Genomic DNA, 72,089 nt, shown 5'->3' with positions numbered 1-72,089 from the left:
CCAGGTAGAAAGACTGTATAAATTTAACGGTATGTGTCTATAGTAATGATTCTTCTACTCCATCCCCAAAAGGTCCCTGGCTATTTAATCAAGTTAGCATAGACCAGGGGAGGAGGGGAGGACATCTAGTGTGTGGACCTAAGGGAGTGTGTACAAAGAATGAAAATCTTTGCTTCCTCTATTTAATGCCCCAGACAGCAGCCCCCACAGAAGAGGCACAAAGCAACCACACAGACAGAACGACAGAATGACTAAGTGTGAGTCCATGGATCTAGTGAGTACACTGTGAGCCAGACCTAAGAAAGTTGGCACCAGCCTCTTTTTCTCATTGGTTACCCCAGTGCCACCTAATGGAATATTCATGGTGGCAGGAAACAGGCATGGATTCCCACTCACTCAGCCCAACCTCGCTACTGCAATTGCCAATGTCCATGGGGCAGCATAGACCAACCCGAGCCCCTCCCACCAAGACGGCATCATTCCAAGAAGATAAACCAGCTGCTCGGTAGCAACTCGACACATGAGATCCCTTCTACTCTGTGAGAGACAAGAATTCATCTTGATTAGTAACAACAGCTATTTCACATTTGAGTTTGCCTTTCCTACCTCCAAGGTCTCAGCTAGTACCACTCTTTGAGGGCTTCTAAAACATATGACCCACAGGCACAGGGTCCTACATAACACCACAGCATCCCAAGGAACCCACTTTATAGCAAAGGAAGGGTGGCAGTGAACACATGACCATGAGTTTCACTTTCTCTGTGATATGCAGCACCACACAGATGCAACTAGCATGTCGGAGTGAGTAAATGGATATTTGAAGACATCACCAGCTTGGAGATGATACCTTGAAACGATAAGGCTCCATCCGTCAGAGCATACTATGCACCTGAAATCAATGACCGTGAGGTGGTACTGTGTCCCTGTTACACAGAGCACGTGGGTCTGAGACCAAAGGGGGAAAGTCCTGAGGAACCTACTTCCATCCCTTCCAGTGACTGACTTAGGGGATCCGTGCACCCCGTTCCCGTCTCTCTCGCCTCTGTGGGTTGGAAGTCTGATCGCAATGAGACGATGCTTTCTTCAGGAGAACGGCAAGTCCTCCTGGACCACAGGCGGCGGCTGCTGTCTGGGCACTTAAAGACCAGACAGCAAGAAAAGAAAACGGGGGAATTGACTCTGATTAGGTACCAGTGCTGCTGCTCCCAGTTCAAACAGGGAAGACTACGGTTGGCATCCAGGTGATTTGGGTCATCATGCTTTTCTCAAACATGGTATACACACGCATACCCATATCCGTACATGCGTACGTGTGCACACTCAGCACATAGCTACGTGCCATGGATCGCCTGTTGGTCCTGTTACCCTGGAGAACACGAACACAGTGCTACAGACCAGGCCTGACAGACCAGCCCCCAAATCAAGGATGTGCTATAGACATTTTTTTCTGGCTTATTGCAAACCTGCCCAAAACTACTTCCCTCACATCCACCCCCAGGGTCCAGCGGATTTTCTGCTGCAATCTGGCCCTGGCAGGTCCCGGCCAAGCCCTCCCTGCTCCAGAGGGGAATTTCTCAAGGAAGTGCTGCCCGTCCCAGGATGTTCATGCCGTTGGCCTTTCCCTGCTTTTTATTTTTTTATGTCACCTGTCATTCTTTCCCCTACGAGGTGTCCCCACTGGCAGAGAATTGATCCAGCATAGAGCAGACCCTATTAAACTTCACTCTTGCCTCTTCAGCAGAATTCTTGTTGAGACCTGCAGTGTTTCCTTTCCAGGGGAAAGAGATGGGAGCTTGAGGTGGGAGAGGGGACCATGGTTTGTGCCTCACTTGCGCTATTTCATCTTTTTTATTATTTCATTCAACCGCTGTGCAGACGCCTCATCAGATGCCGTTTTAATTGTGATGGCTTTTACAGAAACTCTGTCTCTGCTGTTCAGAAAAAGGCAGTAAAACTTGCTAAGTTTGGTTTGCAAGCTTCTGGTTCACATGTGCAAATAATAAAAAAAGGAGAGACTCTGACTCAGAAACCTGCCTCCTGCCCTCCTTCGATGTTCCTCAAGCTTCACTTTAAAAGAACAGAGGGGAAACCCAATGTTGGCAGCTATGAAACATTTTCCAGTTCTGTTATCTGCTCCCAACCTCCACCGCTGCCTTCTCCCAGCTCCATCCCCTCATGCAGCCCTGAGCCAAGGTCTGGAATCTGTAGCCTGCCTGCAGAGGCTGGCTGAGGGGGTTGGAGTTAGTGAGTTGTGAGGCTGTGATCTGTGCTTTGCTCAATCTTCCCTTCCTCGTGAGAGCTTCTGAAGACACTTCCCTTGGACATCCTGACCTTCAGCTGCACTTTGGTTTTAGAAGATGACCTTCAGAACATCATCTGATAATGTGCTGATGCCTGGGGGCCTTTAGCAAGCTGTATCCACGTGGCCCACACTCTTCCCTGATGGGTAACATGAACACACACACACACTCACTCACACACTCATGGACTTTCTCCTATGATGATCCTCTCAAGGCTGAGGACTAAATCTAAATATGTTCATCACGGGAGGCACTGGACTTGGACCAGGTTTTGTGACGATGGAGCATTAGGGTTTGGAGACAGGATGAAGTCCAACAGTCAGGCAGAGACAGGTGCCACCCACACACCTGCATCCAGTCTGGTGCTCGATGCACTGAGCCCGCAGTGCTTGTAAATCATTCTTTGAGCTTTGGAAAACATGTCTCCTGGCTACGCTGTCTCTGGCCTCGTACGCCTAATGTGTAAATCTCTGCATGTGAGGGACAGCAAGTGAGCATGAGTCAATGGCTACTGCCCCTGGACAGCCGGGGAAGGGTGGGGCCCCGCGCTCCTGGTGAGTGTCAGGCAGACGAGGCCCTGAGGCAGCAGAGGTGGGAGGATGCGAGAGAGGAGGAAGTGAGAACATGCCACTGCTTCATCCTCACCCACAGGCACGAGCGTGGTACACGTGTCCGGTGCCCACCTTCTTCCCCCGCATTCTCCTGAGATCTAACATCCTTCGATGAAAGAGAGGCTGAGATTTTCCCGCATTCACCCCAAATCTTGTCTGCCCTGAGCTTCATGAGATACCTTCTCTTGGAGAGCCTCTCTTGGAGAAGGCACCTTCTCTCTGAGGTGTGTGCTGTGTGGACCACTCAGGAGGCCTGGGCGGCTTTCCTGAAATCGTAGGGAGTTAGAAGAGATCTCAGAGTTCAATTCACCTATTTCCCTTATTTTACAGAGGAAATTGACCAGCTTCCTCATCTGTGCTTTGCATTCATTATTTCGCTTAGTCCTCACAATGACCCTCTGGGATGGGTACCATCACTCCTTGTGATTGGGCAGGAAATTAAGTACCAGAGAGGTGACCAAACTTGCCCACATAGATTGCTAGCGGTGAGGTCAGGGACTGCCCCCGGGCCCTCCGACTCTCAGTCTGAGAGTCTTAATTCTCAATTAGGGGTTCCTAACTGTTAGTCTAAGGACTCACGTTGATGCTTGAGAATATTTTCATTCTTCTGTGACAAAATATGAGCCATATACCTATGTCCACGGAAGCTTGCCAACTCCCTTTCATGGAAAAGGCTATTTTATGATGAGATGGAGTCTTTCCTACATTTTTCATAAAGTTTCTGTCTTCGTGTAATTATAGCGATAATAACCGGGGGTGGTTTGTATATTTGCCCGGCAAAATAAAACACTGGCAATAACATGACAGTCCTCAATGTTATTAAAAATTAAAAATCCCCAAGTCTGGGAACACAGTACCACCCTACGATGCCATTTATATTGTCGCCAGCCCTGTTGGCGAAGATGAGCAGGGGGTTCCTGCAGGCGTTTGACGCGTCAGGCTTATCCGGCAGCCGTCACCACTATATGCCCAGCAGCGGCCTCAGCACCACGAGGGTAAGACCCTGCCCTCACGGAGCTGAAAGTCCCTGCCTTGTTCAGCTCTGCGTAAAGTCCCAGAGATGCTACGGGGTGTCCGTGAGGACGGAGAGCTTTTTCGTTGTCACAGAAGCCTGGGGGCTCAGGAAGTAGCCGGGCTGATTTAACCCTGAATTTGACCATCCCTTCCCATCTCTGGGCTCAGACAAGAGAGATAATGCAACGAACCAAAGAGAACATACCTGGTGTGCCCGGCGCTGCGCTCCTGGCCCCAGGTGGAGAAGTGCAATCGAAAGGAAGGATGCTGTGCAGTGCACCAGGCCAGATGCCAGGGCCATTGCTTACTAGGTGTGTGATCTGAGCAGGTTCCTTTTTGACTCTTGCAGCGTCGCTGTGACAGTAAAATTACAGAACATAGATGAAGCAGCTAATTCAGGACCAGTCTGTACTAAACGCTCAGTCAGCGTTACTTTCTGTCTCCTGTTGCTCATGTCCCCCCATTCCTGCTTTGCCTCTAGGAGCTGATCGAGGCAAAACTGAATTTGGGGGGGCTTTGGTGCCCTCATGTCTACACGCCTGCATCCTTGGGTTCTTCCAGCCAGAAAGAATGCTCTTTGATGTCCAGATTCGCACTGAGTGAGTAGCTCAGAGTTTATGATGAAAGGTGAATGCTTAAGCAAAGAAAAAATTCTGGCAGTGGCGTTGCAGATCCCACAGCGCCCAGCTGAAGGGGCTATGCCACCCCAGGGTCCCTGACCCACAGCTGGTGGGTCCCCGTTCCCCCTACCCAGGCAGGAGGCAGGTGCTGGTGCCAGGCTCTGCTGTCATTACCCATCTTTCTCCTGCTCTGTGCACTTGGTGTTACAGCTGACACCTGGGATGTCACATTCTGACATATGAGGCTATGGGGGTCAAGTGGGGAGGGGTCAGGGGGAGGACTTGGCGTTCACAGCCAGGTACATGTCAAACCAAATTCCACTCATGATTGGGTGTCAGGCTTGGACCAGGAACGGATTTGGATCAGAGCGATCTACGGAAGTCAAATGACAACGTCTGTCTGACTGGGGCTTATCCGACAGGACGTGCTCCCCGGCAGGTCCCCGGGCCCAGGACAGAGGCTGCGGCGACAGGGGTGGGCACGTGGCAAGTCGTGGTGCCTTACCCTCCTTTGCCTTGTCTTCAAATTTGTCGCAGCTCGTGTTTGCTGACGTTTGAGCAGATTGTACTTATGCAAATAGGCTATTTTGCTTGATTTTGAGTCTCCTACATGCGTGAAGACCACTAACTGTCACCAAGGTTTCTTTCCGCAGTGCTGACTAACAGCTCGGTCACTCACCCAGCTGCAAGGGAGAGGCCTGGCAGGGGAGGAAGAGTGTTTAATATTGATGTGAGTCCTGAATAAATGAGGATTTGTGAGCCCGGGTTAGAAGGCGTTCAGTAGCACAGGTTTTGAATTCAGTCAGAACTGAGTCTGAATCTCTGAGCTCATCCCTGTTTGCTTCAGGGCCCTGAGAAACTTTATTTCACCTCCCTGGGCCTCAGTTTTTCATCTGTAAAATGGTGACATAATAACATGTACTACATGGGAGGGATAAATTGGGAGTTTGAAATTTGCCCCTTTTGGGGAGTGATGGAAATGTTGACTATCTTGATTGTGATGGTGGTTTCATGGGTGTAGACATCAAATAGACGTCATCAAATTGTAGATCTGAAATATGTGTAGTTTACTGTACAGAAATTATACCACAATGAAGGTTTGTAAAACAGTAAATGAAAATGTGTGCAAAGCTGTTCACAAAAGCCCTAGAAAAAATACAGGTCTTGGTGTTATTATGGGAAGGTTTGAATCTACTGTTATTTTAGTTCTGCCACTTTGTTATGATTCTTTATTTTGCCACCTGTAAGATCAGAATAATAAGAGGGTGCCAGAAGGAAGAACGTGAGAGGAGCCCCAGCAATTGGTGGACTGGAGAGACGCTTGGTAGGAGCAATTTGTGCCCCTTTGGGAAGATTTCTGGTGGAATGTTCAGCCCTAGGAATTTCTGTATTAAATTCTACAAGATTCGCTGTAATTGTTACAGAAGTACAGTTTTGCTTTTGGAAACTTGAAGGAGAAAGATGAGGATGACTGAAGTCTGAGTCCATAAGGGGACCTAAAATCATGATTAACAGAAAAACAGTTTCTTGCTCTCTTGGAACAAGTGTAGAAAAGTAATAAAAAACATACTTGATTGAAAGGATACCTTTATGTCTTTGCCCAACCATGAGGTGGGGGTGGGGTGGGGACAACGGGGGGGAAAGCAGCCAATCAGGGACCTCCAGAAGTTTCCCCTTCTTTCTTTCTGGAGGGCAGCCCAGGGGGCGGCGGCAACCTCACATCAGCTGCTCTAAGACAGTGAATGGCGGGCAGCGTCAGCAGTTTGCCAAGAGGCCGAAGAAAGGCAGGTAAACTAGAGCATCCCTGGGTACCACTGCTGAGAAAAAAAACAAACTCAGATGAGAGGTTACAAAACAGACTGAGCTAAAAAAGGAGGTCTTCAGTTTTTGGAGAGTCCAGCATGGTTGTCATACAGAATCAACCGAATCTTTTTTTAAAAGATTTTGTTATGAACATTTCTGAACTAGCCCACAAGTACAGAGTACAACATTACCCATCATTCAGATCCAACAGCTACTTTTTTTCCCCCCACATATGCTTCATTTTTTTTACCCTCTTTTAATCCTGTTAGTAATTCAGTATCTGCCTTCAGGTTTTTTTTTTTTTTTGCACAATACCATGGTCAACATCTACCAGGTTTAACAATTATTCATTAAGAATACCCAGTCTTGCACCACCACTTTAAAGAGCTAAAAACTAAGTTCAAAAGTTCAAAACTAGATACGATTCTATATAATAAGTTAATATATAGCACAGGTGAGAGTGGAGAGGCTGTTTTATTCACTGTTGCCTTAATTAGTTAATTTATTCAGAAATGTAAATTTCAAGATGAATTTCAGATGAACTACCGTTTCAGCAAAAATATCAGAATGGATAAGATTTTCTACATGTAGCACCAAAGGTAGGAAAGAATACACTTGGCTTCCTGAAAAACTTCTTGCTCACCCCTGACCCCAGCATAAGCAATGTCAAAACAACATAAATTATAGGCAAAATTAAATAAGCACTAAAAATTAGGAAGCAAATGTTCATCCTACATAACAGACAAAACGTTTATAGCTCTTCAGCATAGGCGTGCTTACAAATCCAATGAAAGACTTGGTTTTCCAAAAGGAAAAGTGGGAGAGGATTCTCTGCTTTAATTCACAGACATTTCATGTTGCAATGTCAATTTTCTGCCGCCCTCCTTCACCCAGAATCCACAGGGAGACTTCCTTGGCAAAGAGGTCTGGGGACATCATAATGACTTATGTTCTAAGCAGTCCTTCATTTGACTTCCCTGTAGCTCACCATCTTATTTATCCCAAATTTCACATTATTAGGTGCATGTGTTTTGTAGTTTGTGGAGTTTTCCTGATTCATTAAAGAGGAAGCCTTCTCTCCTTTTCATTCTTTCATTAAAAAAAATTAATGTCAATGGATTAGTAGATTTCAAGGGAGAAGAGTTAAGTGAAAACATCATTACTGTACTATCCTTAAAGATACATCCTTGGATGGGGCTTTGCAGCATTTAAAAAATTTAGTGGAATTGTATGAAATCACAATGTTTTTCCTTGTATTTGAAAAAAGATACTCAATGTGAGAGTGAGAAATCTCTGCAATTATTCCTATTAAAATAAGACGTGGTTGCAACTTGGCCATCAAGTCAAGATCTGCCCAAAAGGAAGAAAAGGCCGCAGCTCGGGCTCACATCCATTTCTTTAGCGAGAGGCATGTTGGCAGGACCAAGAATTGGTATCACCTTCACACACGGTGTCTCTATACAAAACCACTTCATCCTTCACATAGCTTCCTGGAGTGACGTTTAGTAACTGACCAAGTCAAATGACATCCTCCCTTTGAAAAGAGTCTGGATGAGAAAAAAGCAAAAAGCCACAACAGCTGTCACTGAGGGTGAATGGCACCTTCGACATCCCAGATCTAGCTGAATATCATTAGGTTGGATTTGGATAGCAGAATACGGCTGATATTTGTGCCCTTCAGCAAATTCTATATTTGATTCTCTTATCCCAAGGGCTTTTGTGAAACAGGGAGTATCGTATCGGGAACAGAGCTGCAGTCAGCCTCCCAGTCATTATAGTGGAATACATGGTAATATATGTAACACCCATCAATGTAAAAGCCAGTGGGGTGGGGAGGGGGGTAGGGAGGATGCGGCACGATTACTTTTTTGACAGTTTATCTGGCCTCTCCGTGTATGTGCTGGCTGAACTTTTATTACTTACTTCTTACAAAATCTCAGAAGGTGATCTTATTTTTCAGATATTAAACATAAACATAGGAATGAACCCTTGGAGTTATGTGACACTTTTTTTTGTAGGAGCTCAGAGACAAACATATAAATGTATTTAAAAAAATACACTGACACAGAGAGATGATCTGGCTTATTAAGCAGTTTATCAATTATGAGTCTCTATTAGCAACATAGGGCATCTACAAAATAATGTTCATTGTTCTTTGTAATGATGAAAAATAGACATGAAGAATGTTAGAGAGCAGTGGTTGTCAGGTCAACATAAGAAGAACTGTTTGACGACTGGAGCTTGCCTGTGATGGGATAGAATTGGTCCTGCTTCTTCTACCTTAGGTACTGAGATACCCAAGCTAGAAAACTTACTTCTTTACCTCTCCCATTCTCTACCCATACTATGCCCATGTTATCACCAAATTCTTTCCACTGCTAAATGGTGATGGAGTCTATTACTGTGTGTCCTCTCTCATCAACACGGAGTAGACTATTCCAGTGTGGGTATTGCCTTATCTGTCAGTTCCCCTCCACCCACAACGTGTGCTCCAGCTACCGTGGGGCACCTGTAACATGACTCACATGCTTGCTAAAGATTTGGTACTTCTGCCCACATCTATCTAAATTGTCTCCATCCTCTCTCGTCCTCACTCCTCTCTCATACCTCTTGGTTGCCAAACCCACTTCTTTCCTTCAAGAGCCAACACACTGTCACATTCCCCCAGAAGCCTCTTTTTGAGCCCGTTTGTCTGACCAGGGCCCCTTTCTGCACTGCCTAGTAAACTTGTACATAGCTCTTTTATAGCACTCATCAAATCTGTCTGCAATTATCTATTTATTTGTCTGGTTCCTCCTCTGCACCATGTTGGGTCAATATCACCATTGCTAGTGTGTTCCAAATAGATGGTCTATGACATATTTCAAGGATGTAGAATAGGAGAATTAAGAATCAAGTAAAAGAGTAAAAGAAATCAAGTAAAAAAAAAGGTTTAAAAAAAGAGCTTTTAAGTCTCCTCTATCTCTTCAACTTTCGAGTGTTTGAATTACTCTGATCCCTAGACCCCCAAAAGATACTGAACTTTCTTGTAAATAAACAGAGAAATAACACGTTATCATAGAAATTTGATTTTTAATGTCTTTGAAATGTATTATTCAGCAACAGAATCTATATGATAAACATTGAGCGTGTTACTGTCATTCACATGCAGCGCTTTTGCCCAACTGTGCACATAAGGGAAACTTCTCACAAAAGCCCTGGCCAAGGTCCCTGGAAGACCCAGTCCCACCTTATTCTGCCAACAACAATTCTATCCAGGACTTTTATCCTCTAACACGATAACGTGGTGGTTGTATTAGAATATAGTTTTCAGAGGAAGATGGTTGTAGATTCAATTTCAAGTCTGCCATTTACGTATGATACACTGCAGATTCACCCAATGTTCTTGAATATTGTTTTCCTCACCCAAAAATGGTTGTTGTAGGGGTTAAACAAGATCATGTACAGAAAGTGCTTCACAAAAAAACTTGCTACATTAATAATTTTGTAAGTGATAATTCACAAAGTTATCATTGCTGGTGTTGTTCTCATTGTGAAAGAAGAGATCTAAGAAAAATCACTTCCAAGATGTTAGGTCTCCATGCTTATAGGAAGACAGAGAGGACGATGGTTTTGGATGATTCTTTTGAAAATGACACCCTCACTTCCATGGCTGAGCCCTCGTTGTAGTCTGCCTAGAGATGGATAAAGATGTAGATTTTCCCCCCATTGATCTTGGAAGTATTGATGTTACCAGCATTGGAATTCAGGTCTCCAAAGGGTCGGACAATTCCGAGACTCACTGAGCATCACCTTCCTAAAAGACAGTGACCAAAACCAGAGGAATATGAGGACGAAATGAGACAGGGATGTACAGAACCTGTCGAGGCTTCCAACCCCCTAAGAGATAAGAAAGATGTTGGGATCTCAGCCAACACCCTTAAATAATAAGGAGTGATGGGAGAGAAAAGCTGACAGTCTGTGACATGTGACATGTGACTTTCTAGTGACCCAGAGACTAGATTTGTTCTAAGTGGGAAGAGCTCTCGTGGTAACATCAAGAGCAATTTCCAAGGCAGCAAGTAGCTCATGTCCCCCTCACAAAAGCAAATGACCAGAGGGAAACATTATCCAGAGGACAGGAGCCCTGCCTTGGACACTAAATTGACAACACGTTATTAATCTTCTTTTGAGCTTTTCACCAAACCCATTCTGGCATGGAAAGTTCCTTCAATCAAAAGAAAAAGCCATCTCTGAGGCTTTGAATTGATCAAATTAAAGGCGTGGTACTTTAAAGGGCTGCTTTTGCTTCATAGAAGAAATTCACCGAATTTTGTTTGCATTGCTCTAGACTTCGGAAGTGAAAACCCCAGTGGGCTTGATTCCCATATGTGGGAGTTCATGGCACTCGTGATGGCTGCAAAAATTCTGGAAACAACTTGAATGCCCATGAAAAGGAGACATTAAATGAAATAGGACTATCAGGCTATGGAATATTTTGTAGCTACTGTAAAGAATAAACATGAGTTACATGCTTCAACCTGAGATGTGTCCAAATATCCATTGTAAGGGGAAAAAAGCAATTTTCAGAGTAATGTATAAACTGTGTTTGTATGAGCAAAGGAGAGGATATGAAAGAATTCCTCCAAAATTGTTAATACTGAGTATTTAAGGAAGTTGGGATTGGAGGTGGCGAGGTCCTTAAACATTTCATTATATTACTTTTTGACTTGTAACAAAGACTGTAGATCATGTTTACAATTATTAAAAATCCAGTTAAGCAAAACAAAAAAACAAAAAACAAAGAATCACACAGACACTGTTACGATATGTAATAGGTGGAACAGCTTCTTGATTTAAAGATTACACTCCATGACTCAGTTTTCTCAGCTGTAAAAATACACAAACGAAAGATGGTGGTCCCTGAATGCATAATTAATTAGACACATTGACATTATTTTCATGTTGGTTACGTAGAGTTCACTGTCCTTGAAACCTACTCAGTTAGATGCCCTTTCCCACCCCTTTGTGGAATTTCATTCAGGCAGGTCTTGCAGTGTTTGTTCATTTTCAGCTATAAATGGGGTAACTTAATTCATTATTACTCCCTTTAAGGTATTAAAAGGTCCAATCCAGTCTCACACTATAACTTCGATCTGTGATGCTATCTACGACTTCCTTCCTCTCTTTAACTCATGCACAGCTCATGGTTCAAGTACCCGTAGTTGGTCAGAAGGCATGATATTATCTTTCACTCTTTGTCTTACCACCTCCCCGTTTTGTCTTCTGGACATCCTGAGGCCCAAGCAGGGGGAAGGGGGTTAGATGAAAAGGGATAAACTTTCGTGTCACTGATGCCACTGCAATCCTTTCTTGGCTAATCTTGACTGTCTGGGTGGTTCACCTCATACCTCTTACTCCGAAAGCACTCATCCCAACAGGTGACCCTCTTATAAAATGACTTCAGCCCAGGGACTTTCCAGAGGACCCACCTGGCCATGGGAAACTCATTCATCCTTGCCAGACCATGGGGCGGTAGCAGAGCTGGCTGTCTGCTTTTGTTCCTCTCCGCATCCCACCATTGTGCATGGCCACAGCTGCTTCCCAGCCTTCTGAATTGTAGGTGGGGAGCAGCTGCCAGTCCAAGTTTCACAAACAATCTCAAAAACAGGCATCCAAGGGCCCTGTCACCCCATCTCTCTCTGTCAGCCCTGGAGCCCACAATTCTACACTTCCTACACATTCACTGGGGCAGTGAGAGACTTTTTCCCACTTCTCACAGGCACCCTCAATCTCTGTGAGTACTTCTCTTGGGTCCTCATTACTTGATTTGGAGGAAGGCAACCTTGGAAAGGAAAGTAAGTGGAGAAGAGATTATCACATCCTCCCTGCTAGACTATAAACCTTCCTTCAGTGACTCTCTAAGTCTTCCCTTTGAAACTCTGGATGTGTTGTGCATTCCCTGCTGCCACTGATGGGGTTGATGGCCGCAGGAGAGGTTCTGCTTCTTCTGAGCATATGTTGCTTCTGTTTCTTCTCTTTAAAACGAGGAGTTACTTCTCATCCATTGTCCTCAGCTTTGGGCTTTGAGCCAAGATTTCAGGACACTGGGGAAAGTCCCACTCCACATGCTGCTATCTAAGAAAAATGCTTTTCTCTAGCCAAAGAATTCCTCAGGAAAATTAGAGGGTACAGTTTCAAATCCTTCAAAAGAAATAAGCCAAGTCATAAAATCAGAGACATTTCAGAGCTTAAGGACATCTTAGAAATCACTGCCTTTTCATTATCTAGGAAGAAAACATGTTCCAGAAAGGATGATCAACGTACCTCAGGTCATGGCTGCAAGAGGTATTTGAGGGCAGTGATGGGTCTACCGACAGAGTCCTCACTTGATGAAGGCAGAGGTGGTAGAAATTACCTTTTCCTTCACTATAATGCTTCTCCAGCATCATCGTCATCTTAAATTTATCACTGGGGGTGTACTGGGAAGTATTTATGACTGAACAATGTTTTCAGGTGTCAAGATTATAGTAAAATATATTCACCAGGAACATAACTTTAAAAAAAACCTGAAGCAACAGCAATTTTTACATATTCTTCATTTTGCTTTTATAAGGATGGGGTAAGTGACATGTAAGTAAATTTATGTCAGGGCCTTATCCAAAATGAAGTTTTTAAGACAGGTCATTTTTGGATGAATTCAGTCAATACAATTTCTATTTAAAAACTGAAATCATAAACCTTTATATTTCTGTAGGGTTTTTTTTTTTTTGCCACTTCCAAAGAGCTCTTACACACATCGTCTGAAATTCTACACTGAGAAGTGAGGTTAAATTAATGACCTTGAAGCACTGTGAGTGCCTTTTGAATTATTAAAGCAAGACGGAATTCTGTTCTGGGTAAATTAGTGTTAAGTGTGGTATTTTAAATAATCCTTCCACCTGTGATATTAGTGGGTAAAAGTTCTCAACTAACTAGAATGTTCCAATAACCGAAGGACTTTGCTTTCTCAGCCATTTCGAATGTTGAATTGCTATTCTGATGTCCTTACGATGGGCAGACACCGGTGCCTAAGACAAAGTCTTTGGAGCTTTTCCTCCTGGATATGTGTCAAGACCCTTAAATTATATTCAACAAATCTGTACAAAGAAAATAATTGGACAAGTGTATGAAGCTGCTTTGTTATGATACTCTGTGCTGCATTATTTTATAATTTCCAATATTAAGGAAAAACATCAATGTCTAATAAAATAGAAATGGGCTCAAAGGTATCACATAGCAATGAAATGGAATTCTGTACAGTCAATAAAACTGAGATGTAGAAGATGATTTAATGACATCTGAATATGTTAATGCTATTTTGTCTAGTGAAAGTTTCAGGCCTCAGGAGGTGTGGCAAAGATCACAATTGTGTTTTAAAGTTATTTATCTGTCAGTCAGTATGTACCAGCAAGAGTATTGCTGAGAAATGGATACCTTTGGCTTCCTGCCGCTGAGGGTCTGTTTGCACGAGCTGATGAGACAGACATGAGATGCAGGAGATCTTTATGTTTTGGGCTGGAGGAAGGTTGGGATGGAGATACCCAAGCTGATGGAAGGAAAAGAAGACGAGGATGATTTCAGTGACGTGGACTCTGTTGCAAAACCCAGCCAGAGAGCCTGGTTTTGAGACTCAACTGAGAAAGAGGTTAAGAAGGGAAGCTGAAGGTTCTGTTGGTTAAAACTGCCAGCCTCTGGGCACCCATGGTGCCTTGAGGACCTAGGTGACGCAGCTTCAGAGACTCGGGGGAAGGCCATTGGTCCACCCTGTCCCCAACCTCCTACTCCGCTCTGGGTGGCACCAGGAGAGGAGCCAACACGGCGAAGGCAGCAGTCACACGGGTGGAAACGAGGCTGGTGCAGAAGAGAGGTGAGGTCCCAAGTACATGTAAGACACACCGTCACCTGGGACCCCGGGAAATACCACAACATGCCCTGAGGGGGAGCTGAAGTTCAGGGTGAGCAAGTGGGGGCTGCGGCTGATCACTTTGTGCCCGAATCTCACGCAGGGTCGCAACCTCAGCCCTGCGGACATCGGAGGCCAGCTCGTTCTTCGTCGTTGGGGGCCACCCCGTGTTGGCTGTTCGGTAGCATTCCCGACCTCCACCGACTAGGTGCTAGTAGTCACCCCTCCCTCAATTTGTGACCAAAAATATTTCCAGGTATTGTCAAACGTCCCCTGCGGGAAAAGCTCCCCAAGCAGAGAAGCACTGATCTAATGGAACAACAACTGCAATCCCCGGTGGGTGACAACCACCCTGCGGTCACAGCTGAGATTCGCTGAGTCTCTGCAGCGCCCTGGATCCTCTCCTAAGTGCTTCCTGTTTAATCTTGTGGAAGGTTCACGACTCCACAAGGCGGGTTCTGTGCAACGCGTTACAGACGAGGAGGCTGAAGGCGCAGAGAGGATGTGGCTCTCCCACGCTCGCCCTGCTGAGACGCGGCAGGGCCGGGCTAGGAATCCGTGTGTTCTGGCCTCGGAGACCGTCCGACGCGTTAACAACGGTAGGCTTTTCGTGTAACCGCCCTCTTTCTTTCTCTCTGTGGCTTGTTCTTGTTGTGGTTGTTGGATTTTTCAACTATTTTCCAGTACAAGCGATCACCTTAATAAAAATGATTAAGCAAGGAATTCAGTAAGAGCCAGGGCTGCAGGACCTCCGGCCTGAGCCCAGCTGGGTGTTGAGCAAGAGCCCCAGGGGATGTCCTTGTCCAAGCGATGATCAAGGGGGCCACGGTGACTTTAAACGAAGACTGAAAAACAACAGGATAAAAGAGACGTGACAGAACATGGGCTCTCGTGGCTTGCCGAGCTGCCTTCCTCGTCTCTCTCCTAACTGTGCTGGGGGGTGGGTTCGTGCTAGTCCGAGTTCCTGGCTCCCCACGGGCAGGCGCCCCCCTTCAGCAGGCCCCGACCTCTCGGGGTGGGTGCGGTGCTGTTCCCGGGTGGGAAGGCTGGCGGGCTGAGGGTGCACGGGAAGGAGGCCCAGGCTCCGGGGAGCAAAGGCCCACGGGCTGGGGTTGCACCTTGTGCATTTTTGTCAAGCCAAGGCAGGGGCTTGGGTAGCGATTCCCGCCGAGGCTGGGGCTGGCAGCTGAGTGTTTAGCAGAGCCAGCCTGTCACTCACTGCTTACGTTCACCCCTTAATGGCACTTCCCTTGTCATTTGCCTGGTGTCGCTTTTATCTTAAGTGAATTTAACAGCGGTGAAAGGTGCCAGTCTGAGGTCCCCAGAGAGGAGCTTTGCCGGAAGAGCAGTTGGAATGAAAGTTTCTCCCATCAAATCACCTCCGCTGCCCCACCTTGGGGGGTAAGAAACCCCCCCCCCAAGCTGCGGGGGTACCCCCGGGGGCCAAGCTGAGCACGCCCAGCTCTTCCCACAGCTCAGCCAAGCATCCTTAAGGGAAGCCAGCTACACGCAGGTCTGCAAAATCAGGAGACATATTGCAATTGCTTTTTCCTTAATTTCCACACCCAGGAGTGTTTCAGGAGGAATGTAATCTCTATGTTTCTGGTTCATTTACACTTAACTCGTCACAGGATTCTTTCCAAAGAGCCATTTGGTGCCCAAGAGAACTTGTGAGTTTTTTTAAACACGTATTCATCTTTAAAAAAAAATTTTTTTTTGCATTAGCCAGGTTCAAAGTAATGTCTTAGCTCTGCCCACGAATATGAGATGGTTTTAAATTTCAAATCCAGTTAAGTTTCTAAGAGTGGTTCTGGGAAGCAGCCCATTTCACAAATCAATCAGTGACAGGTGAAAGCAGGTATCATTTTGCCCTCTCAGGGTTGGAAGTTGAAGCTGGAGTGTGAAGTGAATATGCAGGAGAGGGAGAAATAGAAGAGACAGGAAGATGAAGAGAGAGGTTGAAGGCACAATAATTCTAGCTGCCCTGTCCGACCTCTTACTAGACTAGGTCCTGTGCCAAGCACTCCGTATATCAGTTCTTACAACTACGCTATGGCAACTTTTAAATTACCAGGAAAGAAGTTTTCCTGTGTAATAGATGAATAAACTTAAGGTTAGAAGTTAAATAAATTACTCGGTTCACACAGGTAGTAACTGAGGTATCCAGAATGGAATCCAGCTCCATGTGAACCCAAATTAGCAACACTGAAAGGAAGAGAATCAATGGAGAAAGTGGAAGAAAGAAAAGGGGCAGTTTCCTTCGCTTTGCGACTGGCAATGTGGTGTGACACAAGGCAGAGCCTCTTTTTCTGTTTCCATCCTTTATCAACTCAGAAGGCATCATGGGATGGAGGGTGAGCCTGGCTGACTTCTGTCCATCTCACTGTGCGGACCGTGGTTCCATGCAAAGGGCTTCCCTTCAGCAGCAATTATAGGGGACTGCCTCTAACTCACCCAGAAAACTAAGCTTGAGGTAGGGCTAGGAAGGGCTAAATGCTCCGACCTTCGGGTGAAACCTAACTTCACTCCTGAACAGAATTGGAGACAAATAATTTCTTATGCACTGAGGCTAGTTATTTCTGGGGGAGCTCAAATTTTTGAAACATTCCTTTGTATGTTCTGGAGATTGAAAAAGAAGAAAAGTGTGTGTGTGTGTGTGTGTGTGTGTGTGTGTGTGTGTATGTGTGTGTTGGCAGGATATCTGTGGGAGACGAGGACAATTTCCAGCTCTACCAGGATCCCGGTTGGCTGATCCCGGTTGGCTTATCCCGTGGAACAGTACTTTGCTTGAAAGCCTTACATCCCGCTCGGTTTAGTTCATGAAGTGCTGAGGACCTCTGATGGCGGGAGCGTTGTACTTGATATTAAATACACAGCAGTGAGGAAGAAACTATCACATGCATTGATTTTGGTGGTTTTTCTCCAGCATCGCTGCCTTTTGTGCAATTTACATGGATGACCCTAAGGGCACTCATAGGCTCCCTGAGACTTCATTTTCCCATCTAGCATTTAAATATGCACTGCACTCACTTTTATTTCAAGAATGACTCTTTAGTGAGTTAGTAAGCATAGAACTCCCAAAAGAGATGACAGAAGATGCAAATATAGAGGCAACCAAGGTGTGTAAGGATCTGCCCACAAACGGCCATTCTAGAGAAAGGCAGCTTGCAGGTTCATGCTTGAGGATGGGTGATTCATAAGAAAGCAGTAGATTGAATGGGAGCATGGATTTGGGAGATAGGTAGCTATGCATTCTAAATCTGATTGTGACAGTTCTAATTGAATGCAGTGACAGCCTCTTTCTGCTTTCACATTGTGTGTGTGTGTGTGTGTGTGTGTGTGTGTGTGTGCAATTACAATACCTAGCTCTTTGGGAGATTGTGAAGACTGAGTGACATGATACATGTAGCACCTGTGTCATAGGTGGTGCATTGATACATGTTTAATGAATGTTACTACTTTCTGGTTTCTTCATTCGATGAGTATTTGATGAGTGTCTTCTGTGTGTCTGGTCCTGTTCCATGAAATGGACAATATCCCTGCTCTAAGGAGCTTAGATGCTAGTTGGGGAGGAGGGGAGAACATAAAATAAACCACAGACTATGGCCGATGGTGATAAGTGCTAGAAAAATAAGGCTGTGGAGGGATATAGGGCTTTATATCAAAGTAGTAAAAGAGCCTCAAGCAAAGACCTAAGGAAGGTGAGGGGTTGACCCATGCAGATACCTTGAGAAAAGAAGTTTCTAGATGTCATTCTAAATGAAGTAAGCCAGAAAGAGAAAAATACCTTATGATATCGCTAATATGTGGAATCTTAAAAAAAAAATGAAAGGAAAAAGAGGACACTAATGAACTCATCTACAAAACAGAAACAGACTCACAGACATAGCAAACAATCTTATGGTTACCTGGGGAAAGGGGGTGAGAAGATACATTTGGGAGCTTGAGATTTGCAAATGTTAACTACTATATAAAACTAGATTAAAAAAATCAAATTTCTTCTGTGTAGCACAGGGAACTTTATTCAGTATCTTGTAATAACCTTTAATGTAAAAGAATATGAAAACAAATATATGTAGGTATATGCATGACTGGGACACTGTGCTGTACACCAGAGATTGGCATGTTGTAACTGACTATACTTCAATTAAAAAAAGAGGAAGAAACAAATGGTTAAGAACATTGGCTATCTGAAAAAAAAAATTTAAAGTCCCCAGGTGGAAGTGACAGCAAGCAAGTACACAGTGCTGAGAAGGGGCATCTTGATTGCATTTTGGGGAAAATATGGCTGAGCAGAAGGAAATGACATCAGAGAGGTAATGGGGGAGGCATGGAGACCACGGTGACCCTGGATGTGAAGGGACGACATTGAAGTGTTCTGAACAGAGAAGTGACACCTTCTGTCTTCATATTTTAAGAACCACTCTTGCTGCTGGCTTGCTGATAGACTGTAGGTGGACGAAGGCAGAAAATGGAAGACCCCTCAGGAGATGGCTGTGGCAGCAAACTGAGCGAGAGAGGAAGGTACCCTAGATAAGGGTGTGACAGGTGAAGGTTATAAGAGTGGTTAGAAGCTGGCTGTTTCTGGAAGTAGAGCCAATGCACTTGATATAAAGATTGATTGGCCATCATTCAGGAACGGCTCCAAGATTTTTGTCTAAAAAGGAATAGAGTTGCTGTCAATCGAGATAAGGAAGACCGGGGACACCAGGCTGGGAATGAAGACCAGGAGTCGAGCTTTGAACATGGTAAGTGAGTGGCACCTATTAAACACCCACGTGGAGATGTTGGGCTGTGTTAACCAAGCCAGTGTTCTTTTTTAAATCTATCTCATGGTTATTTGGAATGGTTCAGGGGAGAATCTAAATCATTAGAGGGTAATTATTGCCCCTTCCTCAAATCTCCCCAGTAACGCTATTTACCCGAAAGCTCAGCTCCATCATCTTGTGCATTTTTCTGAACCTCTTTCAGTTCTTAGAACAATACTAGGTACTATAAACACCTCATTTGTAGCCGGCAGAGAAAACAAAAACTTGCGAGCAGGAACTTCGGATTCCATGAGCTCTTTTAAAACAGAACCCTCATAACTCCAAGCCCTTTTCATAAAAACACTTGGTCCTCCACATGGAAGTCTTCTGAAGGCACCTAGCACTTCCCGCAATCCCACATGAAAGCGTAATGAGCGCCCAGGCTAGTGATGCTTTGTGGCAGAGACATTCGCTCTTCCAGGTGCCCCAGAAGCAAGAGAATAAAAGGCAGAAGATGAACGGCCTTTGCCTCTGAAACAGCTGCCGCTCCTGCATCTGCATGGCCAGTTGATTTAGAGATTTGTGCAGAGAGCCTCTGAGCCCCTGGCTCCTGCCAAGTGAATTACCAGGAGCAGCCCATGGCAGGAGTTATCGTTCTGTTCCGGGCGCTGCAGGACAAATGCCCTGGAGCTGGAAGATGAAATGCACTCGCTCCTAGGGGAACCTGCAGACACGACCTGGGCACAGCCCTGAAGATCAAGGTCATCTTGCTCTGGATGGTGACTTGGAGCCAAGCCAACAGCACTCATCAAAGACTGATCCCCGAGGGAGGTACCTGGGATGGCTGTTACTGAAAGGCCCTGATAAGAATGCCGGCTCTCCATTATCTGTGGCAATATGCCTGCAGGCGGATGTGAGCACCATGGTGCAGGCAAAACCATTTCCCCCAATGGTGAATGGCATTAATATTCTGCCCTGTCCAGGCCACCCCTGGCAGATATTTGAGATACCAACGAGTTACCGTAGGCCAGATTCCCCCTTCTCTTCTAAAATCCAATGTTCTATTGTAAGATTCCTATGATCAAACACATTTGGAAGAGTCCTGGTTCACGAAATGAAGTAGGTTACTCTGCACAGGATTTGTCAAAACGCTCCACATGCTGATACACACTGGAATTTTCCGAAGGGGAAGAACACACGCAGCAATGTGTAAGAACAAGGACCTGTTCTCCAGAAGCAGCTACAAAGGCAAGTGTTGCTCTAATCGTGCTTAGAGAAATGTTTCCTTAGGCTAACAGTAAAATGCTTCGCATTCACGGAGACCAAATGGTGCTTGGGGAAGGAGCTCGGGAGGATGCTCAGGAATCATTTCAAAAGTGCCACAGGAGATTTAAAAAGAAAGGAAGGAGGGAGGAGAAGGAATCAGCCCAGGGGCAGGAGTGGGAAGTTGATTCTCCCAGCTCGGTGGTTTCCGCAGGAAGAGTCCAGCCCTACTTGAAGGGCTTTGCTTTCAGAAGCTGCGAGCAGGACATTTGCTCTAAGACCTGGTCGGTACTATCTGACATTAGTGGGTGAAAAGACCAGATTGAAGACCAAAGTATCTTACTCAAGGCTACTTAAGGGAGGGGGGCTATCTGAATTTAACTGCATAAAAGGCTTCACTTGAAACACAATCCTCAAAGAATCTTTGCTGCAAAACTTTTCGTAGGTGAGACTGGATTTAATGAAGTCCTGGGGTAAACCCTTTTATGTAATCAGAAAACCAGAGACGTCGACAGGAAGTTTAGGGGATTTCAATCTAAGCTCCTACTCTCTCCATCAATCCCCTCTGCTGTATTTACAAGAGCCATCCTGTTGCCGTTTGAACACCTCCAGTGATGTGGGTCTCACCGCCTTCCAAGAGAGCTCATTTCATCGTCAGCCAGCTCTCACCATCCGGGTCCAGGACCACAAACTCCACTCCTTAATGAGTAACGTAATTGCCAGTCCCAGCGTTCTCAGCGCTTGCTGGTCTGCTGATGCTGCGAGCTGGGTTCTGCTGGTAAGCTATACAAACTCTAAAATAAGCACTGATAAGGCAGAAAATAGTGAGGAGACAGAAAGAAACACACATATAACGCAGCCAGAAGTCAGCCTTCATGTTTTACCCTTTGGGAAAAAGCAATTCTATGGGTGCACCTTTTTGGCGAAGGAGGAAGTTGGTTTTGCAGAGAAAAGTGAGGCGCTATAGTGAAAATGTTTTGGGAACTCAAGTGTGCCCTACACATCCGTGTAAGGGGTTGTGGTCAGGGCTAACAGTGGGAGCTCTAACAAGACAGCGGAATGGGGAGAAAGGCTCAGATTGCCCAGGGGCCAATAGGAGTGAAGGAAAGCAGGCGGGGCAGGGGTGGGGCCGGGGGCATGAAACATCCAAGTGGAGAGAAAACGGGCTGGTGAGAGAGCGCATGTCCTTCTGGAAAAATCAGTTTCGTATGAAATATGCCATCTCGGCGGTCACGTACCTTCAGTCCCGTTGCCTAACCCAGAAACTCGGGCGTCAACCTCTTTTTCTCCCTCCTCCCAATCTGTCATCATGTCTGTGTACCCCGTCTCTTCAGCACAAAGAAACCCTTTGATCTGTCCTCACCTAGCAGGCACTCACTATTTTTAATTAAAACGAAGAGCCTTTTAACAGGGAAAGCACCGTGAGGCGAACCCTTCCCTGTGAGCGTCTCGCTGAGCCAGTGGGCACCATTTACCCCACGGCGAGGGGAGGTGGACTTTTCAACAAATGAGCCGTTAAGACTAAGTTTCTGGATCAACAACGGCACCAGGAATGAGCTGAAAGGGAAGAATGTCCTTTGTTGGAAGGACTCGCTGCCTCTGGACTAAGAGCATCCTTTCCCCTCGGACTCCTGTCCGTCTGCTCCCGGGCTCCCTACTGAGGCCACCAGTCACGGCAAACGTCCACCCAGGCTGCTTCCTCCTAGGAGGCTCCTGTCAAATCACAGGTCTCTCACACTGCTTTAAAGGACTCTGATTCAGGGCATTTTGCGTGGGATCGGGGAATCTGTATGTGGTAAAAGCTGCACAGGTGACTCTAATGATCAAGCAGAGATTTGAAAGAACTGCCTGCAGAGCCAGGTGTGTATGACCACTAACTCACTAATTCTTAGCGACACGGTGATGATGACGTCACTGATGCAATGGGTGATTAGGTGGAGGAGGGGTCCCCCCAAATAAGCGTGCCAGCACCCTCCTTCAGCCAATCATGTAATACAGTATAATGGAGTCGGGGTACAGGATGTGTGTGTATTTTTAAAAAATTTCCAAGTCATGCTTCTCACTTCTGCTGAGAACCATTCCAAGCCTGTCTCAGAGCTTGCATCAAGTAGGGTGCCAGCATCTGCCATCTCTGGCACCATCCACCTGTCTTGTGGCCGGGGTTTTGGAAGTCCACCTCCGTAACTTGGGTTCAACTTAAGACAATGACAAAAAGATCTTCCAGGAAGCAATTTGGTGTTGGGGGAGGAAGCCACTCAGGGCTTCCCTAGGCAATGATGTAAACCAACCAACCCTCCAGGGGCGACTTCTCCTGAAAGCTGATTCACGCACGAGATGTCGCAAGTCAGTGACAACCAAAACGAGGGAATGGAAGGTGCTTGTCATGTTGCAGTTCCCCGGCACTGAAGCAGTTGATTAGTTCTCAAGTCCTGGAGATAAGCTGGCCCAAGGAGTGAGAAGATAAGCGAGGGAGAAATCTCAGGTTGAAATTAGGGAGCTGGTGAGTCAGAGTTTCCCTTGGGAGCACCTGGTTGAGAGTGACGGACCCAAGGGTCAGAGGCAGTGCAGCCTCTCCGTGGGGATGCCCTGCTGGTAGGTGCCGCCTCCTGCTCTGACCGCAGCTCTCTGGATCTGACGGACTTGTGAGCTTTGGAAGCAGGTACTAGCCAGAGGTGTGTTTACCCAGAGAAGAAGAGGGGAGGGGAAAGGAGAGGTGGGAAATTGAAGACAGGAGCACATACTGACCTAAGAATGTAGCCAAGTCCGCAGATCTTTGGGAAATTCAAAACTCTAAACTTGGGGTTGACTATAGAAGCAATTTTGATATGAAAAGATGCTCCGTAAGAATATCAGCCCCAAGAGGGCAAAGACTTTCTGCCGTTCAAGCCATTGATTCCCACTAAAATGAGCCACCCCATTCAATTCAGATATGGGAAATAGTGCACCCAGCTGGGGCACTGGGGGAAGCTGTTAGGTTCTCTGTCAGGGAAGAGAAAGCAAAGGAAGAAGCCAGTATTTAACAGATGCCTGCTCTCTGTCTAGCACTTTAATGCTGCGGTTCCCAAACTTTGTTGCACATTCAAATCACCTGGGAAGCTTTTAAAACTCTCAAGGCCCCGTACTAATTAATTCACAACGTCTGGAGGTGGGAGTCAGGCATCAGCGTTTTTAAAAGATTCCCAGTTGATTCCGTTGTGCAGCAAAGTTTGGGAATGACTGTTTCCACACAATGTTCCTTTCATCTAAAAAATAATCCTGGGAGACAGGCATAATGAAATTTAAAAGTCCTGTTTTACAGATGAAGAAACTTTGATTGCAAGAGGATAATCATTTGTCCAGGTCTGAGTGTCAACTGAGAGAGTGCCTCTGGATGTAAATACAGTGCTCTCTGATCCAATGGCCGCGCTCTTCCCACGGTGTCTGGTACGATACTTAGCATATATATGAAGCATATTCTTATCCCTTAAGAGTGAATATTAGCTTTTGGGCGATGTCCCCCAGCTCAGTGAAGAAAGAAGAAGACATAAACCAAAAACCCTCGTAGTAAGAATTTAGGCTTGGATACTAGAGTGCATTTCCTGAAAGAGATTGTTCAGGCCAATTTAAATGAACAATCCAAGGGCAATTTTGCATGAAATGAAGGAATCACACTTTTGTGAATCAAAATATTCCAAGAAAGATGACAAGTCATAATTGAAGGAGAGCCTGCTCCCACCCGGGCTGTTCCGGTGACAATGAACTTTTCTTACGGATGCTCAGAGAGAGACAGATGCTCTGTGTGGCCGCAGGTAGGTTGTAGGACATTCAGCTCTCACCAAACCTTCACTTACACTTTATCAGAGACGAAGGGCCATGTCTGACTCTTCAGATCCTTTGATATTGTTCTTCAAGGATAATGATCGTTAGAGCAGAAAGGAATCATTGACCGAGTTAGTTGCAGAGATGGCAGGGGAACATCTCAGCTCTTTGCAGGAGTCCCGGGGCCCAGGTCCAGATGAAAGGACTTTGTTCCCGGTTTGGTGGAAAATAGCTTTCAGACAGGACTCCAAAACCAAGATCTCTGAGAAACCATATCAAATATGAGGCAGAAAAGAATAAAATCCAAGCCAAGTTTTCAAGAAGGGGAAAAAAGATTGAATCTGGCACAGAGATAAAATAGATGTGGACTGTGTAGGAAAATTCTCAAACAGAGAATTATCAAATGATTAGTATTTATAAAAGAAAAGAGTAGTCTTTGAGACTAGCATGGGTTCACCGTGATCAACTTATACACCCTGAATGCATGTCCTTATTTTGCTGTGGTTATCAAACTGATGCCATAGTCTGTATCAGTAAGACATTTGACAATTTTAAAAATAGTGTCCTTGAGAGGGGGGAGGGTTTAGCTCAAGTGGTAGAGTGCATGCTTAGCATGCATGAGGTCCTGGGTTCAATCCCCAGTACCTCCTCTAAAAATAAATAAACCAAATTACCTCCCCCCTTACCAAAATAATAATACAATAATAAATAAATAAAAATAAAAATAAAATGTTAAAAAATTATTTTAAAAAAAGTTAAAATGGTATCCTGTGAGCAAGATAAGAAGTGTGAATTTATTGAAAAACTCTTCTAAAAATTCCTAGACTGATATTAACAATGGAGGAAAGTTTCTACTAGTAGTCATGATATTAACAGTAACCAATATTTGTTTATTGACTTAGTGCTTTACACATGCTTTCACTTTTGTTAACTTACATGACGTCTCTAGTGATGTACTTGGTCCCATCTTGCTAAATATTTTTGGCATTGATTTGGGTGAACACCAAGCAAGCAATGATGGGTGACAGAACCCTGGGAGGAACAACACTTCACGGGGGTTATTTAAATCAGAGATATTGGGGAAAGTTCAAGTCACTGTCAAAGTTTTCTAAAAGTATCAGAAACTTTTCCTCAAGAAAATCTTTGGAAGACAGAGATGTATAAAAATAACAGGCGAGTTGCTTGGATTCCAGGATCTGGGAGGCCCTGTTCAGGCTCCTCTCCACAGTAGATAACCCTTTACTTTGTCTTCTCTTGGGAACTGGGTTGTGGGGCTGGTAGAGACAGAGGGAGTATCTCTGCTGAATTCCAGGCTTTTTGGAGTCCAGTGTAAAAATCCCCATGAACTCATGTGATTTCCAAGCCAACATCCAAAACAGATTAGATGAGATATTTCAAGCACAGCAATGCTGCTCCCATGTCTGCCACTTTCTTCCAGACCTTCTGCACCTACAGAGTGGAATCAAGGTGGTAAGTAGGACAGACATCAAATGAGTCTCATCTGGGAGCAATGTTGGTCTTAAGAGCCCATGTCCACGGGAACCTGAGTGAGCATTAGTACAGCGGGAGGTTTATAGACATCAATTCCTACCCTCAGGGAACAGATGATCCAGAACATAGAAAGGCAGAAAGGCATGATGGGAGATAGAGACGCCCTGACAGCCAACCAACAGCCACAGCACAGTCAGACTCGGCTTACCCTGTGCTCAGGTGCAAGGCGGGGGGCGGGAGAGAGATCACAGCGGGAGGTGTCACTCGTGTGTGCATTTTCCCCCACATGCGCAGGGGAGGAAAGCAGAAGGAACATTCAAGTTTCTAAGCAATTGAAAGTGTCTTTCATTTAGGAAGTTCTTCTTTATAAGTGGGAGAAACAAACAGGCCATTGCATCGCCTGGCTCCTTCCATAAGCAGAGATTACCAGACAGCGCCCCCCACCCCCCGCCAAAGGCTGCCCCTTCAACTTGGGGTGCAAATGGCTTTGCAGTGGGACTTTTCTCCTGTACTTAACCTGCTGGAAGGGGATGTAGAATCAGCCTTGAGTTCACCCTGCCACTGGCTCCCTGTAGAAGTCTAGCACCCCAGTCCTGGAGCTGCAGGTGCTACCCAGTGCTGAGAAGGTAATGGGAGCCTAGGAGCAGTGGCCAGTGATGGACTCCAGGACCCAGAGATGGACTCTTATCTCAATGTGCTGGGTAGTGGTGGAGCGGCTGCTGCTTGGGTCACACACAGATGGGCTGAAGAGGTCAACAGTCTGGTGGGAAGGTGACAGTGCCCCAGGCTGTCTTGAATTTTATTTATTTTTTAATAGATAACTTTATTTTTTATTGAGGTATAGTTGTTTTATAATATTATATTAGTTTTAGGTGTATGGTAGAGTGATTCAATATTTTTATAGATTATACTCCATGTAAAGCTATTATGAAACATTGGCTATATTCCGTGTGATGTACAATATATCCTTATAGCTTATTGATTTTATAGACAGTAGTTTGTACCTCTTAATCCTTACCCCATCCTTACCCCTTCCACATTCCATCTCCCCAATGGTAACCACTAGTTTATTTTCTATATCTGTGAGTCTGTTTCTATTTAGTTATATTCTTTTATTTTTTTAGGTTCCACATATAACTGATAACATACAAAGATAAACATACAAAGGTAACATTTGTCTTCCTCTGTCTTACTTATTGCACTAAGCATAATACCCTCCAGGTACATCCATGGTGTTGCAAATGGCAAAATTTCACTCTTTTTTATGGCTGAGTAGTATTCCATCGTGCATGCATATACTCCCCATCTTCTTTATCCATCGGTTGATAGATGCCTTGTGTTTCAATATGCTCTGTGTTGGAGTTTCTCCCCAACTAAATGGTGAGCTTACAGACAAGGAGATGCTATCCACCCACTTCCCCGTCTTCCCCTAACTCCCCAATGAAGCTTCTAACACACTGGGAAATACTCTGGGATAGTCTTTCTCAGAGTTCTCCCGTCCTTCAGTTACCTCCTCTGGCATTTGAGATGGCACAGAATCCTGGGATGTGCCTTATAACTACTGAATCAGACTCCCTCGAAGAGGGTCAGAACTGGAACATTTTAGAAGCTTCACAGATGACACATGTATACATATATACAGGAATATATGTTTATGACCTGTTGGCCTAGAATGGGATTTAAAAGTCACAGCTGCATAATGTTGGATGCTGAAGCCAGGCTGCCTGAGTTTTAAACCCCAGCTCTGCCCTTACTCACTTTAAGACCTTGGGCAAGTTACTCAACCTTTTGTGCCTTGACTTCCCCATCTGTAAAGTGGGGATGATAATAATAATCCCTACCTCATAGAGTTGTTGTGACGATTCAATGAATTTGCACATATCGAGCCCTGAGCACAGTGTCTGGCATGCAGTAAGCCACCCTAAATGTAAGCAGTTTTCACCTGGTTTTACCCAATTTGTAGAGGAGGAGCCTGTTTATGTCTTGGGGAGAACTGGAGTCCAGGTCTCTGAGCTCTCAAGGCAGGGCCCATTCTGCTTCTGTTCCTTCCCCTTCTCTTTTCAAGAGGATTCAGAATTTCAGTCCCCAAGAACGACCTGCACATGCTTTTTAAAAGCGGATCTCTGGGAAAACCAAAAAGGTCTAACTGTCATTTGGAGAACCAGTTCTGAGCGCCACCAGGGTGTGTTAGGTCAGAACCCAGGGGAGAAACCCCAGTCAGAGAACACGGAGTCGGAGGATTTCAAGGAAGCATCTTGTACCTCTCTCTTCCAGGTGAGGAAACTGAGGCCCCAGAGCTGCAGCGTCATGTCTGCAGTCCCAGGTTATGACTTCAAGGCCCGGCTCCTGACTCCCAGTCTGATGCTCTGGCCTCTCCCCGACCCCGGAAAGGAGGCCACGTGCAGGGTGGACCCTTGCAGACTGTGCCATGCCCAGATCTGCTAGCCCAGGCAGCAGTGCCGTCGGCTCGCAGTCTGAAAGCACAGGCTCTGAAGTGTTTGTGAGCAGGGCTTGGAATAAACCAACTCAGAGTCATTGGATTTTGGTGGGAAGGACCCTCTGGGATTCCTCTAAGTCATGAGAGCAAAGCATTGAAGATGACCCCAGTCTTGTCCTTTTTATAACTTCCCCCAAGTGAGGGGGGTTCCTCATACAGGTACCTCCTTACTGCTTGTACCATGTTGCTGTGACATTGGATGTCTCTGTGGCCGCCTGCCCTTTGCAGCTTCCCAAAGACAGTCTTGGCTTCAGCGAAAGATTCCCATCAGGCACCTCTTCTCCTTGGGCCATAACTGCTTTACACGCAATAAACGTCTGCCCTCTTCAGCATCCTCCACACAACTCCCTCTTACATCAAGGTGGGATTCAGGGTCCCCGTTTCTGGCTGGGATGCAGAGAAAGGAGGACTGGTGAGAGCAGGCAGAAGAGAGAGAGCGCCAGGTGCCTGGAAACAACTCAGCATCTTGCCCTTGTTACTAATAATCCTCCCAAAATCACCGAATGGTTTCTCGGCATTAAAGTTATCGTTTGCCATAAACCCCTTGTCTGTTTTCTGGAGAGTTTAATATATGGCGGGAAGTTTCACCCATAAAAGGTGATGGCTGTGCTCCTGCGAGTGAGCTGGGCGTCTGTAACTTATGACCTTCATAAATGTGAGTGGGCCTTGCGAGCCAGTCCATCAGTCTTTGGAGTAATTCTGCTTCGTAGTAAAATATTTTACTGTGCACACTCCTGTCAGCGTTTGCCTCGGTGGCGTGGAGACTTCCCATTCAGGCTGCCTCTTGCTCCTCAGTCTTGTTCTATTGTCGATTATCTCACTGCCAGACTCCAGTTGGGGACCCAGAGAATCATCTTTGCTTTCTTCGGGCTGCAGCTCACTGGACTCGGAAAGTGGCGGGATGGATGTGGCATTATTTATCACTGTGACATTCTGGGTGCTTTGTCCCTTACAGAAGTGGAGGGAATCTGCCAAGGAAGTCATCGCTTTAACCAGAGACAGTCCTTCCATATCAAATGGGGCCGTGTGCTTGAAGGTGCTTTGCAAGCCGTAGAATCTTCTAGAAGCGTGAGAATGCCTTGTCACCCTGATGTAGCGTAGCAGTTAACATTCTGCACCACAGTCCCAGAGACCTAGGTAGGCTTTGTCGAATTTATCGCCTTGACACTGGCCCAGAAAGGAACCAAGCACTTTCCAGGCGTGGTGGAGCGGTAGGACAAATATTCCTCTCTGTGAGTTGAAGTCTCAGCTCGATCGCCGGCTGCCTGTGTGACATCCGGCAAATTATTCACCTTCTCTGTGCCTCAGTTTCCAAAGATGTAAAATTCCTATGCTGTCTTCATTGCAATATTGTTATAAAGAGCAAACTAACTACCTTGTAAACAGCAAAAAACTCTGGAAGTGCCAAGTTTCCATGTTTTTATGATAAGGGATGATGGAGGCGTAAAGACTTAAAAAAACAAAGTCAAGTGGAAAATGAGAGAGTTAATAAGAAGGATTTCAGAGGAAAAGAAGTAACTGGATATAGTAAGTGGAGTATGTAGCTCCCATAATTGGGTGTTGCAGCTATCATGGGGGGTGGGGAGGCAGTGGAAGCTGAGAAAAGTGTGACCATACTTGTTGGGGGGCAGGCTTAGTGAGGATGGGGGGACAGTTCATCTGTCCAGCAGCCTGCTGCTCCCAGAAATTGTCCATGGCCTGGCCTCAGGGGAATTCAGTTCATTTTCTCCTTTTGACGGGGATGGGGGAAGGAATAGCAACTTCACTCAGAAAGCCAGCTGACCTGGAAGCTGGGGGACTAGTGTCCTAGAGGACCATCTTCTGAATTCATTTTCAACTCAACAAATATTTCTTGAATACCTCGTGTGTGCCAGGCTCTACTGTGGGATTTTGAGTTACATCTGTGAACAAAGCAAAGATCTCTGCTTCCAGGGAGCTTACAGTCCAGAGGGGGATGCTGTCTGCTACACGTACACACTGGACGCAGAGTTCCTCACATGCGAAGTGGAGCCTAGAGTAGCAGACACAGTCCAGCTGACTCTCCTGTACTCCAAGGAGACACTTGGGGAGGTTTATAAAAACTGTGGGTCATTGATCAGAGTCATCAGGCTCCATGGGGTTCTGCAAGTCTCTTTCCTCCCTCTTTCCCCCACCCTCTCCATCCCTCCCCTCCTCCCTCCCTTCCTCCCACTGTGTACATCATCCTTGTACTACAGGGCATACTGTGTTCTAAAATAGACCAGTAGGAACAAGTTTATTCCATCAGCGACTGGTGTGGCCAAATTTAGAATTCAACTTCAAACTTGCTTCCAAAGAACACTGAGTGAGTTTCTAGAAATATTTAGAAGGAAGGAAGGAAGGAAAGAAGGAAGGAAGGAAGGGTCGGGGGAGGGAGGGTCTGGAAATGACTGAACCAGCATCATCAGCATCACCGGGGAACTTAGTAAAAGTGCAAATTATCAGATCTTACCCCAGACTTAATCAGAATCTCTAGGGGTGGGTCCCAGCAATCTGTGTCTTAATGAGATTTTCAGGTGTTTCTGAGGCTGAAGTTTGAGAACCACTGCCCTGAGCTGCAGGTTGGATCTCTCACTCTCTTGGACCAGTCAGCTAGCTGGCACACAGTCTTCTCATGGCAACGGCACAGGCCCCAGAGGGAGAGCAGAAATATGCGGCACCTCTTAAGGTTTAGGGGAGGAACTGGTCCGCCCACGTTTTATTGCCAAAGCAAGACACATGACCAGGGTCCTGGATCCAAGGGAGGGTGATGAACTGGCGCCAAGAATTCACTCCACCAAAGAACTTAACAAAAATAATACTGGCGCGGCATTTTATGGTTTATAATGCTCTTGCACCTACGTTATCTCGTTTAACTCTTACAACAGCACTCTGGCGTGGGAAGTGTCTCCATTTAAGAGATAGAGGAAAGGAGGCTTTTAGATGCTGAGATCAAAGTCACACAGTTAATAAGACCTAGGTTTCCTGGCTCCAAGTTTGAAATTATTTTCATTGCATCAAACTTCTAGGCCATAGGTTCATAAGAGCAAGCTTCCGAGTCTCTTTCATGATCAAAAAACATCTCCAATGCACAGCGTGGTAAATACTCTACAGTCCTTATGTACTTAGGGAGAATGAGTAACAGAAATGTAAGGAAAGATTTTCACCCATTAAGCAGCTTTCTACTCCACAGCTAGCTCTGTTCATCAGGTTTCAAAGTTCCAGTCTTTTTTGCTTCTAACATTTCCCCATTGCTTGAATTCCAAACTCCCATAAGTCTTCCCTTCAATATCCTATGTCCTCAAAATTTTGGTGCAATCAAATATTTCTATAGGAAACCTTCTCTGACTAATTTCCTAGTGACTGATTTTGCTGGAGGGTCAGAAGCTGGGGTTGGACAAGGACACAGAAGAAAAAGAGCAAATAAATGGAGCTTTCTTGTACAGCTGAAGATAGATGCTGGGGAGGGAAAGAAGATTAAGAAGGAAAACAAGAGTAAGAAGAAAACGTGGCACCGAGGACCTGACGTTTCTTGGTGCCATGCTGTAGAACTCAGACCCTGTCGGATACTTTTTTATCAGCCCGTGCTGAAGCAGAATTTTAGTGAATGCCTCTGATGTCTCTACAAGTTAAATTTTTAAATATTTTAAATTGGATAAAATTTTGTTTGAAATATTTCAACAGATTAAATCCAAGAGAAAATATTTTTAAACACTCTTAGGAGGGGATTGGCTCCTAGAAAAAGATTCATTTGTCATTTCTATTTTTATGGGTAAGGCAAGCATCTTTGTCTCTTCCTTCTTTCCTGCCCAGCCTCCAGCTTTTCCCTCCTCCCCGGCTACCTGACAATTTTAAGACACCTGAGGTGCAACAGGAGCAAAATATGACCCTGATGCCGAGTGTGAACTATAGGGAGCCCTGGCTGCACACCTTAATTATTGCTAACAAAGTAACATTTTAATAGCTTTAGGTTGAAATTGATGAGCGCTCCTGTTCAGTGGAAGCCTTGCAAAAACATGACATGACATCTTGTGGAAAAAAATAGAAAGAAAGGACACCACGGGTGTTAAATAACTGACTCTTCGTTGAATGGTCAGCTTTAAAAAAAAAAAGGATATTGTCCTTGTTCAGCAACTTTTCCAAAGAACTCAAAGTCCATAAGAGCCCATATGTTCATCTAAGGCATTTCCACCTTTCTATAAATAGCATGCAAATATCATTCTCTCCTTTTACAGAAGAATAAGCCGAAGAAAGTCATCATGGAGGGGACAGTGCGAAGTCTTCTAGCAAAAGAAAGGTAAGGTGAGCAGCTAAACGTGAGCTTCTAAATCCTTGAGGCCAGTGACTTCCAGTGACTTCTCCACCGATTTCTGCAATAATCTTAGTTGTAAACGGAAGGTATGGGTGTCATAATAGATGGTCGAGGGGACTCCAGGGAACTAAGAAAAGAGGGCTCGACCTCCATCTTCCAAGGTCGATCTAATGAAGTCTTGGTATTCAGTGAGAATGACTCCCTGGGCACAAAGCAGCTCTTCAGCCCATCAGGAGCCTCTGAAGCATGCTCCTGGGGGATAAGCCCAGTTAGCACACACAGCGGCTAAGATTTTTCAGGTCACACAGCTAGTCCACCACATCCGTAACCTCGTCCGGCATCCGTGGTGGTATTTGATTTTGATCATTTGTCCATGGAAGTCACACTTCATTTGAAATGTCTTAGTTCATTCAGGCAGCTTAACAAACTATCATGGACTGGGTGGCTTTAAACAACAGAAATTTATCCCAGTCGGGAGGCTGGGAATTCTAAGATCCAAGTGCTGGGAGACTGAGTGTCTGGTGACAGCCCACTTCCTGGTTCACAGGTGGCACCTTTCACTGTGACCTTACCTGGCAGAAGGGATGCGGGAGCTCTCTGGGATCTCTTTTATTGGGAGTTAATCCCATTTATGAGGGTTCTGCTCTCATAATCTAAGTACATCCTAAAAATCACCTCCGGGTACCATCACGTTTGGGAATTAGGATTTCAACATTTTGAATTTTGAGGACATAAACATTTGGTCCGATGTCTGTTTGTAAGGACAAAAGCCAAACTTTGAATTTTTAAATTTTTTCCCTTTTTCCTTGCATTTCTACATCCTGGGTGGCGAGTAAGGAACAGCTCACTGCTGGTTGAGTCTGGAGGGAGGAGGTGGTAGGACAACTTACCAAGGAAGGTGGCAGATTAATACTTCAAACTATTCTCCACCATTACAAATTTGTTCCCATCATCAAAAGGAAGGCAGAATAAATCCAGACAGAGTAGAAATAAGGCTCTTTCTCAAGAATTAACCACTCAATAAGAGGGAAAATTGAGGAAAGAGTTTAAGTGAGCAGAGGAGGAAGAGGAGAAAGAGCTATTAAAACAGACGAAAATTTCCAGAATATAAAAATAGCTCATATAACTTAATAACAAACAAACAAACAAATCAATCCAAAAATGTGTAGAAGACCTAAAGAAGCAGTTCTACGATGAACACATACAAATGGCCAATAGGCACATGAAAAAATGCTCCATATCACAAATTATCAGAGAAATGCAAATCAAAACTGCAATGAGGTATCACCTCACACCAGTCAGAATGGCCATAATTAAAAATTCCACAAATGATAAATGCTGGAGAGGGTGTGGAGAAAAGGGAACCATTCTACACTGTGGGTGGGAATGTAGTTTGGTGCAGCCATTATGGAAAACAATATGGAGATTCCTCAAAAAACTAAAAATAGACTTACCATATGATCCAGCAATCCCACTCCTGGGCATGTATCTGGAGGGAACTCTAATTTGAAAAGATACCTGCACCCCAATGTTCATAGCTGCACTATTTACAGTAGCCAAGACATGGAAACAGCCTAAATGTCCATCAGGAGATGACTGGATAAAGAACCTGTGGTATATTTATACAATGGAATACTACTCAGCCACAAAAGGAATGAAATAATTTGCAGCATTTTGATGAAATGAAATGAAAGCATTTGCAGCAACATGGATGGACTTGGAGATCATCATTCTAAGTGAAGTAAGCCAGAAAGAGAAAGAAAAATACCGTATGATACCACTCATATGTGGAACAAGAAAAAGAAAAAGAAAAAAGATACTAATGAACTTATCTACAAAACAGAAGCAAACTTATGATCACTGCGGGGAAAGAAAGTGGGAAGGGCTAAACTGAGAGCTCAAGATTTGCAAGTAACTACTGTATATAAGATAGATTTAAAAAAAACAAATTTTTTCTATATAGCACAGGGAACCATATTTAATATCTCATAGTAACTTATAATGAAAAAGAATATGAAAATGCATATATGTATGTATATGTGTGACTGAAACATTATGCTGTGCACCAGAAATTGACACATTGTAACTGACTATACTTCAATTTAAAAAAAAAAAAAAACAGGCTGAGTCTTTTAGTGGGTATTATTTTGTCATTTAGCCACACAATCACAAACATAATTCAATAATAAATAGCTTCCTCATGAATCAAATTGAGCTAAGGCTTATTTAGGGAGCCCCAACACACCTGAGTCAAATTCATATCACATCACGTTACATGTCACACTCAGTATGTATAAATAACAGTGTGTAAATAAAAGCATTATGTGGCAATAGATGGGGGAGGTCCTGGAATTGGCTGCAAGGGTTGGGGGAGGGGCAGAATAATGCCATCGTAGAGAGATTAAGGTTACCCTATTGAGATAAGGGGAGTAAAGGGGATAGGAATACCTAACACCATTTGCACAAGTAGATCTGAAACAGTTAAATGGTTGACAGAGGAGAGTGACGAGGTCTCCAAGACAAGTAACCTTGAAGGTGTGAAGACCAGTAACCTTGAAGGTGTGTTAGGAATCTTAGATGGGGTTGTGGATAATAGCTCTTAACCAAGACCAGAGATGACCATTCTGGGATCCTCAGCCTGTGTTACCTTAGGAAGGTATGGCTCCACATCTAATCAAGATTTCTTCACATTCTACAGAGAAAAATTATTTTAAAATAATTACTGAAGAATTAAATTTTCAAGGAAGAAATCTATTGGTACCGAGATTCAAAGAATCAATGAATCACCCCAAAATAGGAGCTTCTAATATGCATATGTGCAAAACAAATGAGTATCATTTTAAAACAAGCCAATCATATATAAACTTAAATTAAACTTTAGGTTTTGTTGTACCCACAGTTCTCCAGAAAGCAGAGCCCAAGGCAAAAGCCTGAGTGCTATTGCTTTATTAGGAATGCAATCCCAGGAAGCCGACTTGAGAGGAAGTGGGAAGAGAGAGGCAGAGAAGAAGGGAGAGCCAACCTGAGGATGTGTTTCCAAGCTGCCCTGCTCTTCGTGTCAGGTGCATGTGACTGCTGGATCTCTCAGGACCATCTCCAGAGGCACCATGTGAACAGTTGCTTCTCGGGACTCTCTGTCCAGGCGGAAGAAGGGAGAGGGGTCCCTCTGCTGGCTCCCTTCTCCCATTAGTCGAAGGTTTATCTTGTTGGGGAGCTAACTCCTCTGTTCTTCTTGGTGGCTTTTGCTTCAGCAGCAACAGAGAAGTCCGTAGGCAGGTGAAATGGAGCAGTATAGAGCAGGGTGGGCACGAAGAAGCATGAGAAGGGTGCTTCAGCTCATAGGGCACGAAGTCAGTGTGGCTACTGCCGCAGCCAAGGCTCCCAGAGATGTACAAGGCTGAGGGAATCAGACTGGCACGTAAAGGTAACTGCCTTAGTCTGTTTGGGTTGGTCTAATGATAATGCCACAGACTGGGTGGCTTAAAGAGAAAATATTTATTTCTTACAGTTCTGGAGGTTGGGAAATTTAAGATCAAGATGCCAACAGATTCAGTGTCTGGTGAGAGCCTGTTTGCTAGTGCGGGGGTGGGCTGTCTTCTCACTGCAACCTCACATGGCAGAAGGGGCAAGGGAGGTATCTGATGCCTCTCATGCAAGGGCACTAATCCCGTTCAGGAGGGCTCCACCCGCATGACCTAATCACCTCCCAAAGGCTCCACCTCATAATACACCCTGGGAATTAGGCTTCAACATATGAATTTTGGGGAGACACAAACATTCAGACCATAAGACTATTACAGCCTTTTAGATAAAGACGTAGCTTTACACTTCTCAAATAATAGAAGGGGATGTCTAATAGTGTGGGAACTTATTAAAAACAGGAAGTTTTACCCAAGAATTCTTAGCAGTAATTAAGGAACGTGTGTGGGTTAAATGTGTATCCCTGTTCAAATGAGTTTGGAAAAGAGGTCTCTGCAATCTGTTCAGTATTAGCTTTCTGGAAATCAGAGAATATTGAGAAGTCTTGTTGAATAGTAAATGATGTCCTGATAGTTAACAATAACAGCTAATATTTACAGAGGTTGGGTATTGTTTTAAGAGTTTTGCTCTGAAAAAGATCCTATGTTATAACACAGGGAACTATATTCAGTATCTAGTAGTAACCCATAATGAAAAAGAATATGAAAAAGAATGTGTGTATATATGTATGACTGAATCACTGTGATGTACACCAGAAACTAACACAACATTGTAAATCAACTAGACTTCAATAGAAAACAAAAGACAAAAGCAAAACTGACAAAATCAAGTGCTGATAAGGATGTGAAGTAACTGGAACTTTCATTCATTGCTGGTGGGAATTCAAAATGGTGCAGCTACTTGGGAAAACCATTTGGCAATTTCTTATAAAATGTAACATGTATTTATCACACAACCTATTAACCCTATTCCTAAGCATTTACCCAAACAAAATGAAAATGTATATACACAAAATTTACAACATATAATTTATACACAAAAACCTTTATGTGAATGTTTAAAGTGGCTTTATTGAGAACCATCAAAAACTGGAATAGAACCCAAATATCCTTCAGTGGGTGAATAGGTAACCAAACTGTGGGATAGCCACGTAATAGAATACAGCTGGGCAATAAAAAGTAACAAAATGCTGAGATTATATATTTATAAAAGAATTTTGCTCTGAATCCTTGTATTAACATGACTCTGTGTGACAGAGAAACCACATATCTTGTCCAAAGGCCATAGCAGTTGAGTTAGGATTCAAATCCACGGGTTCTGACCCCAGAGCCCATGCTTTCAGCCACTATATTGAGTTTTGACTTTTTGCTGGAAGATAAAATTGCAATTCTGTTCTTTCCCAAAATTCGTGTTGGCGTCTGAGAAGTCCTAAGATTTTCTTGAAATATAATTAAGATTATGCATATTTAACAAATGAGGTTCCAACACCATAGGCCTCTGGAAAAGAATAAAACCACAAGAGTTGTGATAAAAGGGAAACCACATCCTGACTTACATCCCATAATAAGAGCAGTGCCACAGGACAGCCACATGTCCCTAATAGGTGACACAGCGCCACCCTGGGAAACCTCCTAGTGTCTGAAGGGCATCGTGGATGAACTGAAAAACAGTTCCTAATATGTATTCACACACACAGACACACACACACACACACACACACACACACACACACACACACACACACACACACAATGCAGTTCCTTTCTCTAGTTCCCTAAACCTAAACCCTTTTGTAAAGTGAACAAACAGCAGTGGTGGAGTTGGGGTGAGGGAGTTCCAAGAGGCTGAAAGAAAAGTGTGGAAAGCCCCCGCTGTGAGCCAGGTAAATCGCAATTCCCAGTCCAGGGAACTTCCTAAAGCAAATCTTGTTGCCTGCCTTTAATGTATTTTTTTTCATGCTCCACAGATGTCCTTTCTCATAAATTCCGAAGTATCTGCACGTCCCAAGGTGAGCTGGTATCTTCTTTTTTTATTACCCGCAGTTTGCAGGCAAGGATCTGACATTAAAAAAAATACGGCGCTCACTTTTAAGAGTGTGACCCTCTTTCGCAACTCGTTGCTAATCTTCTTCCAAATTCCCTTTGCTCTTTTCACCTTTGTGCTGCTGGTTAGCACACACGTGGGCTCTGGAGACCCTTCCGGATCTTTCGACTTCTTGCTCAATTGGGAAAGGATGCATTTTTCTCTACAGATTGTCTCGTGGAGACACTGCATCTGTCTAAGACTCAAAGAGCCTCCAGAGAACTGACTTTAGCTGTTTGCCAACTAACCCATTTTGCACGCTTCCTGGGGAGAAACAATACACATCATCTCCACAGGAGGAAGCAGGAGAGATATTGGTTCTGTGTAAATATCTCAAAGGAAATTTATGATGCTGATGGGAAATTTAAGCCCCTTAAAACAACTGCTGGTTTGTGAACAAAGGGAGCAAATTTTTATCACCTCATTTCTGTGCCTTCCCTCATCCCCTTCCTGAGGGAGGGTGGCCATAATCCAGTGGTCTCTTCATCTCTGTCTCTCCTTAACATCATTTGCCGTGGAAAATTCTGATAGAACTCAGTTCCGTTAACTGGAGCAGATTCGTGTGCTTTTAGATGTACTCTTGTGGTGGATGTACATAAATGCACTCTGCAACTTCCAGAAACTATTGGTTCCCTATCTATCCTCCATTTTCTCATTTTTCTTTCTAGGGGAACCTCTAGATCTTTGGAGCTAGCCATGTGCCAGACATTTTCAGTACTTTCTACCAGCTAGGAGTGGCCAGTTGACTAAACTCTGGCCAGTGAGGGACTTCTGTGAAAGGACCATAAATGAGAGAGAGCCTAGGAGCTCCTTTCTACCTTTCTGTATTTCCTCCTTCTTTAAACCTGAAACTTGAGCATGAAGGCTGGAGCTTCAGCAGCCAAATTGAACCATGAAGCAATCTTAAAAGAGAACTTTTGAGCCTAGTGTGGCAAGAAGAAAGATGAAGTATTCTAGTTTCTTGACAACTGAGGAGCTGTCATATCAGCCCTGAACTGCCTACCTCTAAACTTGTTTTATCCAAGAGATAAAGTTCTGTCTTATTTTAGCTAAGGTTATTTTGCTTGCCTATTCTACGCTGCAGTACCTAACTCTAATGGATACATTAGATCTGTGATGGGAATATGCCCCCAATGCCTTCTCCTAACAGATGGATTCAGGTGTCTGCCACTGTGGATTTGTTAATGTTCCTTAGGTGACAAGTGGCAAAAGCCAACTAGAGCTTGCTTAGGCAGGAAAGGCGAATTCATTATGAGGTATAGATGTGTCTTGCAGAACCCAGGACCCTTAGAGCCCCTGGAAAATGCTGAACCCAGGGACTGGAAAGCCACTTGGCTTGCTCTCTGTCTTGTTCCTGTCCTTTTCTGTGCATCTCTTTCTTTCCTCTGTCTTTCTGCTGGGCCACTCTCCTCTGCTTCTCTGGGCCACACACTCAATAGAATGATAAATATGTTGTTGTTTACCAACATGATGAAATGTTAACCAGCAATGAGGATAAATAATTTATAAGTGTGTATAAATAGATTGATGAATTCATAAATGTAATATTGAGAGCAAAAAGGCCAAACCAAAAAAAGAAAAGAAGAAGAAGATATTCAGTGTGATGGCGCTTATTTAGTACAAAGGACACATCACTTCTGCTGCCGGAAGCCAGGGGAGTGGTTATACTTGGGGCGAGATAGTAACTGGAAGGAAACAGAACCGGATTTTCTGAGGTTCTAGGAATGTTCTGTTTGTCGACTGGGATGCTGGTCACATGATGTATTCAATTTATAAAACTTCATCTAGCTCTGTCGTATGTACATTTTTCTATTTGCATGGAAAACTTTAAGGAAGATTTTAAAAAAAATGATAACATAAAAGCAAAAAACCCCATATATTTAATATGGTAAAGACTCCATAACCACAACTCCTTCTCCACAACCAGACTTTCTAATTCTCTACTAATGAATTCTATATTAACTTTTAATTGTTTAAGCCATCATAAATCAGTTTTAAAGCACACAAATGAACAAATAATGCATGAGAGTATATTTTATTAATTGCAAAAAATATGCAAGTGACATTCTACTTACTGAATTTAATTTGATTTATCAAAAAATAAGTATTGGGTCATGTGTGGTTTACATCTATAAAGACCCATGCTAAGGTATATTGGGAAACTGGTAATTTTTTTTTCCAGTGGCCCTCCCTGTTCACTCTTCACCAAACTTTCCATCCTGAGGCCAGTATCCCAATGGCATTCTCCCAGACGTCTCTCCTACCCCACCCTTCAGCCTGGACAGGATGCATCTGTCCTGCATCCAATCTCTCAGAGCCCTGCTCTTGGCTGGAACAAAACTAACAAATAAATCTGAGCACAGGAGTTAAGAACTAATAATGACTAGATGCTTTATTTGTCCCAGAAGATAATTTTCCTTTAATTTTGAACTTTTCTATCAAACTATAGAAATGAAAAAAAAAAATACTGGGACAATGACAGGCCCTTGGCTGGCCACTAGGGGACATACTTTGGGAAAGGCAGTTAGTTATGACTGGCGTCCTTCAAGTCACAAGACCTAGGCAATTCATCACACTTACACCTGTCTTGACCTGTCTGTGACTTCTCCAGGGTTTTCTTCACAATTAAAAAGAAAGTTATTAGATCCCTTTTTCTCTTAATAACAATTATAACTTCTAAATCACACTCTACTTGTTTCTTCCTTCAAAGCCCCCTCTTTGAAATCTCGCTCATGTAATAGACCGGGAGATTCTATTTGATTTAAGCATTGAACTTGCGAGGCTCAGAAACTGAGAGAAGGACTGATTTTCATCAACTTCTCCACCGTAGTCCAAATGGCAGCAGGACGTATTATGACCAGTTCCCACTGAAGGTTTCTGAGCCACCAACAAAGCAGACAAACGGGGGAGAGTTTATTAGCACTTTGTTCTTCTCAGAGGCAGAAAGTGGAATAAATGCCTTTTTCCCTTTGGAAAAAAATTTTGCCAGTAACCATAGCAATAATAATTCCATCTCCAAGCGAAAATTATTATTGTTATCTTTGTTGGCAGCCCCGGTTTCTTTCCTGTCACAAGGAGACAGAAGGCAGACGCCGTCTTGAATTCTATGAAAGGCTCACCTAAGCGGGATGGGGACAGCTGGTTTCTCTCTCAGCTGAGAGCAGAGCCAGGGAGCAATGGTTTAACCACAGAATGAGGGGTTTAAGCTAGAAATGAGGAAGTGGTCCCTGGCAGTGTGCTGGACAGGTTGTCATCGGAGTTTACAGATTCCTCTTCTTTAGAAGCCTTTAAAAATAGCTTAGATGAGCTGTGCCTGGAACGCTGACGTGCACCCTGCTTTGCCTGTGCCCCAAACACGTTGGCTCTATTCTTATAGGTCCAGCTGTGCCCTCACTGGACTGGGGAGGCAGGGGCAACCCGGCCTCTTCATCACCACCTCCTGGCCCCACACATAAAACACGGGCTGGTCAATGTGAATGAACGAGTGATGTTGGGAATTTGGATAGAACGATTTGGCCATGATCAATTATAGTCCACTGGCTTGGGGCTGGTTAAATATTGGCCCCATGGTTATTTTCCTACCATCAATTAATGAAACCAGCTTGGACCAGATGCCCAGCATTTGGTCAAAAGACCCTGAAGAATTACTGAGTCTAACTCCCTTCTTCTGGATTGCTGACTTCGTCTGCTTGACGGTTCTACATGGGCTCTTGAATAAGAAGGAATTGTTCTAGGAAGTGGGAGTTGCACACTGTGTTTCAGAAACTATATACATGGAAATATACAGAAAATATACATGGAGAAAACGGTTTATAGGAAGAACTTCCACCAGAGTTAAATCCAAACAGCCCTTCTCCCAGCCCAACTGGTTCTCTCTCATCAAAGGAGTGTGCTAACCTTTGGAAAAGTGCTTTCATTTAAAGACTAGTGGTCTCTGGTTATCAGGGAGGGAAGGGAGGAGGTAGAAGGATAAATTGGGAGGTTGGGATTTGTAGATACTAACTAGATACTATATAACACACGTAAACAATAAGGTCCTACCGTATAGCACAGGCAACGAAAAATTATATATATGAATATAAACTAATATAACTAAATCATTATGCTGTACACCCCAAATTAATTGTAAACCGACTATACTTCAATAAAAAAAAAAAGTAATGGTCAAAACCTTCCTCTGTTCTTCAGCCACAATATTTTACCTCAGAGTTGACATTTATATGCCAGCAACTCATCTGTTATAAATTCTAATTGCAGAGCAATAATCAAAAAAGGCAATACAAAAGGCACACACAAAAATAGGAGAGGCTCCGAAACCCTTTGAGATCCCATCTAATTAAAAATGCAAATTAAGGAAGAAACCTCAAACCAGTAAGTCCCCTTCAGTCTTTTCAAAGGCACCAATTAGCAGTGACTCATTGGAAAGGGGCTGCCTTTCATTTTAAGTCAGATTTCTCAACAATATCCCATTGGCAGGAAATTAAAGTGACTACCAGCTTGGTAGTACAATTAACATTTCGACATTCATTATCCAAACTTTCCTCATTCTCGTGCTGTTTCTCTAGCAACCACTAATGGAAACAGTTTTCTATTGGATTTTTCTCAGGTCCTAAGAACATTTTGTTTTCTCGTGATTAACAGTCTCATCTCTGAACTAACCCACCCCTTTCCCCTGAAACCATATTGAGGAACATTCCAGAAAAGAAAACACTCCTTGTTGATAGACTCTCTTTTCTAACAATATTCCAGAAGGCAAGGTAGGAGAATATGTTCCTGAAGAAGGAAGGTCTTCAGGCAGGAGGTGTGGATTCCTGAAGGACTCTCGCTTCGTCTGGGTCTGGACATTTGTTAATATGAATACATATCATATATCAGGGCCCTCACTGCTGTCTTGTCCTCGGGTATTAATTCATGATGAACTCATTATACTTTTTATGATCATAAGAAGGAACACAGAACAGGGAACTATATTCAGTATCTTGTAATAACCCTTAATGCAAAGAATATGAAAACAAATATATATATGTATATGCATGACTGGAACGTTATACTGTACACCAGAAATTGACACATTGTAACTGACTATGCTTTAATTAAAAAAAAGAAGTAACACGAGTTATGGAATAGAATTTTTTGCAAAGTCTAGGAAATAGAAGAGAAATACAAGAGATTATATTCGCCAGTCTCTTCAGTCTAGAGCTCACCTAATGTAATCTGAGTACGTGTTATTAGTCAAGATTCAGCCAGGAGATAGAAACCACACAATAGCTTAAACCAGGAAAATTTGATATGAGGAATTATTAACTATAACGGATTTGTGAGTAAGAAGTGAAGAGCTCTCTAGACAACATAGGAGAGCAGATAGAAGGAACAGCCACTACCACTAGGCTGATACAGAGTGCTCTAGCAAGATCCTCTTTCTTCTCTCTCCCAGAGCTGAGATCCAGAGAGGGTACTGGATAATGAAGAATTCACTAAAGTGTCAAGCAGGTAGACTTTGCTACGACTCTGTCCTCTAGGATGCTGGAGGAAGCTGATAACAGGGAAGTCCTGCATCTCAGGGCTTGCTGAAAAAATCTCACAAAGGATCAGCCAGGGAAGCTTATGACAGGGAGATGTGTTGCAGTGTGCCCCTTTGCAAAGATGCTTGAGGGGTGCTGGGGTAAGCTGCAGCTGGGCATGCTGCAGAGGCTGGATACTGGAGAAACCTTTGGCTGCAGAAGCCAGGCTCTGAGGAATCTGTCTACCTTGCAGGAGTCAGGCACTGGAAAAGCTGCCTGGGCTGTGGGTTCTGGTTCCTGGGGAAGCCATGCACACTGCAGAAGCTGGGTGCTGGCAAAACTGTGCATTCTGCAGGAAACTGACACTGGAGAAGACACTTGCACCACAGAAATCAGGCACCGAGAAAGCTGCATTTGCTGCAAGACATCGCCAAGAAAGCACAAAGAACTAGGAAGGAAAACTCCATCCTCTACCAATGTCCTTCTGGCAATCTCTACTAACAAAGCTTTACCTGTGTCAGCTGACAAAGGAGAAGTATATCAAGGGCCTGCCTCCATTTTCACAGAGCAGACAATGAAGTTTGGATTTGGAGCTAGAATGATGGAGCAAATGCTGGATGAGAATGGAACTAAATTAAATAGCAGTCCAAAGGGGCCATGCAAAAAAAAAAAAAAAACTGAGATGAAGTTTAAGACAATGGGATGAAACTGGAGGCAGGAACACACCAAAACAAAGAAAATAGGTTCCGATAGAAATCAATCATTCCTTGAGATGAACATCACCACCACTGGTTGCAGGGTGATGTGGCCATGCTCACAGCAGAGAGAGGGTGGCTAAAGTTGTGTTCTGGTTCAGATAGGTTAACAAGCTAATGGCCAAGCTAGGACTGGAACCTGTCTCCCTTGACTCCCATTTCTGTGCTCTGTCTACACTTGTCATCACCATCTGTGAATTCTAGAGCTGGGCAGCAAGAGACAAAAATGAAAGGAAGAGCTGGGCCATGGAGCTTTCTGCCTGTCGAAGTAATCAGGGGACATAAAAGTGGAAAACAGTGATCAAGTTTAGCTTGGGTACAATATTTGATATTTTTAAAGCACTTCCCTTGCCCTGCATGAACCTTCTTGAGTAGGTATGTGATAAGCAATCAAGAACTCTGTTCACAGAGAGCGTTTCACATTGTCATCGATGTTAGTTAAGCCCTTCTAATCAGGGATACTCAGCCTTTACTGGGCATTGGAATCACCTGGAGAGCTATTAAAAAAAATACTGATGCCTGAAGTTATTTAATAACAGTAAGAGATTCTAGAGGTGGGGTCCTTTTGCATGAGTATATTTGCATTCTAATTCAAATCCAGGATTGAATATCATTGTCATATCCTGACTGAAGCAGAATTACATTGAGAAAGACAAAGCGAAATTTAAACTTCTCTTTCTGTGGGCTTTACTCTCCTATGGGATTCCAAGAACAGCTCCTTGTACGGAGCCATCGCTGACTGGGCTGTATTGCACGATGCCATCTCAGCAGAGATTTTGAACTCAAAGCTAGTCAAGAGGTTTACTGACAAGGCAGAAACATGCTGAGGAGATGTACAGGCTTCTAAAGCTATATTGCATGCCGAGAACCAACAAGACACGGAGGACTGGCATTCCTTTGTTGGGAAAGGAAACTTGTTACAATTCTGAGGCCGATCCACTCATTGGCCTTAAGTAAATGAGGTGTGCTCCCGACAACTACCTAAGGGTGAGATTTTAACTAGGAAATCCTAATCTTCAGTGACATATGTGATGAGGAAAAGCAATGAAACATCCTTCTGCTTGGTGATGGGTGAAGCCCTAAAGACTCAATCTGGTCTTGATGAACATCCAAGAATCTGGATGTGCACACCCCGCTGAGGCAGGGGCTTCTGCCAATGACGCTGGTAGGGAAGTCTGTGGTTTCTCGCCGTGTCAGATTTGTTCAGTTTGGGTATAAACAAATTCCGTAATTTCTATCCTAGGGTGTAAACAAGCAGGTTTCTCTCTTGTATCCAGATGCCATTACTATCGTTGAAACTAGTTGTGTATCTAATTAAAAACAAAATTTTATTTAAACTTCAGTTTTCTCTATGTTATGGCATTCCATATTATTTAAAGTAGCTCCTTCTTAGCCATAAAAAAGAATAAAATAATGCCTTTTGCAGCCACATGGATGGACCTAGAGATCATCATTCTAAGTGAAGTAAGCCAGAAGGTGAGAGAAAAATACCGTGTGATGTCACTCATATGTGGAATCTAAAAAAAAAGGGAAAAAAGAGGACACTAATGAACTCATCTACAAAACAGAAACAGACTCACAGACATAGTAAACAATCTTATGGTTACCTGGGGAAAGGGGTTGGGAAGGGATAAATTTGGGAGTTTTGAGATTTGCAACTGTTAGCTACTATATATAAAAACAGATTAAAATTTTTTCTTGTGTATAGCACAGGGAACTATATTCAATATCTTGTAATAGCCTTTAATGAAAAAGAATATGAAAACCAATATATGTATGTATATGCATGACTGGGACATTGTGCTGTACACCAGAAATTGACACATTGTAACTGACTGTACTTCAATTAAAAAAATAAAATAATTCCCTTTGGCTTTGTGAAATAAAAAATAATAAAATTCAGGTTTCAAACAAGATAAAGTTCTTAAAAATAATTATTATGAAAACTTTCAATTCTATGCACAGAATAATGTAATAAACTCTATTGTATGCAGCATCCAACTTGAACATCGATCAGCTCATAGCAAATCTTATTTTACCTGCTATACACGTGCTCACTGCCCCAGTATTATATTCTTTTGAAGCAAGTTCCAGACATCATATTATTTCATCCATAAATATTTGTGTATAGAATTCTTAGAATAAGATATGTGAAGTTAAATGAACACAATGTAATATTTTCATAGCTAAAATATTTATGATAATTGCTTAATACCCCCTAAAAACTAGCATTCCAACTTTCAATTTTATATCAATTGTATCAATTTTTTACATTTTGTTTAAATCAAGATCCAAATAAGGTGTATACATTGCAATTAGTTGAAATGCCTCAGGTTTCTTTTAATTTATGAATTCGCTTGATTTATTTTTTTTCCTTGTAATTTATTTGATGAAGAATCTGGGTGGCTCATCCTGCAGGGCTTCCCAGAGACTGGATTTTGCCTATTGCACCACCATGGTGTCCTTGAACATGTTCTCCTGTCCTCCGTTCACTTGTTGCTTATGTAGGTTCAATTTTCTTGGCAAGACTACTTCAGTGGTGATATTGTGTTCTAACATCAGGCAGGACATAATGCCTGACTCTCACTTTTTGGTAATCTTAGCAACCATTGATTATCTATGCCCAGATCCATTCACCTAAATTAGGGATTAGAAAATGGTAAATTCAAATTCTATTATTCCTCTGTCACTTTGTTTCAGTTGGAATAGATCTACAAGAGAAATTCCTCTTCATCTATATTTGGATACCCAGTGTTACAGTTCCTATAGGAAAGGAAGGGCAAAGTGCTGATTTTATTCCCTTTATTTCTTTCCCCTTTATTTACTAGTTTTCAAAATAGTGAGTGGCTCGCAAGATTTCTCCAAGGGTGATCAATTCGTTTTTCAAAACAGCTTTATGGAATCCTAGTCAATATACAATAAACTGCACTATTTCAAATGGCAATTGCTAAGTTTTGAAATTTATAGACACATGTGAAACACCAGTACAATCACCATAATGAACGTACCCATCACCCCCAAAGTTTCCTTATGCCCCTCAGCAATCCCTTGTTCCCACCCCGCCACACCCACCCCTGACTCCCCGGACAACTACTGATCTTTTCTGTCGTTATTGATTAATTTGCATTTTCTAGAAATTCATATAAATGTAATTATACATTATGTTTTTTTATCTCTCTCTTTTTTTGAAGGATGGGGGCTAGAGGGTCTGGCTTCTTTCACTCAGCAGGGTTGTCTTGAGATTCATCTATATTATCGCATGTGTCAATAGTTCATGACTGTTTCTTTCTGTGTAGCATCCCATTCTATAGATCTGTGGGCTTACGGCTTTCATCAAATTTGGGAAATGTTTAGCTATTGTCTTTAAACTTCTTTTTTCCTGACCGTTGCTTTCTCTTTCTCCAACTGCCTGCTTATTAGGTTGCTTGAAGTTGTCACATGACACTCTTCTTCTTGAAAAAAAGATTTTTTTCCATCAATGTTTTATTTTGCATAGTTTCTATTCCTGTGTCATCTAATCTACCATAAATCCTACCTAGTGTATTTTACACGTCAAAGTTGTTTTCATGTCTAGAAGTTGGGCTTGGCATGTATATATCTGAGGTATGTAAATTCTGTGTCTCTACTCAACGTGTTTAGTTTTTTCTCTAGGTTCTCGAATATATGGAATACAGTTATAATTACTTTTTTTAATATCCTTGTCTACTCATGCTGTCATCGGTGTTATTCTGAGTCAGTTTCTACTAGTTGATTTTTCTCCTTATTGTGGTAGTTGTTTCCCATTTCTTTGCATGTCTTGTAAGTTTTGCTTGACTGTCAGACATGAATTTTTTCTTGTTGGATACTAGATATTTTCAAATTCCTTTAGGCACCCTTGAGCATTGTTTTAAGATTCTGTTTCAGTTGCTTGGGAAAAATTTGCTTTTAGTCTGGTTCCCTATGTCTGTAATTTAATTAGTCAGAACAACAGCCTAAGCTTTTTTGCATAATGTTAATTTTCTCCACTACTGAGGCAAAATCCTTTGAGTAATCTACCCAATACCCTGTGAATTGTGAGGTTTTTCCACCCTGGCTGCTGGGAACAGACATAATTCCCAGCCCTGTGTGAGCACCAGGGATCATTTCCTCTAATCCTTTTGAGGAGTTCTTCCTCTAACCTCAAACCTTAGTATACAGCTAAGTACACCAGGGGTGTTTCCGCTCAAGTATTCAGGAAGTATATGCTTGGGAATAGAAAGCATAAATCAAGTTACATTTTGAATATTTAATATTTAAGTTATGTGAGAGATCTTCAAGTGGAGATGCTAAATAGAGAGTTGGAGAGTCTGGAGCTCAGAGGAGTTATCTGGGCTAAAGAGATACATTTGCAAACCACAATCATAAAATCGTGTTATTGCAACCATGTGAAAGTGTGGGATTGTCTAGAAAGAGAATGACGAGAAGAGAGCCTGGGACCGAGCCCTGTGGAATCCTAAATTTTCTGAATGAAGGAGGAAGTCATAAAAGGAGACTGAGAAAGAGCAGCCAGTAAAGTAGGAGACAACCCAAGAGAGAAAGATGTCATGACATTCACCAGACTAACATGCTTCAAGAAGGAGGGTGTTGTTGAATGGCTCAAATGTTCCTGAGCATTTAAGGTGAGAACAAAGGAGATTCCACTAGACTTAGTAACTGGGGTCATCACCAGCAATCTTGACAAGAACAGTTTAGGCAGAGAATGTGGGCAAAACACATGTTATAATGGTTTGGAGAATGGAGAGCTGAGGAAGAAGACACAGCACATTTATTCAACTCTTCTAAGAGGGATGGCTCTAAAGAGAAGAAAAATAAAACCATAAAGAGGACTGTGGGGATCAAGAGCGGCCTCTGGCTCAGAAATACGAAGCATCTTCCTATCTCATCTTGAAGGAAATCTGTTTAAAATTTCTTTAGAAATGGAAGTGAAATTTATCAATCTAGCCCCTGTGACTTTTAGTCAGAAAACATTCCTCCAAAACTTTGTCCTTGGGTGGTCTCATCAGTTTTTGTTTTTGGTGAGTTCACAGCTCTTTCATGGAACATTGTAATCCGAAGGCATCAGGGCTGTGAGCCAGATGGCGTCTGCAGGCGGTGTCCCTGCAAAAACAGCTCAACCAGTCCTCCTGTCTCAGTCTTGACCCATCAAGCCATTCACCCTACTGCATGGTCTACAAAATACACTCAAGCACCTTGTCAGGACACACAGGGTCTTCCCTGTGGGCCTCCTATCCCTCCGGACTCAGTTTACACAATGCTCCCCACCTTACACTTCTCACCCTTCACTGCTGCTAATTCCTCAGACACACACCAGGCTGTTCTATGTTCTGACGTCACCACATCTTATGTTCACTTACTTCTCTTTATCTGCCTAACTCTTACCTATCTTTCGAGACACCTCACAGGCATCTTTTTTCTCCAAAATCTATTTTCTCCTGTAGTCTTTCAAACAACTCCAGATTTACGTCTATCACCACACATCACATTATACTGATTCTTTTTAAAGACAGGGAGGGGTCTGTTTTCTTCATTAGACTATAAGTCTCCCAAGAGTGAAAACTAGGTCTCATTTTTCTCTGTACCCCAGCCTTCAGCTCAGTGGTACCGAGCGCAGAGTAGGAGGTTAGTAAGTTAAGTGCATGGAAAGCTGAGAGACCAGGACAAAGGTTTCAGTGGGAAGTAAAAGTTGACAGAAGCAACCCAGGACCAATGTCTTGAATAGGATTAGAATCTTGGCCTCCTCCTACTCCTTGGAGCAATGGCTCAAAGGAACAGCTTACGTAATACAAACTCAGTCTGTATCAGCAAGTTGGAACCAGTTAATGAAGAACTTCAAAAAGCCAGGCAAAATAATTGCAATTGGAAAACAATTTGACTGTACAAGTTTGAAGTAGGAAACACAGAAAAGAAATGATTGTTCAACAACAAAACAAATGAGAGCTGGGAAAAGTCAAATGGCATTAACCACTTCTAACAAAATAGGATGAATGTTCTCTTCTGACAAGCAGGACTTCAGAGAGCCAGCCTTAGTTTCAAAACCTAGTGCTTTGTCTTGTTCAGTTTTTCCTCTGAACTTATGACCATGTCAAGCCACAAAAGCATCACAGGGATGTGGCTTAAGAGTCTGGATTCAGGAGTCAAACTTCTTGGGTTTGTATACTGGCTCTGCTGTTTACTGACTGTGACTTTAGGTCAATTACTTTGTGCCTCAGTTTCCTCATCTATAAATACTAATCACATATACCTCATAGGATTGCTATGAGAATTAAATGAGGTTTCCTGAGTATGAATCACTTAGAACCGTGTCTGCCATGCTCAATACCATAAATGTTTTTTAATTAAAAATTAATATCTAAAATACTAGGTCTCCTAGTCTCAAATAGGCAATGAATGTGAAAAATATCAGCAGGTGTGTCTCTCTAAGTCGAGGAACAAATAAAGACTGGGCTGAAAAAACACTGGGTCAGCAGTAGACATAGAAGTTCCCTCGGGTCTCCAGGTTGATAAGTCTTTGACCTGGCAAGAGATGGTTTGTATTCTGCCTGCCCACTAACAATGATGGAAGAGACTGATTCCCTGCACAGAATAACCATAAAACGCCTATGGCCTGGATTAAGCCCTTAGGTTCAGAGGCCATAATCAAAGCAGTTTCTGAGAGCTCCATTAATAAGCGTTTCCAGAAGCTGCCAAAGTCCAGCTACAGTAATTATCCAGTTAGTTTGCTGAATCAGCTCGTAGAAGCTTCCCCGGTTCTGTTGCTAATTAGGCTCCAGCCTCTCATCTCATTAATAAACTTCCAGTTCATTTGCATGTGAGGAAAAATTGTGGGTATGGGGGAGTTTAATAGAAACCCAAATCGCCTTCAACATGTGTCTTTTTTATTAAAATATTTAACCTTTTATTATGACTCAGAAACATCTGTTGGTATTACACTCGGTGAGAAGACATGATGAATTCAGCATTTGCAGGCAGTTCCACCTTCCCTCCTCCTCACACCTGGCCTGCTTCCGATCAAGTAGCAGGAAGAAAAGAGAAATGAATAAGATTAACTCAGAGTTAGAAATTTGCAGTTGGAAGGAACTCTCTGGTTCAGTTCCATCCTTTAACAAATTAGGAAACTGGGGCCCCCAACGGTGGACTGACTTGCTCAAAGACACAGAGCTGAGACCAGGGCTCAGGCCACCTTGCCTCTGACCTAGTTCTTCCTGCCCGTGATGTGTACCAGACCTTCAAGACATCTGATCATATAAGCTGACAAAGAGCAGTAGCCTGTTACCTGATACTGGGCTAACTTCTCTCCACTTGCATCGGTTTTCAAGGAAGAAGGATATAGTGATTGTCCCTTCAATCCACGTCTGTTTTTAGAACTGTTGATTTTATCTTCTTACTTAAGTTTGTGTGCTAGGCAGAAGTTTGGTCCTCATGGCCTTTGCCCTCTGTCACGCCCATGGTTATATGGTGTGGCAAGAAGGGCATTTCAGATATTAATCAACTGGCCTCAAGATAGAAAGATTATCTTGTGCTTTCTAAGTGGGCCCAGTGTAATCACATGAGCCCTGAAAAGCAGAAAAGGAAGTAGAAGAAGGAATCAGATAGACACAGCAGGAGGCGAAGTTAGAGATTGCAAGTGTGAGGAGTATCTGATGTACCGTCAGTGGCTTGAAGATGAGAGAGGTCCTGTGTCAAGGAAATGGGGACCACAGTCCTACAACCTCATGGAACTAGACTCTGCCAACAACCTGAGATGAGTTTGGAGGCAGAATCTTCCTCAGAGCCTCCAGATAAAACCCAGGCTGGCTGAATCATGCCTGCAGCCTTGAGAGGCCCTGAGCAGAGAACCCAGTTGAGCTCCTCTGTGCCAGGACTTCTGACCCACTGTGAGATACTAAGTGGGTGTTGTTTTAAGCCTCAAGGTTTGTGTTAACTTGTTACAGCAGCGATAGAAAATGAATACAGTTCGAATCCATCTATTTTGCTCTGTCTCCATGGCCACGCCCCTAGACTAAACCACCACCATCTCTCTTGGACCCCTGAAGCAGCCTCTCAACTCTTCTCTCCACATCCCTTCTGACTCATCTTCTATAAGATACACTGCAGCTCAAATCGTTATTTTCTTTCAGACAGAAACCTAGGCAGGCAAAGAGAAGTAAGTGAGCATAGGAGGTGGTGCCTTCAGGGAGTGGAACAGCCTGGTAGTTATAAAGAATTACAAACCCCCCACACATAGACTCTCTGTAAGACATCTTAAAACTGTTCAGCATCTCCTCAGTGGCTTTTAGACAAACCTGGTTAGTGCCTACTCAGTCTGTCACTCTCAGTTTAAATGTTGCTTGTGATACACTAAGTCCACTTGCCTTCTTAGACACTTTTATGGCCCTGTATGCTTTCCTTGATAGCATTTTTCAGTTTATAACTTTGCCTTTAATTCTATCATTATCTGATTGTCCTTCAGATTAGAAACTCAGCCCTATCATGTATCAGAGGGTTTTTCTGATTGAAATAATATATCTAGAACATTTATCTCCAGCCTAGAAGGTAATAGCACTCAATAAATACCAAATCCTACCCTGCATGTATAACATATAATACTATTGTGTGCAATTGTGAGGATACCCACCCAGGATCACAGAAAAGGAACCCCCAAATCTTGTCTCCCTGGAAGGGTTTTGAATGGTGAGCAGGATCCAGCCAGGTGAAAGAGTGGTGGGAAAGGAGAAGGCATCCCAGGAAAAGGGGTCAGCATGAGCAAAGATACAGAAGTGAGAATCACAAGATGGATGTGGGGAACTCTGCTGCTGGCGTTGGTAGTTACACGAATCCCATAATGGACGTGCTTTGTCAAAGCAGGTGTCCCGGTGCCTGCCTGGTGTGTAATTTGGCTTGTGTGCGTGCCCTGTCAACGAACCGATGATCGCCACACAGAATTCCTGGTGCCTTCTTCCAACTTGGCATCTTGTGCAACTGCACCACGAGGACCCATCTGAGGCTGGCATGGAAGTATGGAGGAATTGTGAATGACAGGGTCTTCAACTCTTTGACATTAGATTGTAGCAGTTGTTTTTTTTTTTCCTTCAACCAATCAACAAATATTTATTGAGCTCATGTCTGGACCAGGCTCTCTGGAGAATGCAAGAGAAATCTGAGACTTGATTCCTGCTCTCAGGATCATAACATAATGAAAGGGGTGGTGTAAATGCATATAAAAAATAAAGAATGACTCAAGTTAGCATACGACAAATGCTAGCACGTAGGCAACAGTCATTCTCTTCTTCCTTTCTCTCCTTCCTTCTTGCTGACAGAACCCCAAGTTTGCTCCAGTGTGACACAGATGACAACATGCTCTGGGAATGTCGTTCCCAACTCCAGCTTCTGGGAAGTAACTGTGATTTGTCTCCGTTAATCATAGACATTCCGTTTCTTCTTGCCAGTGATTGGTCTAGGGTTAAGTGTGTGAGATTCTTCTGGACCGTGAGACATCAAGGAAAGTCTTTGGGATGCAGGGATATTCTTTTCTGTTCCTTTTTTTCTTTTCTGCGTGAGATGATGTTATGTGTGAGCGTAGTACATGCAGTCATTGTGCCACACCATCAGACAGTAAGCCTACGGCCAGAGAGCCAACACACCGAGGATGGCAGAGGAGAGAGAGAGGGAGCCTGAGTTTTTGATGGTCTGTTGAACCTCTGCAGTAAACCTGGTATTAGCCATTTCTAGAATTCTGTTATGGGAGATAATTACACTTCTACATTGTCAAAGCCGTTGTTGACCAGTATTCTGTTTCTCAGAGTCAAACACATCCTAATGGGCACAACATATTATTAGAAGAACATTGCAAAGAATATGGAATTTGCAGTCATAGAAGTTATCAACAAGGGTTCACATTTCAGCTCCATCACTAAGCCTCTGTGGACCCTTAGCAGGAATGTTGGGTAAAGGGCACTGTGCTAAAGCATTGGGGGTGCACAAAGATGAGGAAGCCACTCCTAAAGATTTTACAACCTGGCAGGCAAAGATAGCCATAATTTTAAAAACACTATCTGAATAGCAAAGTGGAATGGAATGTGCGATTGGAAAAGAAGAGCTGAAAGTCAACAGCATGTATAATCTGGCCAAACTGTATGTTTATGGCCAGTTGTCAATCCCGACAGGTAAATGCCTACGATACACCAACTTTGCAATATTTTGAATATTACATCACACTCAGGTAGCACACACAAGCCCATTTCAGCTGAGGAAAGAACGAGAAGACAGGTACTGAGGTGTGAAAATGCAGAGTGGGTTCAACTGGGTAAAGTCTCATTAACCTGCGTGATCCGATATGTGCAAAGTTTGACAGAGCATGCACGTTGGAAGAAACTCAAGTTTGCAAAAGATGTCACTCATTTCAAGAATGTCAATGCAGGATTTTTTGGAAACATGTAGTACTAGTAAAATTATGTGTTTGTTTACAGATAATGACATAATTGTCAGCATGTTAGCAGAGTAGAGATACAGAAAACTAACAGGTTACAGTCAGCACCCTAAAGTCAGAATCAAATAACAGGTTTCTGAAATTCTACTGACAATCATTGGTAACATAAAATTCAACTCGCATTTACTTTTGGGATAGTCATGTTTTAAATTTTAAATAGTATTAAATAATATGTTAGATTTACAGCAGAATTGAATATATATATGTATATAAAAACATAGTACACAGAGTTCTTATATACCCTCCACCCAACTTCTCTGAATATTAACATCTTAAACAATTATGAAATCTACAAAATAATCTTAATGTAATACTGTTAACTAAAATATAGAATTAATTCAGAATTCAACAGTTTTTCAACTAATGTCCTTTTTTTTTTTCTTCCATTCTAGGATCTTATCCAGGCCCCCACACTGCATTTAATTGTCGTGTCTCACGGTCGCCTCCAATCTGTGACAGTTACTCAGTCTCTCCTTTCCTTTCATGACTTTGACACTCCTGAAGGTTACTGGTTAGTTAATTTACAGAACACCCCTCGGCTGCATTTGTCTGATGTTTTCTCATGATTACACAGAGGTGGCGCATTAGCAGAAGGGCGCCGTGGAGGTGCTGTGCCCTTTTTAGTGCATCAGATCGGGGGTGCTTGATGGCGGCATGTCTGACTAGTGATGCGCACCTCCACCGTTTTACTAAGGTGGTGTCTGTCAGGATTCTCCCCAGGAGTGAAATGTTCCTCTCTGTTCCCTTTCTCCAGCCGACGTAACTGTTCATTAATATCCTAAGGCCAGAAGTGCTTACTGCCCTTCTCTCCAAAGAGTAAAGCTTTTGTTCAGTGTGAGAGATAAAGGAGAAAGATCCAGGTGGGTTTCTTGCCCCTCCCGATGGCTGCTGTTTCTCTTCCCTTTGTCTGCACTGCAGTAGACACTACTTAGGGGTCTTCTGATCTTTTCTATGAGTGCCTGACAGCTTCCTGGAGATGGAGGCTGGGAGAGAGTGTAGGTTCTTCCAATTTCCATAGCCCCTGGGGAATATCACACTATCCACCCCACTGGCCCCAGCCCGCACTTGACCTTCATCCATTTGTCAGCGAGGGCAGCAGACTCTCTGTACCCATGCCCAGATGTGTTTGCCCTGGGAGAGCTCGTTTCTGCATGTATTGTCCCCCTACAGATGCCCTATCTCTTTAGATTTAGGGCCAGCTGTTTCCTCTGTGATCTTAGCTCTATAGATCCAAAAAATTACAAAGATAGACAGAAGCCTGGAGTCTTCACGTATGTATCTATTGTGTAAAGTACAGGTAACATGCACAGGTGACATCCAGTGTCCTTCCTGAGCTTTTGGAAACAGAAAGGGAAAGAAAATCCTCTGTATTTGGATGCATGACCATGTCATCTACCACCTTTCCTCTTCCTCAGGGCTCTGCATGTAAGTTTCCAGAGAGAAATAGATACTTCCACGCTGTCTACACACATTTGAAGAAGGATGAAATCAAAGGAAATGGATTTTGAGTCAAGGGATCCAGGCTCTAATTCTGACGCACAGAACTCTGTGGCCACAGAACTCTGGATAAATTACTTAACTTCTCTGGGCCTCAGATTTTTCCATCTGTAAAATGGGGGTGGTAACACATCATACCTTAGCCTGAGAGGATAGAATGAGAAAATAGTAAACCGCAAATATTTCTCTAGAGCAGGGGTCAGCAAAATTCTCTCTGTAAAAGGCTAGATTTTAGATGTTTTAGTCTTCGCAGATCATGCATACAGCCTGTCCCCACTCTTCAACTGCAATGTTGTGTGCAGAAGCTGCTGTGGAAAACACCTAAATGAATGGGCATGGCTGTGTCCCATTTTCATTGACAAAAGCAGGTGTCAGTCTGGATTTGGCTGCAGGTAGGCAGTAGTTTTATGACCCCTGTGCTGGACTGAACTTGCCTGGGGGCACATTCAAGGCACCAAAAAATTACCTGGTTGCTCCCTACTTAAGATTCCCTCTCATCTTCAGCCATAGCTGTTTGCGTGAGTCAGACCAACATTTCAAGTCTGTCCTTCTGTTTGAAGGTGAAGCAAAATCTTATCTCTGAGACCCTACAAATGGTTTTAGTTATCTGTGCTCCGTGTGGTCGCCCGGTCACAGAGGTTGAGCAAGTGCCACTGCTTCTGCCCACAGAAGTCCCACATCACTGTCCAGTGGGTCCAGCACCCACTGATGCTTCCCCGGACCTGCTGTTGAGTATTCCCAGCTATTTCTCTGCAGACCCTTGCTTCCATGATGGTTATTAGTGGAGGCTCCTGAACTCGAGTCTGGCATTCAGACCCTAGAGCTGTGTGGCCTTGGGGTCGAAATAGTTTCTCTGTTATTTCAGTTTCCTCATCTATGGGATGGGGTGAACAGATCTCCAGCTGGCAGAGTGTTGTGAGGACTCAGTGAGCTAACAGAGGCAGAGTATCCAGAACAGCGCCTGGCACAAAGTAACTGCACCATAAATCCAATCTTACTGTTCTCTTGGGTGATGTGATTCTGAAGTCCTTAGGAAATTCATCTTCTATAGAGGGCAATAGCTTTCCATCTCTCTTCTTACCTTGAATTAGAAATCTCTCCAGGGGTTTGCATGTCTAGGGACCCTAGACAGACCACCTCCAGCCGTAAAGCTGACCTTCTGATGGGGACCCTGAATCCCTGGAGCCCCGCCTTCCACCTTCTGACCAGGCTTCTGCAGGGTGCTTCTCTCTCCTCAGACGGCAGTGAGCTGTACTGCTCCCACCATCTACAGCGCACGTGCTGGCCTCTTTGTCCCCTGGGCGGTGGATCTCCCAGCCCCTCATCCAGCAGACCTGCCCTCTCCCAGTTCCACTTACATATGCAACTCAGATTTTGTGGGAATGCTTTCAAGCTTTTAACTCGATAAAGTGCCTGGGATGTGTTTCCTTCTTGGTAAATTTTCATTCCCTTTCCCTAAACCAACAAAACAAAGCAAACATGAATAAGTAAAAAAACAATTTTTTTTTTCAGAAAGAAAGAAGTTTTTGACCTCTGAGTTCCCACTCAGAATTGATGGGGTTGCAGGGCAAGAAAGAGCAAGTGGCAGGGGGCAAAGGGCACGATGAGGAGTCTAAGTATTTCTTAGGCATTTTCTGCTGCCAAAGAGTATGAAGTGATGACGGCAACAGTGACGATGATGAAGGTGTTGATGGTGATGGCCAACATTCATGAGCCTCAGTACGTGTCTGGAACCAGCTCAGGACTCACTCAGTCTTCCCCATCACCCTATGAGATGGGCACTGTTCACCCACATTTTACAGCTGAGGAGACTGAGGGTCCATTAGATCATGTTCAAGGACACAGAGTTAAAGAGTGGTGATTCAAACCCAGATCAGTTCCTTTCTAAAGTTCTTGCTTTTAAGCCCCTCCCTGACCTGCCGACACCAAGTCGTGATCCAGCAGGAAGCGTTCAGGCATTGGGCATCCTTACCCAGCCCTTGTGTGGTGGCTCTGCCAGTTGGACCTACAGGTGACTTAACAGGAGGGGATGTCAGAGTGGACAGCTGCTCATCAGCCAAGTGACCAGTAGGAATCATAGAGCAGGAGAGTCATGTGGCAGGAAGCAGAGCCGCAAAGCGAAGGCACCCAGGGTGGGACCTCTGGGTCTTCCCCGTAGTGGGGAATGGGGTCAACATCATCCTGGATACAGGTCAAGTGGCTGTGAGAAGCCTTCTGTTTCATGGCTGGGAAGCCGACTTGCTGACTTTCAAAGCAAAATGGCCAGGGTCTGCTGGGGAAAGGAATTCAGCTCGGGTAGCAATCAGTAACCAGAATGTGCTTTCTACTCAGAGCATTGCAGAGATGTACCCTGTGACTCTGGGAATAGACTGAGAAGACCAAGGCCAGGTGGCTTGACTCAAAAACCTGCCTGACAAAGGATTTATCTGGCTTACAGCGTGTGCATGCGTGCGTGTGTGTTCATGTGCATGAATATATATGTATGCACGCGGCTAGCTGTGAAGATGTACTTGTGTGTTAATATGCACCAGCCACATGTATTCCGGTGCTCGCCGCCTGCGCACATGCCCGTGTAAGTACCTTGACGCTCAAAAGAGTGAGTTAAATGAACAGACGCTTGTGAGCCTGCCAGCCTTCCTTTTGTGCTGATGGGTCAGGGCCATTGTTTGGTACTATTAACCTGGGACTCAGGGACTTGCAAATGAACCCAACAGGGTACTGTGGTTTGGATGCCCTCCAGCATGCGGTGGGTGATGGGGACTGTGTTTCAAAGCCTTCATCACACTAGACTGCCAACTTTCCTGTACCTTGTGCTTTGGAGGACGCAGGCAGCGTGGAAGTATTGGACTGGAAAATTGCCCAGTGATCTGTTACAAACATATTGTCAGCTGCTGGAGCCTGTGGTGCCCGTCCCTGCAGTGATGGGTGAATGCCATTCCCTTTGGCTCTTTGGAAGCCGTATCTACTCGGATTCATACTGGGGTGAAAAAAAAAAATCGTGCCTCGAGATGGAGGCATTCAAAGTCATGAGGGCATTGTCTGAGCATGAAGGACAGTGTGGGAGGGTGAGAAGGAGACATGCATGCATACTAAGGTACGGGGAGCACCCACCTTTCTACCTCTACCACTGCCTCCATCCTGAATTTGTCCCAAGGCCCTGCATCTCTGAGTACCATCTCTCACCTGCCTTTTTTAGTATCTAGTCTGCACAGTGGGAGGTCCTAGAGGATGCAGTGACAATATTTGTCACCTCAGGCCCACAAAACAAAATTACCACAAACCTAACATTCAGAGGCCTGCAGGCAATAGGCAACTGACTTCCTGTTATGATTGGATGGTCCAGAAAGCTCTCACTGTCTCAGATTAGCTACTCTCCTCCATGAACTCAACATTCATCTTAAGAAGATACATGGATTTTTATTTAATTTAGAGCATGTTGTTATTTGGCAAGAGCCACTTACGAGAACTAATGCATTCGAAGTGCCTCAGTTCTAAATTAATGAAACCATTACCACTCTTGACCCCTTGAGGGACTTTGGAGAAGGGACAGGTGTGAGGTAACTTTTGATGAGAAGACACAGAACTCAGAGCATTGCTGTAGGGTGTGTGTGTGTGCGAGCGCGCGTGTGCGTGTGACACATTATGAAAAACAACTGAAATGGAAGACAGTCCGAACACCTTCGCACTGAAGAATTTGTAGATATCTAACAAGAGAAAACACAGGGACGCAAATTAGGTGACACACCCTGGAAAGCAAAACGATACAGGTTCCCAGGGAGTCTATGGGTGGTGGGTGGCGTTCCTCTGAGACGCCTCCCCAGGGTGCCTTTAAACTGGGTCTTGAAAGCCTGAGGGGTTGATTAAGCGAGAGTCAACAATCAGGAGGCAGGCAGGAAGTGAACGACTTTAAAAAGGTCCGGTGTCAGACGCCTGGGAGCGCAGGTGTTGATGGGAGTGAACGTAAATGGAGAGAAGAAATAAAGATTGCTGGCCACCCACTCCCACCAGCCTAGGAAAGTGATGAGCATTAAGTAAACAGATAATTGAAATGGCCACGAATCAATTAGATGATGACAAATAAAAATTGTAATAGCCTAGGATGAGGTATTATTAAGAATGACTTGTCTGAGCCCGGTGCCTTTAGACTTACATTTCAACGTGATTAACACTGAATGGCGCTCACTGCTGCTCCCGGTCTGCCAGGGGATGGTGTTCCGCTTAGAGCGCCGCCGCCGTGGAGATGCCGGCAAGCGTTATCTTTAGAAAGTACTCCCTCCCTGTTTTCATTCATTCGTAGTTTAACTTCCTTCATTACGTTGCATTAGGAGAAAGAGCATCGTTGCTTCCTGGTGCATCCACTCCCGCGGCTCATTTCCCAGGCTGAAATCACCATCAGCGCGAGCCAGCGCAGCCATCTCCACAGCAACCAGTTCCACCAGGAGAGCGCGCGCTTCGGCTCGTGCAGTCCTCCGTTTCCCTCGTGATTTATTACTAAAGGGATTTGATAAGGGAAAACAGACTTAAGCTTTGGGGCAAGTTGATCTTTCTCTTTCCCTAGAGAGATGGCTATGAAGAGAGGAAAAGATGTTTTTGGAGTGAAGTAGACCTGGCTCCTGGAATCCCCTCTCTACTCCCTTCTGTTTCCTGCCGCAGGTTTCCCATCCAAAATGGGGCTATCAGTAGTACCTCCTTTACAGAATTGTTTGCACAGATAATTAATGGGCACTTACTGAGCAATTATTATGCTCCAAATGCTTTAGGTGCATGATTGCGTTTTATCTAAAAGGTAGAAACTACTGCTCCAGGTTTTGGTCACCTATTGTGTAATAACGCACTCTGAAATTTGGTGGATTAAAACAACCACTATGTTATCTCACAGTTCTGTGAGTTGATGGGGCTCAGCTGACGGGACTGGGGTTCTTCTGCTGGTTTCACAGTCAGATGCAGTTGGGGATGGAGACACCTGGGCTCAACTGGGATGCTGAGATGGCCAGGTTGCTCTGCCCATGTGGTCTCAGGGCCTCTCCAGAAGGATAGACTTTTTTTTTTTAAACATTTTTTATTGATTTATAATCATTTTACAATGTTGTGTCAAATTCCAGTGTTCAGCACAATTTTTCAGTCATTCATGGACATATGCACACTCATTGTCACATTTTTTTCTCTGTGATTTATCATAACATTTTGTGTATATTTCCCTGTGCTATACAGTGTAATCTTGTTTCTCTATTCTACAATTTTGAAATCCCAGTCTATCCCTTCCCACCCTCTACCACTCTGGTAACCACAAGTCTATATTCTCTGTCCATGAGTCTTTAGATTCCACATATGAGTGATCTCATATGGTATTTTTCTTTCTCTTTCTGGCTTACTTCACTTCGAATGACATTCTCCAGGAGCATCCATGTTGCTGCAAATGGCATTATGTTGTCGGTTTTTACGGCTGAGTAGTATTCCATTGTATAAATATACCACATCTTCTTTATCCAGTCACCTGTTGATGGACATTTAGGCTGTTTCCATGTTTTGGCTATTGTAAATAGTGCTGCTATGAACATTGGAGTGCAGGTGTCACAGAAAGATAGACTTCTTACATGACTTCTCAGGGCTCCCAGAAGACAAAAGCACAATCTACCAGGTCCTTTAATGCCTAGGCACTGAATCCCCAGAACATCACTGTTAGGGTTCCTTCTATTCTTTCAATCAGATCACAGGTAGGCAGAGGTTGAATGCGGGAGGGGATTACCCAAGGGCACGCATACCAGGCGCCGTGGTTTATTGGGAGCCAGCTTCAGAGACTGGCCGCCATGTTTCCAATTGACTTTTGAGAAAGGTGTGGCTCTGAGAGTTAAGTAACTTTCTCAAAGTCATAGAATTAATCAGTAGAACTAGGATTCAAACCTGGGCATCCTGCGTTTCAGAGATTTTGTCTTTGACCTTCACCTCTGTCTGACTTTAAAGAATCATGAAAAATTCCTAAAACAATGTCTGGCATATAGAATCTACTCAACAAATCTAATTTTATTTCTTTACTCCTCTTTTTTAATATTACCTGGTAAGAGTTATACTATCAGTTACTCAAATATTTATCAAGCTTCTATTATGTACCAAGTTATCGTCTACGGTGCTGTAGATACCACGGATCATGTAGAGAACAGGATACACCCATTAGCCTTCTTTGTGGGGAATTTTACCTGATATTTGTATAATTGGCAGATGGGAGCTTGAGGCTCCCAAATGAGACTCTTCCAAGTGAGGTCAGGCATTCAGGAGGCATTTGAGATCTAGCCACTAGGGTGATAGTGACCTTGCTTTTAGCCAAGTGGTGGAGGGTGGGGAGGGTAACAAGAGGGGAGCAGCACAGATCTGGCTTCCTTGTAACTGGCCTTAGCAAGGTCACCTGGGCCTGATCTGCAGATCAGGGCACACTTGTTAGTACTCCTTAGGCCCCCTAAAAGAGGCATCTGGTTAACAGTCTGCACTTTAAAAAAGTAACTTCTACTTCTTCTGTGTTATACAAACAATAATTCTTCATTGGAGGCAAAATAAGAAAACAGATAAGCAAAAAAAGAAAAAGAAGAAAAGAAAAAAATTCCCATTATCCACTAACCAGTGATAATAATAATCGACATTTTTGCCATGTGTTCTTCTTATTAGAGTTGTATCATATCAGCAAATCACATTTTTATTAAGAGCATCCTATGTGTCAGGAATATAGCAAATGCACATATTTTTGACACAGTTTTTTTCTTTTATTTAGCAATGTGTTCTGAACATCTTTCCATGCCAATAAATATAATTACACATCATCAGTATACTTATTCATTGTACGCCAATCTATGGGTATTGTTTACCGTATTAACTCGTTCATCTGATATCTCTGCACTTAGCATTCTTGTAGCAAAACAATGTACACCTTCTTAGACATTTATTTCCTTAGTATAAATTTCTCAAGGTGAAAACAGTGGGCTAAAATATGTGCATGTCTTTCAAGTTTTGGCATTTTCTTAAAAATTAGTAGAGATTGTATCAATCAAAGTGCCCACTGAGTGTGTACCTAGCACCCTACTCCCACCAACACTACTTGTTTTTCAGCTTAAAAAAATCACCGCTATTTTGATAACTGAAAGATGGCATCTTGGGTCATTTGAATTTAGTTATTTGATTAGTATTGAGGTCTAACTTTCACATCCATATTAACTGTATTCTTTCTCTGTTAGCTGCTTGTGCCTGTCCTCAAACCATCTGGTGTCTATGAATGGATTGCTTTGTCCCATATCTCAACCCCAAGGTTGAGCCCCACTTCTTGTGGCCCAGTGGCTCTTGATATCTGTCTCAATGCTTTCTTCCGGGACTTGCCTGCATTCCATTTCCTCGCAGACAGTTGCCCTGACCTGCCTTCCCAGGGACGGCAGTTCTGCCCCTGATCTCTGTCTGGGGATCCAGTTTCTGCTCCTTTCACTCAAAGCTCCCTGGCGCTAACTGCTGGTCTGCCTGCCAGGGACTATGAAATTGTTCTAGAGCACATGGAATGTTGGGATTTGTCAATCTGCCCCTACCACACAGATTCCTGAGGGTGGATGGACCTCTCTCACAGCCAGCCTGTCACCTGCCCCTCTTGCAGGAGCCCCTCGCATTCCCCATAGTGCATTCCATTCCTACTTCTCCTGGGTATCCCCACATCTGCTCACTCCAGGACTGAAACAATACGAGGCATCGCCCTCTGCTCTTAACACTGTTCTTTCTGACTATGAATACACTATCCATTTGTATTTCAACAGGCTAGTACATAGAAACCAGAAAAACTGGCTTATCTAAAATAGCACAGCTGATGGTACCATCATGGCCCATTGACTTCTGAGTCCAGCTTTCCATCCACAGGGGTTCTCGAGCTGAGGTCTAAATTTTAGGTGGTTCATGAAACTTCTACAATCTCATGGGTAATTGTGTTCATTTATACGTACATTTTTTTCTTGGGAGAGGATCTTTAGCTCTTGTAAGACTTCCGAAGGATCAGTGATCCTCAAAATATATATAAAGCCATGGCCTTAAAGATTTCATTGAGTAGCTAAGAAACATGGCTACTTCACTGCTACTGTCACCACTTTTGCTATTACTACTATTAATAATAAGAAAATGAGTACAAAAACAGGATATATGATATATAATGTTGGAGAAAAATTGGCAATGGAAAATGTCCTTAAATTCATTTTTTCAGTTACCTGAAGAGCTTTCTAGAGGAACCTGTCCTGTCCTATCCCAAGTTCTATGAAGATCCAAAGTCTGATCCCAGTAGCAACAGTAATCACATAGTAAAGCACTGTGTGTCCTGAGATAATAGTGTGGGTCCCTCTCCACTCTGTCTTCCCTCGTATCAGAAATACTCATGGACAGTTGCTGAGGGGCTTCAAGTGACAATACCTGCAAAGAGAGAAGGACAGCCGCTGCCCTTCCTGTCTGAACAGCCACAGCAACACAACTTTAACTAGCACAGAGAGCCAGAAATGACAGCTACCGGTGCAGAAGAGGGAAGGGGTGTTTGCTTGTGACCATCAGGATTATCTGGGGGGAGGTTTTTCCAGTGCAGATTTCCAAAGCCCACTCAAGATTTACTGAACCAAATTCTCCAATAGCGAGACTCAGGCTTGGTGTTGACCAAATCTCCCCCAGGTAATTGTGATGTGCAACTGGGCTTTGGACAACTGCTGTGGGAGTTCAGAGTAGACGTACCCTTGGCACAGAGAAAGCTTACAGGGAAGGAGTCAGAGAACACTCAGTGAAGAAGTGGAACTCCTTCCGGTTTTTAAACACAAATGAAATTCAGGTAAATGATGATGATTAAAAGGACATTTCTGGAGAAAAATAAAATTCAGAAAGACATATGCACCCCAATGTTCATAGCAGCACTATTTACAATAGCTAAGACATGGAAACAACCCAAATGTCCATCAGCAGATGACTGGATAAAGAAGATGTGGTACATATGTATAATGGAACACTACTCAGCCATAAAAAAGAATAAAATAATGCCATTTGCAGCAATATAGATGGACCTGAAGATTGTCATTCTAAGTGAAGTGGGCCGGAAAGAAAAGTGCCATAGACATCATTAATATGAGGAATCTAAAAAATAATAACAATAATAACATAACACAAATTAACTAATTATAATTTTGATTCCTTGAATATGTGTAAGCACATTTGACTGTCCTTTATGATTGGATCACCTCATTCTACTGATTCTTATTTTGTAGTTGGCTTTATTCCTTTGATAACTATGTAAGTTTAAAAAGCTAAAGATCTAATCTGTTCTTAGTTACAATAATTAGTACATATATGTAAACTAAAAAAAGTGCAGTAAACTGTATATATGTATTTACATGCGATATAATGTGCATGTGCAGTCGAACTGTAATAAAAAATAAATTTTAAAAAAAGGGCATTTCAGGTAAGATAGTTGGTATGAAAAGGATACAGAGGCAAGAAAATACATGACATATTGGGAAACAATGAGAAATGTTAGTCAAGAAGGAATGACAGCTCTAGATGCTTCCTTCCAGGTCGAGGGAGGTCTGTTGGGGGAAAGTCCTGATCTCTCTCATCCCCTCACTCATGATGCCCCAGGGAAGTTTAGGAAAGAAACTGAACATGTGCTTTCCAGCCTCTGCCCTTCCTCCTCCTTGGAAGCCAGTTGCTCAGGGGAAGCCCCAGGAACTACTCTGCTCCTCTGTGTCAGATGTTTTTGGGGGCAAGTTCTGGTTGTATGGGATGGAGGAAGCCAGCCCCAGCCCAACATTGCCTGAGCTGAGGGGGCAGGTCTGTCTAAACCTGGTGATTTAGTATGAATAAATCCACTAGGCTGAAGCGTTACGCTGCATCCTTCAATTTTAGCCACTTAGGAAAAAAAGGTAATATATTCATCTCTTTTTCTGCCTTATTCATTTGTCTTATTTCTCAATTGGCTTAGAATTTAGGCAAGGGAGAACGGTACAATTTATTGGGTCCCCCAATCTCCAACAGGAGATCAGTCCTGGAAACAAAAGGTGAGACCAGATTAGGGAGCATTCCTGGAATGCCAGATTTTAGGCAAATAATTCTTAAATGTCTTGGGGTTACAAATTGATCTGAGGCTCTGATAAAAGCTGGGAACATTCTTCCCAGTTAAAGATACATTATCAAAATTACCTGGGGGTTCTTCTAAAAAATACAGAGTCCCTAATTCCACCCAAGATCTTCTGAATCAGATTCTTTGATGGTGAAACCCGAGTTTGGTATGGGTAAAATCTCTCACAGGAGCCTCTCTGTTTCAGGGTATTCACAGATTTCCTGAAACCTATTGATGAGCTACTCTCTCCCAGTATTAGGAGCTCTAGCTTTAGGCAGCAGTGGGGAATTGCATCCTGGACCTGACAAAAGGGACAAGGCAGGCATCAGTGCTGTGGTTTTAACAGTGACGTTGGCATTTTGTTTCCATATGCAAATGGAGCCCGGGAAGAATTACAAGGACGAAAAGAGAAACAATAGTCGGCCTTCCTGAATTTTCTTTGTGGAATCCATGAGAGACTTTTGCAGGCCTCCAGGACTCTAAGGGAAAGAGGCTAACAATTCTTGCACCAGAGTACGCTGGGAAACACCAGGACTCTGTCAATGGGAGTTCCTGCGTCTGGTTCCCATCAGCATCATCTCCAAGACATGATCCTCACATTCAGATGATGGGTTAAGAAATAAATGCATGATGTTACATCCGTCTTTTCTTGTCAGTATTCCTTCTTCTTCCCTTGCATTCATTAAAAAAAAAAAAAACTATCAAATTGCAGCTGCTTCTCTTTCCTTAACCTAAAGCGTATAATGCCAGCAATTTTGGGAACGGAAACAGGCTAGTCTGCCTAGAAATCTCCAGAGCATTGTAGGCTAATACATTAAAATTAAAGAGAAACAGAAGCCATCACTACAAATTGCAACATTATTGTTCAAGCCAAGATCGGGCTAATTATAAACTAGCATTTTTATAGATGTCACAGGGGCTGTTTTAGTGCTGCTTTGCTGATGCTAAAAAGATAGTGTGGAAATGTGATCAGGGATCCTCACACTACTGTCTAACTGGAGGGGAAAAAAAGTTAATTAGGCTCTTTTTGGCATATTAGTGGAGACAGGCTTATTAGACACATTTACAAGCTAATGATATGCCTATACTCTGCTATCAAAAAAAATGCATTTAAATAAACTGATTCACAGTTCAGCCATTTACATCTCTTTAACCAGTACATTCACAATTACATTACCCACGTTTAATTGGCATGGAATCATTTCTGGAGCATTTCTGGAGACTGTTCTATGAGGTGCTCACAGTATGGTGGTCTCTGCTCATCCTGCTCTCCCTAACCTGTCTGGGACCACAGGTAGCTCCCCATCCTTGTTGTCCACATCCTGGGATGAACAGCCTTTATTTGACTAAGGACCTTTGAACCAACAGTAATGGATTTCAGAACTGCCACTTATGTTGAGTGCAAATGTTTGGAGAATGAGGGGCAGGGCGGCAGAGATGGGGGGTGCAGGTGGGGGGGCAGCAGCTAAATGGCAGGTGTAGCCAGGACCATGGTCCTCCCCCAACCTCCCAGGGAATGAAGCAAGCACTGAAGGAAATGGGCATTTCCCTCTCTAGTTCAGAAGTTCAGGGCATCCCAGGGAGTCTATTGACACTTTCCTGAGTAGGACAGCCCTTTCTCCATCGAAGCCCACTTTCTACCCCATTTTTAGGGATCCTTTGAACAAGTACAACCTTCTGAGCCTGTCATAGCAGGAGATCCTGGCTCTATCACAAGAGGCTACTTCAGCATCCTCATCCTCACATCAGTCAAATGGAGATCATAATAGTTCCTTCCTCAAAGCGTTTTGTGAGAAGATTGGCTAAGCCACTGCCTATGAGTGCCTAGTGAAGTACCTGGCCGGTGGCGGTGCTCAGGGAATGTGACCTGTTACCATCACCATCATCATCATCACACCCTCATCATTATCACTACTACTAAACTGTCAAGTTTAAAAGTCTTTGATGGACCCTTATTTCTCACAGAAGAAATCTGATTTACTTAACATGGTCCTTAAAGCCCCTTGGGGTCTGATACTGATTTCCCTTTCCAAGTTCCTCCCCAGCCCCTTCCCCAACAACACTACGCTCTAGTCACACACAACTGCGCACCTTCTGTAAGCGTCTCTCTGTCCTGTGCTCACGCTGCTCCGTCTGCCTGCATGGCCCTGTCCTGTTGCCTGGTGGCCGTCCCCTCCTGGTCCTCCAGAATGAATCCTCCTCCTCCTCCTCCAGAGCTCAGCTAGAAGCACCCCTCTAGACTTCTGCCTCCCCATTCCTCTTCTTCCAGGTAGAGTAATGACTCCTGCCCAGATGTGTCACACGTGCCTCTTCTGGGCATCACTTACTTCACAGTATGAGAGTTATATGTCTACTGGGCTGTCTTCCCTGCCAGAAGGTTCACGCTTCAAGGACAAAAACCAGGCCCAACCTCTATGTTTACACCCAGTGTCCAACTAGGTACACCCAGGTACTAAATGAATGTTTTTGAACTCCAGTGGAATCAAGTCTAACTGATCTGAACTAGAGTTCCAACTAGAGCACTTCTGTAGTGCCGTCTAGACCCAGTATTCCATAAGCCTGTGATTTGTCAAATACTGGATTCAGCTCCTTTCTACGAGCTTCAGTTTTCTTATCTATAAAATGTGAATGGTAATTTCTCACTCACAGGGCTATCAGGGGATGTGGTGGGTCGATCCACGTGAAAAGGCTCTGTGAAGTTCAATCGCCACGCATTGCTTACTTGCTCACCCTTGTTTGTGCATCTTCTGGTAAATGACAGGATAACAGAAGAGCACATTGTGCAGCTTGCTATGTATTTATTGTTAATGTCCTTCCTATTCCAATTTCCCATAGTAAAGGCAGGCTCGGGAACATTCCTTCCCCAGCGAAAGGGGAACATTTCTTGGTGCCCATTTCAGCAGGACGAAGTGGCAGTCTCCATACATTGTAACGTTCATGTTTGGGCTCCAATCTCAGTTCCTGTCATAAAAGAATCATGGGAAATGCCTTTTCTCCTCCTCTCCCCTCCCCTCCCTCCATAATAACAAAGCCGAGTCCATCTTTTTATGATGATAATCGTTATCAAAGGCATCATTCGAGTTCAATGCCTGAGAATGACTTTGCATGCCAGTGAGGAACAATGTTACTGACAATTATTTCTTTGGAAGTTTACTGCTTCCCCATGTGAGGTCATAAACGTGGGGGCGTGGACACACTGAAGTCTGCCGTGTAATTTGGTAACAGCTCATCCTCAGATTCTTGGAGATCAAGTCACTTGAGTGTAGTTTCTTGCAAATACTCTCCCAGGTGCTTCCTGAACAGCTACGTTCCAGAATGACACCTCCCATTTGTCTGAGGCATCTTTTGAAGAAAAAGGATTCATTCAGCAAATAGGAGAATTGGGGAAGCACCACCGGCAGAACAGTCAATGCTGTGCCCTCAGTTTCTACCATATACATGAAACTGCTCTTTAGCACCTAAGGGTGCAGCCAGGGTGGCATTCCTTGGCAGCAGTCCTATTTGCCCAGGCTGAGCACGGGAAAAGAGACATCAAGTGTGAGAGGGGAAAGGGCAGCTGTTCTTTCCCTCCAGGTCACTGTATAGTCACAGCATAGACTGAACCAGGTGGAGCTCCTTCTAAGGGAGCACAGCCTTGAAGTAAGGTTGGGAGCATCCAAGAGAATGAGATGTTGCATCAAAGAACTCACAGAAGCATCTTCATTTACAGGACACACCTGACGGTCCAATAGACTAGGGGTGCCACTCATTTCTGGCCTTACTGTGGAGACAGGAGGGAAGGCGGCAGGACACAACCATCAAAGGAATGACACGGCAACTGAGGACAGGACAAACTGGTTAGAACCAAGATGGCGGAAGATGCGACTTCCAGTAGACCTTGAGCCTCATGGCATACCCACGGGCATCATGGCAGTTCCTAAGCTGACCATAAAAGGTCAAAAAGTGGTCAGGGGCCCAATTCCTGGGAATCCCTGCCAAACAGTTGGAAGAATCCTGCTACTTATTAGCATATGAAATTACCGAGCCCATAAAAACTAACAATTCTGGTTGTGCTTCATGGTCTCTCTCCCTCTCGCTTTCTGAGACGGCCCACACTCTATCTCTAGAGTGTGTATCTCACTGAATAAACTTACTTTCACTTTACTATGCCTTGCCCTTGAATTCTTTCCTGTGTGAGGCAAGAACCTGTTCTCCAGCAACACTGTGACAGATTCATGAAAGGTTCCTATGTGTATTTGTTTGGATGTGCATATAATGCATTCATCCCTCCACAGAATCATAGCACGTTTAAAGCTGAAGGAATAAGACTATGAGACACAGGAGGAACGTAACTCTTCTTCATTCATCTACTTTGGTAACAGGAAGGCTTGGGTTCAAACCCAACTCCGGTACTTCTCACCAGTTGGAAAACGTCAAACAAGGGCCTTAATCTCCAAGCCTTGTCTTTCTCAAATGCAAAACAGAGATGAAATTGGCCCCTTACCATGCTGGTCCGAGGACTAAGTAAAACAGTGTCCACGAAGCACTGGGTACAGTGTCTGGTGCCCAGCTCATGGTTGTCATCATTGCAATTGTCAGAGACGGTGCTGTAAGAGGTAGCAGTAGTTGCATTAGTGATCTGGCGCCTTGCACAATGAACACAGAGGAAGCTGTTAATTCTGAATTTATGACTCAACAATTAAGTAGATGGTTGAATCTAGTATTCTTCTCCACATTTCAGTAAAGGACACTGAAGAATACAGGGGCCCAAAGAGCAACACAGAATCATGCAGATTTTTGGCAGCGCTTGACCTTTATCTTAGATCGTTTGACTCCCAACATGGTACTCTTCCAACTACCCCAATCATCCCCTCCTTCCCTACACTCCCATCACCTCCCACTCTCCCCAACACATGTGTTTGTGCTTGAGGCATACACACCTGTCTTACAGATAGAGAAATTAAAATCCTTGAAAAGCTACCCACATTCCCCGGAAGCTGGTGATAGGAGCCAAGTTGATGGCCTACTGTTGGGTGCCCTGTCTGATGAGTTTCATCTCTTGCGTCTCATGCTTTGGAAGCCCAGGTCTTAGGGCAGAGTTGAACTCAAACCTGGAATTGAAGGAGGCTGAGCTGGAGCTCACGGCACAGATCCCCAGAGATCCTGTGACTGAATAATATGGGGAAAATTCATAATTTTTGCCTCCCAAACCCCTGTGCTTTACCGTTCTCTGTAATGCCCTCCCTCATTCATTCCTTTGAACTATATCATGATTTCTACTGTGCCAGGAAGAAGGGTCACACCAAAAGTAAAACAAAAAACAAAACTTACTTTCTGGTTTTTAAACGTCTATAAATGTGGCATAAATAATAGGTTTAGAATCAGTTATTTAGTCCATTCTCCACAGAGAAAGAGAAAGATGAAAAATAAAAACTCTGAGCCAGCATGTTGGGAGACAGTAGGAAAGGAAACAAGAGCGTTAGACCCAAGCTTGGGTTTCTAAGAAGGGTTTCTGTCACCTGTTCACCTTGGGCTGCCTTCTGGTCACAGGTATTTCTGGGAAATGTAGAACATCCCTGATAGAGCTGAAGACCAGAAGGAGATGGCAATCGAGGCGGGCTTCCTATAGAGAATCTTCACAGGGACTTCTTGCACTTCTGAAGCATCAAGCAGCAGCTGAAGAGGAAGCAATCCACAAAGTAAGCCACGGAAGAAAGGGACCGAGACAGTCAACCACATGCTTTATGCAGCCCCAGAATGGCTGGGAGAATAGCCAAGTTTTCCTCTAACTTCTTCCTCCAAATAAGCCAAGAAGATGTGGAGAACAGA

At 43.7% G+C, this 72,089-nt stretch overlaps 1 long non-coding RNA gene across 1 annotated transcript; it reads left to right on the top strand.

The window, feature by feature from the left end:
* The first annotated feature begins 37,822 nt into the window (after nucleotides 1–37,822).
* LOC140687954 (uncharacterized) lies at nucleotides 37,823–55,212 on the top strand. Its single transcript, XR_012062585.1, has 2 exons — nucleotides 37,823–37,866; nucleotides 55,072–55,212. It is a non-coding gene; the product is annotated as an uncharacterized lncRNA (long non-coding RNA).
* Nucleotides 55,213–72,089: the final 16,877 nt, after the last annotated feature.

Source organism: Vicugna pacos, chromosome 21 (genome assembly GCF_048564905.1).
Source record: "Vicugna pacos chromosome 21, VicPac4, whole genome shotgun sequence".
Lineage (NCBI taxonomy): Eukaryota > Metazoa > Chordata > Mammalia > Artiodactyla > Camelidae > Vicugna > Vicugna pacos.
The sequence above is the reverse complement of the archived record's forward strand: the minus strand, read 5'-3'. Positions and strand labels throughout refer to the sequence as shown.